This window comes from Loxodonta africana, chromosome 5 (assembly GCF_030014295.1).
Source record: "Loxodonta africana isolate mLoxAfr1 chromosome 5, mLoxAfr1.hap2, whole genome shotgun sequence".
Taxonomy (NCBI): domain Eukaryota; kingdom Metazoa; phylum Chordata; class Mammalia; order Proboscidea; family Elephantidae; genus Loxodonta; species Loxodonta africana.
Window position 1 is genome coordinate 123479642 of NC_087346.1, and position 72089 is coordinate 123551730.

The window sequence follows — 72089 nt, forward strand, 5'->3', positions numbered from 1 at the left end:
CAGTGATGCTCATTATCAATTTTAATCATAGAATAATATGTGATAAATATAGTTGTAATTTGCTTAAATGTAATATTTCTTAGAATATCTGAATGCTAACAGCAGAATTGTTTTGTAAAATCTTTCTAAGTTGAATTACAATATTATTAGTTACAATATTAGTAACTGAAAGCAAGCCTTTTTTAATTTTCTCCTTTAAATTACTGCTTTATTCTCAAAAAAGGTATTGATACAAGTTGACAAATACTAATTACCAAAATACAATAGCTAAAACACCAGAAAATTTGACAAAATCAGCAACTATAAAACACTGGCAACTATGAAAATCACAGCACATACTTGTAACAAGCGCAGAGAAAACCATGTGATTCAAAGTCTCATTGTAATTGGGTAATAACAACAGCTCTGGCCAGAGCACATTAGAAGGTTCAAAAAGTAAATTAGTATAATTTTAGCCTTGTATTGATACATGTAAGCTGGGCTTAAAAAAACTGTTTCATTGTTACAACTAAGTACAGGGATATTTTTGTAAAAATAAATAAATTCTGCTGAAAAACTGCACAAATTTTTATGGACAGTCATTTTGGTGTCACCCTATCTAACAGTGTCACCCTGTGAGGTTAGTTAGCACCTCCACGTAAGGCCACTGGATGTGAGAGAATCCTTTCACTAAATAATGCGCATTGTATAATTATAAGATAGTGAAGAATAAGAAAAAGTAATAAAGCCAAAAATATTAGAACAGTGATCTCCTTTAGGGTTGGAGACACTAATTGCCTGAAAGTGGCATTAGATAGCTTTCTATGGTGACAGTAATATTATTTATATTGATAGGTGTTTGGATATTACAGGTGTTTAGATATTCATTTGTCAAAACCAACAGAACATGCATTTTACATTTGTGCATTTCATTGCATATAAATTTTACATTAAAAACTAAGAGCAAATATCCTCTGGATAATGAGAGGTATGCTTAAATTATTTAGCTGCAATTTTACTGATTTCTGCCAAATGCCCTGAAATGCACAAAGTATGCTGTGCATTAGAAGCTAGATCAAGATATGTGATAACACAATAATAGTAAAATATGAATGCTAGAGTCTGGTTGGAAGGCAGATGAGTGTTTGGGCTAAAGTCTTGTTAACTTTGGTGTGGTTGAAAAAATGTCAAAATAAAATAATGTAAAATGCCATTGTTTATAAAGTCAAAAAATACATTTGTTCCATATAGTTTATTTGTGATGAAAAAAAATTAAACAACAACCGTAAAATGTATTTTCTCAAAAATATATTAGGAAATATGTGAACAAAATGTTTGAATGCTAATAAACTAGAATATAATATGATTATGCTATTGAGGTATTTACTTCATGAATACACAATAATTTAAGGATAAGGTGGCTACACAAGGATAATAATTTATTAAACTGCCTTTTAAAAACTAACAGCAAAAGGAAAGTCCTATAGTAAATGTGTAATTTCAATTTATTAAAAATAATTTATAAGAAATACAAAACTGAAGATGTATCTGTATGAATAATTCAATTTATTGATAAAAATATTCTGGTTTTTTATAGATTTTTCCATTTCACTTCTTTACACAAGTTGTATTCTATTATCTAAACACTTTTATCACTTAAAAAATCTATGCATAACAAATATTTCATTGTAAAGAGAAATCTGATTTACTACAGAAACTTTACCATCTTTAATTTTTTTTTTTATTCATTTCCTTGGTTAATATAAAATGCATCTCATAAATTACAGCATGTAGATTAGTTGATCTCTTCATGTTGAGATATCCTCCAGAGATATTAAAATGTTAAAACACAAATGAACTTTGAGTTGAATTGGTAAGGCTTGATATATCATTACACGCCATGTATTTTGACAAAAAAATTTTACTACTGGGTACATGGCAGTCATTAAATGTTTCCTTTTATTTTTAATGTTTTCATGAAATAGCTGTTTGTATTCTATCATTCTTCTGGAGCTCGTTTATACCGCCAAAGAGCATTTTATTTCTCCATTCAGAAGCATTGACAGAATCTCCCAATAAATGAAGAAAGGTTACTTTGATTTCTAGCTCTTTCTCTCTTCATTTTGTCATATATCTAAATAAATTGTGAACTGAGAATCCAGTCATTTCTCATATAAGTGTTGAACCAATCACACTAATCAATTGATATTTGTTTAGAACATGTGTTTTTGTTAGGTGTTGTTTTAGACATCTAGTGCTTCTATAACAGAAATGCCACAAGGGATGGCTTTAACAAACAGACATTTATTCTTTCACAGTCTAGTAGGCTAGAAGTCCAAATTCAGGGCACCAGCTCCAGGGGAAGGCTTTCTCTCTGTTGGCTCTGGGGGAAGGTTCTTGTCATCAATCTTCCCCTGGACTAGGAGCTTCTCTAACCAAGAAACTTGGGTCCAAAGAACTTGCTCTGCTCCCAGCATTGCTTTCTTGGTAGTATGAGGTCCCCCAGTGTCTGCTCACTTCTCTTTCCTTTTATCTCTTGTAAGATAAAAGACGATGAAGGCCACACCCCAGGGAAACTCAATTTCTTGTACTTACTTTGCTTGGTTAGATGATGTCATCAATATTTGGCTACTAAGCAGCTTCATTTTGTCCTAAGCAGCCTCAACTATATCTATGGTGTCTCCATTTTGGATAAGATTTTGAAAACTTGTTGTCTTAGTTATCTAGTGCTACTATAACAGAAATACCACAAGTGGATGGCTTTAACAGAGGAATTTATTTTCTCACAGCCTAGTAGATTAGATGTCCAAAGTCAGGGTGTCAGTCCCAAGGGAAGGCTTTCTCCCTCTGTTGGTTCTAGCTGAAGGTCTTTCTCATCAATCTCCCTCTGGACTAGAAGTGCCACTGAGTAGGAACCCTGGGTCTAAAGGATGTGCTCTGCTCCTGGTGCTTCTTTCTTGGTGGTATGATGTTCACCACTCTCTGCTTGTTTCCCTTTCCTTTTATCTCTCAAGAGGTAAAAGGTGGTGCAGGCCACACCTCTGGGGAAACTCCCTTTACTTTGGATCGGGGATGTGACCTGAGTAAGTGTATTATCTCCCACCCTAATCCTCTTTGACATAACCCACTCTTGCCTCATTAACCGCAGGCATAGAATAGGTTTACAACACATAAGAAAATTATATCAATCACAAAAGGGAGGACAACAATATGATGCCGGAAATCATGGCTTAATCAAGTTGACACATATTTTTGAGAGACAAAATTCAATCCATAGCAGGTGCCATCCAGTCATTTCCAACTCATAGTGAACTTATGGACTACAGAACCAAACACTGCTGGGTCCTGTGCCATCATCACAATTTAGAATATGTAATAGACCTATTTTAGATAATGTATGTGTATCACCATGTGTCTGTGTTTGCAGGCACACGGATGTGTACTTTCTTTATATTAGCAAGCCCCACCCAAAGGGAAGATATATATTTTTATAGTATTATTAACTTTTTGAAAAAAATAGTAATTTTACCACCACCTTTATACTTCTCATTTATGCAAACTAAGAAATGGGAAATAAAAATGCATCGTTTTTCTTGTTTCAAATAAGCAAAGATTTGGTTTTCTAGATGATGGTAAAAATGTGCAAAAAAAGTATGCCCATACCTCCTTGATGGAAAGAAAAATTAGAAAACCACTTTCTAAGATAATAAAAAAAATGTAATAAAGTCATACAAATTTTCATGCCTTTTGATGAAGCAATTCCACTTCTAGCATCCTATAAAAGTATCTAGAATGGTGAAAGAAAATTACAGAGATATATACTTTTTAAATAATAATTCTAATGTACATTTTGCCTAAAGAGAAATCAGATAAGCAGTTGTCATATAACATAACAGAAATAAGAAACCCCTGACCAAAACGTTTAAATTATTGCTAAAACTGCACACAAAATAATTTAAATAATATATTATTTTATTAAATAAACTGAATGTACCCAAGAATTATTTTAATAACATCCCATTGTGTGCCTTTGAGTTAATACTGACTCATAGTGACTGTATGAGACAGAGTAGAACTGCCTCATAAGATTTTCTAGGGTTTTCTAGGTCTAGGTGATCTAAAAAGATCACCAGATTTTTTCTCCTGTGAAGCCACTGAGTGAGTTCAAACTGATAAACTTTTGGTTGGCAGCCAAGTGATTAATCTTTGCGTCACCAGGGCTTCTTTATTATATCCATAGATATTAACAATTGTGGTTTTAAATTCTAGAAATAACTGAAGATTATTTCCAAATCAAATTAAAAAGGATCTAATCTTAATCAGATACCAGCAGGGTCACCCATGGATGATAGGTTTCAGCTGAGTTCCCAGACTAAGACACACTAGGAAGAAGGACCCAGAAGTCTACTTCTGAAAAGCATCAGCCAGTGAAAACCTTATGAATAGCAGCAGAACACTGTCTGATATAGTGCTGGAAGATGAGCCCCACAGATTGGAAGGCACTCAAAAGATGACTGGGGAAGAGCTGCCTCCTCAAAGTAGAATCAGCCTTAATGACATGGTTGGAGTAAAGCTTTCGGGACCTTCATTTGCTGATGTGAAGGTCTCAAAATGAGAAGAAACAACTGCAAACATCCATTAATAATCGGAACCTGGAATGTATGAAGACTAAATCCAGGAAAACTGGAAATCATCAAAAATGAAATGGAATGCATAAACATTGATATCCTAGGCATTTGTGAGCTGAAATGGACTGATATTGGCCATTTTGAATTGCACAGTCATATAGTCTACTATGCTGGGAATGACAACTTGAAGAGGAATGGTGTTGCATTCATCATCAAAAAGAATGTTTCAAGACCTATCCTGAAGTACAACACTGTCAGTGATAGGATAATATCCATACGGCTACAACGTAGACCAGTTAATATGACTATTATTCAAATTTATGCACCAACCACTAGGTCCAAAGATGAAAAAATAGAAGATTTTTATCAACTGCTACAGTGTGAAATTGATCAAACATGCATTCTAGATGCATTGATAATTACTGGTGACTGGAATGTGAAAGTTGGAAACAAAGAAGAAGGACCAGTAGTTGGAAAATATGGCCTTGGTAATAGAAACAATGCCAGAGACTGAATGATAGAATTTTGCAAGACCAACGACTTCTTCATTGCAAATACTTTCTTTCACCAACATGAACAGTGGCTATACACATGGACCTTGCCAGATGGAACACACAGAAATCAAATTGACTACATCTGTGGAAAGAGATGATGGAAAACCTCAATATCATCAGTCAGAACAAGGCCAGGGGCCAACTGTGGAACAGACCATCAATTGCTCATATGCAAGTTCAAGCTGAAACTGAAGAAAATCAGAGCAAGTCCACAAGAGCCAAAATATGACCTTGAGTTATCCCACCTGAATTTAGAGACGATCTCAATAATAGATTTGACGCATTGAACACTAGTGACCGAAGACCAGACAAGTTGTGGAATGACATCAAGGACATCATCCATGAAGAAAGCAAGAGGTCACTGAAAAGACAGGAAAGAAAGAAAAGACCAAGATGGACGTCAGAGGAGACTATGAAACTTGATCTTGAGTATTGAGCAGCTAAAGCAAAAGGAAGAATTGATGAAGTAAAAGAACTGAACAGAAGATTTCAAAGGGCCTCTCGAGAAGACAAAGTAAAGTATTACAATGATATGTGCCAAGAGCTGGAGATGGAAAGCCAAAAGGGAAGAACACGCTTAGTGTTTCTCAAGCTGAAAGAACTGAAGAAAAAATTCAAGCTTCGAGTTGCAATAGTGAAGGATTCCATTGGGAAAATATTAAACGATGCAGGAAGCATCAAAAGAAGATGGAAGGAATACACAGAGTCATTATATCAAAAAGAATTAGTCAATATTCAACCATTTGAAGAGGTGGCATATGATCAGGAACTGATGGTACTGAAGGAAGAAGTCCAAGCTGCTCTGAAGCCATTGGCAAAAAAGCAAGGCTCCAGGAATTGATGGAATATCAATTGAGATATTTCAACAAACAGATGGAGCCATGGAGGTGCTTACTCGTCTATGCCAAGAAATATGGAAGACAGCTTCCTGGCCAACTGACTGGAAGAGATCCATATTTATGCCTATTCCCAAGAAAAGTGATCCAAACTAATATGGAAATTATAGAACAATATCATTAATATCATACGCAAGCAAAAGTTTGCTGAAGATCATTCAAAAATAGCTACAGCAGTATATCAACAGGGAACTGCCAGAAATTCAGGCCAGTTTCAGAAGAGGATGTGGAACCATCACTGCTGATGTCAGATGGATCCTGGCTGAAAGCAGATAATACCAGAAGGATGTTTACCTGTGTTTTATTGACTATGCAAAGGCATTCGACTATGTAGATCATAACAAACTATGGATAACATTGTGAAGAATGGGAATTCCAGAACACTTAATTGTGCTCATGAGGAACCTTTGCATAGATCAAGAGGCAGTTGTTCGGACAGAACAAGGGGATACTGATTGGTTTAAAGTCAGGAAAGGTGTGCATCAGGATTGTGTTCTTTCACCATACCTATTTAATCTCTATGCTGAACAAATAATCCGAGAAGCTGGACTATATGAAGAAGAATGGGGCATGAGGATTGGAGGAAGACTCATTAACAATCTGCATTAAGCATATGACACAACTTTGCTTGCTGAAAGTGAAGAGGACTTGAAGCACTTACTAATGAAGATCAAAGACCACAGCCTTCAGTATGGATTACACCTCAACATAAAGAAAACAAAAATCCTCACAACTAGACCAATGAGCAACATCATGATAAATGGAGAAAAGATTGAAGCTGTCAAGGATTTCATAATTTTACTTGGATCTGCAATCAACATTCACGGAAGCAGCAGTCAAGAAATCAAAAGACAGATTGCATTGGGTAAATCTGCTGTAAAGGACCTCTTCAAAATGTTGAAGAGCAAAGATGTCACCCTGAAGGCTAAGGTGCACTTGACCCAAGCCATGGTATTTTCAATCGTATCATATGCATGTGAAAGCTGGACAATGAATAAGGAAAGACCGAAGAAGAGTTGACACCTTTGAATTGTGGTATTGGCGAAGAATATTGAAAGTACCATGGACTGCCAAAAGAATGAACAAATCTATCTTGGAAGAAGTACAACCAGAATGCTCCTTAGAAGCAAGGATGGCGAGACTGTATCTTACATACTTTGGACATGTTATCAGGAGGGATCAGCCCCTGGAGAAGGACATCATGCTTGGCAGAGTACAGGGTCAGTGGGAAAGAAGACCCTCAATGAGCTGGATTGACACAGTGGCTGCAATGATGGGCTCAAGCATAACAACAATTGTAAGGATGGCGCAGGACCAGGCAGTGTTTCGTTCTGTTGTGCCTAGGGTCGCTATGAGTCAGAACTGACTTGACGACACCTAAGAACAACAACAACAATCTTAAACAAACATACGTGAATCATTTTTAAGTGTGAAAAGGTAAAGTCATTAATATAACTAAAACAAGAATCTCTATAAAAACTTATATTTTTGAAGCCTTATCTAAAATTATAAAGCATAAACATATTCAAATCCCTAGCAATTGTAAAGAAAAAAATTACTATTGACAAATACTAGTTTTGTATATGGTGACATATTTTGAACATAAAAAGGAATTTTGGAGGTAAAAAGGCATATGAAGATCAAGGGAAGAGTATTATACGTAGATAAAATAAGAATAACACATTTCATGAAACAAGAATTGACATGATGTGTTAGAAACAAAGAGACATCTGGCATGGTATGAGAGACTGTGGCTCTGAAACGAAAGCCAGAGAAGTGATCAGAGGCTTGGGCAAGAGGCAAGACTTTACCAACATGTTTATATCCTATTCAGAATGTAAAGGGAATCTAGGAAGTGTTTAAAACTTAGGTGAGCCACATATATTGTCAACACCATGACGATGCACACTGCATTGCATTTCGTTCCAGCTCCCAACACATCCAGCATTGAATTTTTAGAGTATGTTCCTGCTGAGCTGCTCTTCCTCTTTTGCCAAGTAAGAGTCCATTTATAGTAACACTTCTATATCTGGACTTAAATATATATATTAAAACCATTGCTGCCAAGCCAATTTTAACCCATAGAGACCCTGCAGGATAGAGTAAAACTGCCTCATAGGATTTCCAAGGCTTGGTCACTATGAGTCAAAATCGCCTCGAGGGCACTGGGTTGTTTTTGGGAAATCTTTACTGAGGCAGACTGCTACATCTTTCTGCTGCAGAGCAGCTAGTGGGTTAGAACCGCTGACCTTTCGGTTAGCAGCTGGGTACTTAACCATGGTTCTGCATAAGTACATATGAGATTTTTAGGAAATTTAAATTGATTTGATGAATTTTCTGTATATCTGTGTTTCTGTGACAATTTACATGGTGACGACTACAATGAAAGGGTTTACCATGAAAAAAGCCATCAACAGTAAGAGTACCTTACTCAGGAAAGTATTTACTTTTGGATCCCCTATTGCCTAAAGCTGAGCTTGGCCCTCAGTAGGATTTCAGCCAATATTTTTTGAAATACTTGTTGGACAAATAAATGGATGAATAAACTACTGCTGCCTTATGTGCTCTCTTGACTGATGACTTGATTTTAATAAATTGGTTGATTGTTTCCTCCAGCAACATTATTTCACTAGGAATTAACTGTTATGGAAATCCTTCCATTTTGCTTATTTTCAGTTTTACTGAATTTTTGGATATGCCCTTGGTGAGTTGGTATTCTTTATCTACTCTTGGACTCATTCACTCTAAGGGCTATTGGGATTCTTGACCTCTGGCACTCCAATGAATTGGAGAAGGACAGGAGGATTTGCATCTGCCCTTTGATTTTTTTGGAGAAGGAAAGTTTCAATCCCAGCTTTATCATTTGCTTGTGTTTTTTTTGTGTGTGTGTGTACAAAATAATCATCTACATCTGACAAGTGGTTGACAGCTATAATTTTTTGTATCCAGGACCTCAACATGTCGTCATTCTGACTGATGACTACAACTAAAACTATGTTCACAATCTTGTACTGAGTTTCAGCACTTGTGCCTTCTGGTGAAATCTTGCTTATTGGCCTCAGAGAAATAATTGACGCTGATTAAGTATCCTAGTTAAACTTGTGTCTTCCAAGCAAAGTAAAAGCTGCTCTGTTATACTGGCAAACTGGACACTCACCAAGAAGCATAAACAGTCTCAAGAGTACCTGGAAAAAATATATTCTTGAAAATATTAATTACATAATTTACTTCATGAATCCAGTTTACCACAAACCCAATTTGCCATCTCTAAATCCTATGCCAAAAGTCTATCTTCCTATTCTAGCATTTCACTACTCCATATGAGACAACATAAATAATCCCCATTTACTATTAAAAAGCTTATAGACAATATTTCCCCAAAAGCAAAGTAGAGAAGAGAGGAAGGGATAGAACACCAAGACAAAAGGCAATGGGGAACCCAGGGTAGAAATGGACAGTTGTTGTTAGGTGCCGTCCAATCGGTTCCGACTCATAGCGATCCTATGCACAACAGAATGAAACACTGCTCAGCCCTGTGCCATTCTCATTAGCATTGTTAAGCTTCAGTCAATTGTTGCAAACACTGTGTCAATACATCTCCTTGAGGGTTCTCCTCTTTTTCACTGACCCTCTATTTTACCAAGCATGATGCCCTTCTCCAGATACTGATCCCTCCTGATAACATGTCCGAAGTATGTGAGATGAAGTCTTGCCATTCTTGCTTCCAAGAAACATTCTGGCTATACATCTTCCAAGACAGATTTTTTCCTTCTTTTGGCAGTCCATGGTATATTCAATATTCTTCACCAACACCATAATTCAAAGGTGTCAAGTTCTTGGTCTGTCTTATTCATTGTCCAGCTTTCACATGCATATGAGGTGATTGAAGACACCATGGTTTGGGTCAGGTACATCTTAGTTTTCAAGGTGACATCCTTGCTTTTTAGCACTTTAAAGAGGTCTCCTAAGGCAGATTTGCCCAATGCAATGCATCATTTGATTTCTTGACTGCTGCTTCCACGGGTGCTGAATGTGGATCCAAGTAAACTGAAGCCTTTCACAACTTCTGTCTTTTCTCTGTTTATCGTGATGTTTTTTATTGGTCCAATTGTGAGTATTTTTGTTTTCTTTATGTTGAGGTGTGATCCATACTGAAGACTGTAGTCTTCAATCTTCATCAGTAAGCGCTTCAAGCCCTTTAACTTTCAAGAAGTAATTTGTGTCATCTGCATAACACAGGTTGTTAATGAGTCTTCCACCAATTCTAAAGCCACATTCTTCTTCGTATAGACCAGTGTCTCAAAATATTTGGTAAATCTACAGATTGAATAAGTATGGTGAAAAGATACAACCCTGACATATACCTTTCCTGAGTTTAAACCATGCAGTATCCCCTTGTTCTGTTCGAACGACTGCCTCTTGGTCTATGAACAGGTTCCTCATGAGCACAATTAAGCATTCTGAAATTCCCATTCTTTGTAATGTTATCCATAATTTGTTATGATCCACATAGTTGAATTCCTTTCGTAGTCAATAAAACACAGGCTAGCCCCTTTCTGGTATTCTCTGCTTTCAGATAGGGTCCCTCTGACATCAGTAATGATACCCCTCATTCCACATCCTCTTCTAAATCCAGCTTGAATTAGTGACAGTTCCTTGTTGATGGACTGCTGCAACCCCTTTTGAATTATCTGCAGCAAAATTTTACTTGTATCTGGGAGATGGAGCCAACCTGATACTCTAGGCAGAAACACCATGCTGTCCCTCCACAGCATACACTTGAAAAACTAAGCAAAACAGAGACAAACATCAATCCTGGAACCCTGAGCATAAAAAGAGGAGATTAAAAAAAACTCAGCTAAGCACCAAATGGAATAAAAAATTGGCCTAGGATAGAGATCAAGGAGAGATATGAGAAAAAGTCCTCAGTTGGCTAATGCAGCATGAATTCTCCATCTTGGACTCCTGTTGGGAATCGTTGGATAGGAAATAACAGGATAGCAGCTTCACAGAGCTCCCAACAGGAGACAGAGCACCCCGTAACCAGCGATACACACTTTCCCACCCCCACCCTTCTTACTCCTGCTTGACCTCCACCTCTTCTCAGTGGGCCAAGGGACTATGGCCCACGAGGCACTGGCTCTGAGCACCATGGACTTGCCTAGCCCGCACTGGCCAGCTCTTTCAGTGCCATTTCTTTGTTGCTACTGTTGCTTTTATCAGCTTCTTTTGGTTTCTTCCCTGACTCTCACCTCCTCCCCCTCCTTTCTCTCAAACTCCTGGCTCTGTTTGCCATCTTTGCTTCCTCTTGACAGGCTGTGAAACACTGCTGGGATGGGGAACTGCTTCCCTGGTTTGTGTTGCCATGCTGGAGCAGATCCGTGGAACTTTTTTTTTGTTTGTTTTTCTTCATTTCTTAGTTTCTTTTCTCTTTCTACTTACCTTCTTTACCTGTGTCCTGAATACCTGGTGCTGTGTGCCATATCCACCCCTTCTAGTGAGGCTGTACTATGAGATTTGGGTGCCACCTTCCTGATTGTCATAGTCACACAGTGGAATCCCTGGTGGCATTTGTTTATTTATTGATTTTTCTTTTTGCCTTTTTTCATTTCTCAGTTTGTTGTCTCTGTCTACTTACCTTATTTTCCTATCTCCTGAATACCTGGCACTGTGTGGCACCTTTGCCCCTTCTAGCCAGGCTGTACTTGTGTGACCTGGGAGTCACCTCCCTGGTCCATGAAACCATCATGATGAGATCCCTGAGGGCCTTTCTTATTTTTTTAAATTAATTAATGTATTTTTTATTTTGTTTTTTCTTTTTAATTTTTTGTTTCCTTCATTTCTCAGTTGCTCATCTTTCTCTACATTTCTTCTTTACGTGTCTCCTTAATACCTCGCGATATGTGCCATCTCCACCACTTGTATATGGAATGTACCCTGAGGCCTGGGAGCCACTTTCCCGGTTGCTGATGGGGTGCATGGGGGCATTTCTTTTTCTTTTCTTTCTTTCTTTGTTTATTTTTTCCCCCTTTTTCTTTTTTCCTTTTTGTTTTTCTTCCTTTCTTGGTTTCTTGTCTCTCTACTACAACAGCAGCATACCTCAGCAGTTTTTTTTTTTGGCTCCTATTTCTCTCTCCTCCCCCTCTTCTTTTCTATACCCACCTTAGCTCCATACATTAAAATTTCTCCCCTCACTCCTACCTAAATGCACCAAGAACTGAACATTGCACCTCTGAGCAGCACAGACATGGCCTACCAGAACCTGACCCACAGCCCACCCTGTGACCCCAGTATGTGCCACAAAACAACCCATCCCAGCCCCTCCCTTTCAGTTAACCAGCCCTGCTGCAACATAACTGAGCAACTGGTCCTGTCCATTGGACAAGGAGATGAATTTATTGCAACAGATGACCAAGAAATAAAGAATGCAGAGCCCGCCTGCTTGGACATAACCTAATAAAACAAAAAGCAGGATGAAACAAACAAATGTACAATCAAATGAAGAAAATTACTACTGAATTCCTAAAGACAGCAGACTATATCAAAATATTTTTTAAAAAAGGAAAGGATGGTTCCAGCAGGCATCCAAAATAAAATGCCAGATGACTTTCCAGTAGAAGAAAAGGCACTGAAACTACCTGATAGGGAATTCAAGTCTCTAATATTCAGAGCTATCCAAGAGTTGAAGAAAAAAGCAGACAAAAATAAGGAAAAAATAGACAAATTCATGTAAAATATAGACAAAACAATGAAAAATTCAGGAAAATAATTCAGGGCCAAAATATCAAAATAAACTCATAATTGGAAATAATATAAAAACAATAATTAGAAATTGAAAAGATAAACAAAATTTCAGAAATGGACAGTTTCATAGACAGTCTGAGGAGCAGGTTTGAAATGATAGAAGACAAGACCAGTGAAATTGAAGAAAAATACTTGGATACAACTTTGAGAAAAATCAGAAAAAAAGAATGAAGAAAAATGAGAATGATGTGGAATAAAATCAAAAGAAATATTTGTGAGTGATTGGAGTTCCAGAACAGGGGAGAAAAAGGAAAACGTAGAGAGGATCATTAAAGAATTGCTGACAGAAAACTTCCCTAACATCATGAAAGATGAAAAGCTGACCATCCAAGAAGTTCAATGAACCCCATATAATATAGACCGCAAAAGAAAATGACTAAGGCATATCATAATCACACTCGATAAAACCAAAGACAAAGAAAGAAACCTGAAAGTAGCTTGAGATAAATGAAAAGTCACATACAGAGGGGAAACAATAAAACTAAGCTCTGGTTACTTGCAGAAATCATGTAGGCAAGAATGCAATGGGATGACACATATAAAACCTTAAAAAAAAAAAAAAATGCCAACCAAGAAAATATATCCTGCAAAAATATCATTCAAATATGAAGGTGAAATTAGGATTTTCCAGATAAAAATAAATTAAGGGAATATGTAAAAACCAAACCAAATTTACAAGAATTATTAAAGGGAGTCCTTCAGCTTGAGGACAAACAAGAGTAGAGGACAGCCTGAATCTAGGATGCAAGATCACACCAGCCAAATACTGACCTAGGAAATGAACTCTCAAGGGCTATTCAAAACCAAAAGATTTACAACAGGGAACCAGAGAGGTTAATCTGTAAATGACAACAATGTCAGAACAATAAAAGAAGGAATAAACAGTGTAGGTATAGAATTTTCTGATGGAGAGGAAGGCAAGGCGATACCAAGTAAAAACAGACTGGTTCAAACCCAGCAAGATAAGGTTAAATATCAAGGTAACCACAAAGAAAGTTAACAAATCTACCCATCAAAATAAGTTAAACATAAAGTCTCAGTAAAAATAAAATCTACAAAATAAATAAATAAATAAAGGGAATTCAGCACAGGAGACTAAGAGGAACAAAGAAAATGTCAGCACCACAAAAAAAAAAAAAAAAACTATAAAATGACAGCAATAAACTCACACCTATCAATAATTAAACTGAACATAAATGGCCTAAATGCACCCATAAAGAGACAGAGAGTGAAATAATGGATAAAAAATATAGGATCCATCAATATTCTGTCTACAAGAGACATATTTTAGAAACAAAGAAACTAATTTATTGAAAATCAAAAGATGAAAAAAATATATCAAGCAAAAAACCAAAACCAAACCAAACCCACTGCCGTCAAGTCAATTCCAACTCATAGCAACCCTACAGGACAGAGTAGAACTGCCCCATAGAGTTTCCAAGAAGTGCCTGGCGGATTCAAACTGCCAACCCCTTGGTTAGCAACTGTAGCACTTAACCACTATACCACCAAGGTTTCCATTAAGCAAAAAGCCACCCAAAAAGAGGAATGGTAAAAATAATCTCAGCTAAAACAGATTTTAAAACAAAATCCACCATAAAAGACAAAGAAGGGCACTATATATAATTACAGGAACAATCCATCATGAAGACATTACCATAATAAACATCTATACACACAATGAAATGGCTCCTATATATATATATATAAACTCTAACAGAACTGAAAAGAGAAATTGACAGTTCCACAATAACAGTAGGAGACTTCAACACACCACTCTCGATAAAGGACAGAACATCTAGAAAGAAACTCAAAAAAGATAAAGAAGATTTAAAGACTACAATCAGCCAGCTTGACCTTATAGACGTATATGGAACACTTCATCCAACACCTGTAAAATGTACATTCTTTTCCAATGCACACAGAACGTTCTCCAGAATAGACCACATCTTAGACCACAAAGCAACATTCAAAAAAATCCAAAATATTGAGATAATACAAAGCGTCTTTCTGATTACAACACCATCAAAGTAGAAATTAACAACAGGAAGAATAAGGAAAAAAAAAAAAAGGAAATACATGGAAACTGAATAACATCTTGCTTAAAAATCACTGGGTAATAGAGGAAATCAAAGATGGAATCAAACAATTTCAACAATTAAATGAGAATGAAAACACATCATATGAAAACCTTTGGGACAAGGCAAAGATAGTGCTCAGGGGTCAATTTATAGCAATAGATGCACACATCAAAAAAGAAGAAAAGGACGAAATCAAAACATTAGCTATACAACTCAAACAAATAGAAAGAGAACAGCAAAAGTAGCCCACAGACACCAGAAGAAAGGAAATAATAAATATCAGAGCAGAAATAAATGAAATAGAGAATAGAAAAACAATAGAAAGAAGCAACAAAACCAAAAGTTGGTTCTTTTAAAGGATCAACAAATCAAAAAACTACTGACCAAATTGACAAAAGAAAAACAGGAGAGGATGCAAATAACCCAAATAAGAAATGAAATGGAGGACATTACAACAGACCCAACTTAAATAAAAAAGGATCATAACAGAGTATTATGAAAAACTATACTCCAACAAATTTGAATAGCTAGAGGAAATGGACAAATTTCTAAAAACACACTACCTACCCAAACTAACACAAAATGATGTTGATAATCTGAACAGACCCATAACAAGAGAAGAGATAGAAAAGGTAATGGAAAAAAAAAAAAATCCTAGCAAAAAAAAGCCCTGGTCAAGATGGCTTCACTAGAGAATTCTACACAACATTTAAAGAACAGCTTACACCAGTACTACTCAAACTATTTCAGAACATAGAAAAGGAAGTGATTCTTCCAAATTTATTCAATGAAGCCAGCATAAACCTGATACCAAAGCCAGGCAAAGGCACCACAAAAAAAAAAAAAAAAAATTACAGGCCGATATCTCTCATGGATACAGAAGCAGAAATTCTCAACAAAATTCTAGCCAATAGAATTCAGCATCATATCAAAAAATAATATACCATGACCCAGTAGGATTCATGCCAGATATGGAAGGATGGTCCAACATTAGAAAATTAATCAACATAACCCATCACATAAATGAAAAAAATCACATGATCATCTCAATTAACTGGCAAAAAGGCATTCTTTGATGTCCAACACCGATTCCTGATAAATACTCTCAATAAAATAGGCATAGAAGGGAAACTTCTCAACACGATAAAAGGCATCTATCTATACGAAAACAACAGCCAACATCATTCTTAATGGAGAGAGACTGAAAATATTCTCCTTGAGAACAGGAAAAAGATGCCACTCCCATTCAACATTGTGCTGGAAGTCCTAGCTAAAGCAATAAGGCAAGAAAAAGAAATAAAGGGCATCCAACTTGGTAAGAAAGAAGTAAAGCTGTTCGTATTTGCAGATGATATGTGACTATACATAGAAAACAAAAAAAGACTCCACGAGGAAACTACTGGAACTAATGCAAAGGTTCAGCAGAGTAGCAGGATACAATATAAACATACAAAAATCAGTTGGATTCCTATACACCGATAAAGAGAATATGAAAAGGAAATCAGGAAAATAATATAACAGCCCCTCCAAAAAATAAAATACTTAGGAATAAATATAACTAGAGATGTTAAAGACCTATACAAAGAAAACTGCAAAACACTACTGTAAAAACCAAAAGAGATCTACCTAAATGGAAAAACATACCATGTCCATGGATAGGTGGGCTCAACATTGTGAAAATGACAATTCTACCCAAAGCAGTTTACAAATGCAATGCAATCCTGATCCAATATGAACATTCTTTAAAAAGATGGAAAAACTCATCATTAATTTTATGTGGAAAGAGGAGAGGCCCCGGATAATTAAAGCACTCTTGAAGAAGAGGAATAAAGTAGGAGGACTCACACTACCTGACTTCGGAACCTTCTATACAGCTATGGTAGTCAGAACAGCCTGGTACTGGTATAATGACAGATACATGACCAATGGAACAGAATTGAGAAAGCAGATGTAATTCCATCCACCTATGGTCACCTGATCTTTCACAAGGGCCCAAAGTCCACCAAATGGGGAAAAGAGTCTTTTTTACAAATGGTCCTGGCAAAACCGGATGTCCATCTGCAAAATATGAAACAGACCCATACCTCACACCATACACAAAAACAAATCCAAAGTGGATCAAAGACCTAAACATAAAACTGGAAGCTATAAAGATCATAGAAGAAAAAATAGGGTCAATGCTAGAGGCCCTAATACATGGCATTAACAGGATACAATCTGTAACTAAAACACATAAACTCCAGAAGATAAGCTAGGTAACTGAGATTTTCTAAAAATTAAGCACTTATGCTCACCAAAAGATTTTCACAAAGAGAACCTATAGACTAGGGAGAAATTGGGGGCCCCTAAAAATCCAACAAAGTTCTAAGTTCTAAAATCTGCAGGAAAATCCAACATCTCTGCAACAAAAAGACATTCAAGTTGCTAACAGACACATGAGGAAATGCTAGTGATCACTAGCCATTGAGAAAAGCCACTAGCCATTAGAGAACTGCAAATTGAAACTACAACGAGATGCCATCTCACCCTGGCATTACTGGCACACACACACACAAAAAATACAGAACATAATAAATGTTGGAGAGGCTGCGGGGAGATTGGAATGCTTATGCGCTGCCGGTGGGAATGCAAAACGGTACAACCATTTTGGAAAATGATATGGTGCTTCCTTAGAAAGCTAGAAATAGAAACACCATATGATCCAGCAATCCCACCCCTAGAATACACCCTAGAGAAATAAGATCTGTCGCACAAATAGACGTATGCACGCCTATGTTCATTGCAGCATTGTTCACAATAGCAAAAAGATGGAAACAACCTAGATGCCCATCAACAGAAGAATGAATAAACAAACTATGGTACATACACAGGATGAAGTACTATGCAACAATAAAGAACAATAATGAATCTGTGAAGCATCTCACAACATGGATGCATTTGGATGCGATTATACTGAGGGAAATAAGTCAATCACAAAAGGACAAATATTGTATAAGAACACTACTATAAAAACTTGTGAAAAAGTGACACACAAAAAGAAACAGTCTTTGATGATTATGAGGGAAAGGAGGGGTGGGATGGAAAAACACTAAATAGGCAACAGAAAGTGGTAACTTTGGTGAAGGGCAAGACAGTACAAAATACTGGGGAAGCCAGCACAACCAAGGCAGGGTCATGGAATCTCCACAGACACAAACATCCTGAGGGACTGAATTACTGGGCTGAGGGCTGTGGGGATCATGGTCTCAGGGAACATCTAGCTCAATTAGCATAACGTAATTTATATAAAAAAAAATGCTCTACATTCTACTTTGGTGAGTAGTATCTGGGGTCTTAAAAGCCTGTGAGTGGCCATCTAAGATACTTCACTGGTCTGACCCCTTTGGGAGCAAGGCAGAATGAAGAAAACTAAAACACAAGAGAGATGAGTGCAAAGGACTAATGGACCACAGCTACCACAGCTTCCACCAGACTGAATCCTGTACAACTAGATGGGGACCAGTGCCTCCACTGACTACTCTGGTAAGGATCACAATACAGGGTCCCAGACAGAGCTGGAGAAAAATGTAGAACAAAATTCTAACTAACAAAAAAAGACCAGGCTTACCGGCCTGACAGAGATTGCAGAAACTCTGAGAGTATGGCCCTTGGACAAACTTTTAGCTCAGTAATGAAGTCACCCCTGAGGTTCACCCTTCCTCCAAAGACTAGACAGGTTCTTAAAACAAAATAGGACTAAAGGGACGCACCAGCTCAGGGGCAACAACTAGAAGGCCGGAGGGGACAGGAAAACCGGTGATTGGGAACCCAAAGTTAGAGAAGGGAGAGAGTGTTGACATATAGTGGGATTTTTAATCAAAGTCATAAAACAATATGTGTACTATTTAATGAGAAGCTAGTTTGTTCTGTGAACCTTCATCTAAAGTACAATAAAAGAGTCTTAAACCTCAAGAAATAAAAAGAAATGAAGTACTTTTACATGCAACTGCATGGATGAACCTTGAAAACATACACTAAGTGAAAGAAGCCAAAAGAGCACGTACTATGTGATTCCATTCATATGAAAGTCCAGGATAGGGAAATTTATAAGAAGAGAAAGTAGATTAGTAGTTGCTTAGGACTGGAGGGAGGAGTGAAAGCTAAAGGGTATAGAGTTTCTTTTTGAGGTGATGAAAATGTTTTAAAACCTCGGTGATGATTGTATGTATCTGTGAATATATAAAAACCATTGAACTGTACATATTAAGTGGGTGAATTGTATGGTTTGTGAATCAGAATTGTGTGGTTTGTGAATCACACCTCAATAAAACTGTGATTATCTATTTCAAGAGTAACATTAGGTTTCAAAATAATATTGTGCAACCTAAATTAAAAAAAATTACTTGTGTGTGATATTAATGATATTGTTTGATGATATCCACATTTAGCTGGATAATCTTTCTTTGGAATAGGCATAAATATGAATCTCTTCAGGTTGGTTGGACAGGTAGCTGTCTTCCAAATTTCTTGGCATATACGAGTAAGCACTTCCAGCACAGCATCCATTTATTGAAACATCTCAATTGGTATTCCATCAGTGCAGCTTGGACTACTTCCCTCAGTACCACTGGCTCCTGATCATATGCTACCTCCTGAAATGGTTGCACACCAACCAGTTCTTTTTGGTACAGTGACTCTGTGTATTTCTTTCACCTTCTTTTGATTCTTCCTGCATTATTCAGTATTTTGCCCACAGAATCCTTCACTATTGCAACTCAAAGCTTGAATTTTTTCTTCAGTTCTTTCAACTGAGAAATGCTGAGCATGTTCTTTCCTTTCAGTTTTCTAAATCCAGGTCTTTGCCCGTCATTTTAATACTTTATCTTCTTTAGCCGTCCTTTGAAATCTTCTGTTCAGCTGTTTTATTCATTATTTCTTCCATTTGCTTTAGCGACTCAACATTCAAAAGCAAGTTTCAGAGTCTCTTCTGACATCTGAAATGGGGAGAGTGCTGACAAATTGTGGGGAATGAAACCAAGGCCATGAAACACTTTATGCACAAACTATTGATAGGAATCTGATTTGCTCTGTAAACTTTCACTTAACGTACAATAAAAGAAAAAGAAAGAAAAAAGCTTATAGATATTTTCATAATTTTATCCCTGTTCAACAATATTTTTGACATTTTTTTCTTGTTTATCTGCTGAAAAGATAACTAGTCAGTATAAATACTTAGAGTATATTAGAATGTTTTTATATCCAGGTTTGAAAAGCAGATAGAGTACATAAAAGTCAGTTGATTTGAGGAATTAACATTTTTTTCTTTGACAGCCCTTTTCTCAGTGGGATAAATGGTTCAAGAATTCAAAAAAAAATTAACAGTAAATTGTATTTTTACATCAAATTTTGTTATCAAGGTAGTAAATCTAATAAATTTCAAGATGCTACAATTCCATTTGTTTTCAAGTTTTTGTGAAGAAATGAGACCAAAACACCACCTCATTGGTATCTGTACAAAACTGCAATTTTCTGAAGTATTTAGGATCCCAGAGAAAAATTAAATTTGTGTTGTGTATATAATTCACCCCTGAAAACTTAATGAAAGATAATATTTGGTTTCAAAAATAGATTACTTAACTGACGATTTATGGCACCTGAATTAACATAATTACATATTTCAAGGACTACAAGGAGATGTATCATTTACATCTATGACAGACTTCATAGGTAGATTAGATAGAATAGATTGAAAGCAATTGTTGAAGAATCTGAGCTAAAAATGTTTTCCTAGTAATCATACATCCACTAATAATCTAAATATTAAAAAGATAATGTTATGACTATTAGGCAACCTTTGTTTATACTTCAGAAAAAAAATCATCACTAATTGAAATGTTCTAAATAAACGATTTCACTTGGAATCAAAATGCATTTACTTTATAATTGTTAGTGAAATAATAGATAAGAAATGTCTGTTATATTTGACTTTCATAGGACACCTGCTTTTGGTCATAATTGAATTACAGAAACCAGACTAGCTATTCCATTGTGAATGAGTATAAAACTTAAAAAAAAAAAGTCTATGATGTGTCTATTTTCAGAGAATGAACAAGCGGCAGCACTAGACTGTGATCTTACAGAGAAAAGGAACTCGATATGAGCAATGCAATCATCTAACGCTCTGCCTGAGGACAATTCCCTGACCAGAGCACAGAGAGCTGGAAAACCGAAGAAAGAATAGCTGACCCACTGAGTCGAGAAGGCAGAGGCCAGATTTCAATGAAGTAGAAGTGGCTGGAATCTGTAGGGTGAGAAATAGAAAAAGTGGAAACTGTGCAAAACAAGTAACTTAATCTCAGATATATAGATAATAAAAATAGAAGAAAATTATCAATAAGAAAAAAATAGTGACTCAAGGATCCTTGGCAGAACATTATAACGTGAAATATTCTAACATACTGTAATTAGAGTCCTAAATGGAGAAGAGGATAAAATTGGGGCCCAAAATATTTGAAGAATTAATGGGGGTCAATTTCACAAAGTTGATGACAAACACCAATTTGGAGTTCAAAGAAGTCCAACAAGCATCAAACAAAATGTGTATGTATGTGAGTGTGGGTGTGTATGCATGTTTGTGTGTATGTAAATTAAAAATCAATTTTCTGAAAACTAAAGAAAAAAGGTCTTCTTGAATGTAGTCAGAAAAGACAAACAAAAAAAAATAGTAAATCATGGACAAATGAATCATATCAATAATTACTTTAAATATTAATGATATAAGCACTTCAAATAAAAATTAAAGATAGTCAAAATGGATTAAAAAATCAAAATCCAATTTTATGCTACCAAAAAAGACATTTTTTAAATATAAAGACCAAGATAACGTCAAAGTCAAATTCGGAAAAAAGATATACACTTCAAATGTATATATGAGAAGACTTGGCTAGATATCTTAAGATCACATAAAATAGATTTCAATATAAAGAGTATACTTGAAATAAAGTAATTTAAGAAAAACGTAAGAATAACAACAAATGGCTCATTTAATGAGGAAAATAATTATAAATGTTTATGTATCTAATACCAAGCTTCATAATACACAAAGCAGTTATTGGTAAAAGCTACTAGAAAGTTAGACAACACCCACAAGCTTAGGGTTGCTACGAGTTAGAATTGACTCGATGAGAGTGAGTTTTTATCTACCTACCTATCTATCTGTCTGTCTATCTATCTATCTATCATCTATCTATTGTCTTTCTGTCTGTGTATCTATCTATCTAATCCCGTGTGTATAACATACATATAGGGTCAATTAATTTTTGACAAAGGTGGAAAAGAAATACAATGGCAAAAGAAACGTCTTTTATGAAATGGTCCTGGGACAGTCCTGCATACATATGGGAAAAAAAGTCAGTACTGACCCTTACTTCATATTATCCACAATATTAACTCAGAATAGATTATAGACTTAAATGAGAGAGCTACAAATATGCAATTTCTAGAAAAAGTAGGAAGAAAACCTTATGACCTCAACTAAATCTCTAGGCCCCGATCCCTCCCCACCACCACCACTGCTGGTGAGTTTTATCAAATAGTTATGAAGAAATTATACCAATTCTACACAAATCTTTTCACAAACCAAAAAAAGGTGGAAGTCTTCCATACATCTAGTCTTTCATTGTTAGTAATTTGAGTAGCTAAGGGAATGAATAGAAAAGAAAAAAGTATGTTCTTTCTTCTCTTTCTTTAAGGTAAGTGTGTTTGTCCAGAATTGTAACTAAAGTTATGAAGATGATGGAGTCCGATCAAAGACTAATAGAAAAATGAACAAATAATTAAATCTGAATTGACACCATCAGATACAGACACATTGTACAGAAAAGCAGCTGCAGGACTGGAGATGTTAGAAAATGATATGAGACAATATCCCCTCTTTTTCCCTAAATATACTTTAGGACAGGGATGCATATAAACAGAAAACTGATATTAATAACATAATGGTTTTTAGCGATGATAAAACAGATTTCTTACATTTTCACCTCTTAGGAGCATACTAATTAGGAATTTTGGAAGAGATCATCTATCCACTCAATTATGAATTAATTTAATAAATGTACACCAGACATCCACTTTATTCCAGACATTGTTATGTTGTTATTGTTATGTGTTCAACCACCACCACCCATTGCCATCTAGTTGATTCTGACTTGTAGCAAGCCTATAGGACAGAGTAGAACTGCCCCCTAGGGTTTCCAAGGAGCGGCTGGTAGATTTGAATTGCTGACATTTTGGTTAGCAGCCATAGCTCTCAACCACTACATCACCAGGGCTCTAGGAATACAGAACTGAACAAACAGACAAATGCAGCTTACATTCTATCAGGAAGACACATTTCTAATCAAATGCAACTTTCATTTGGAGGTCAAAGGATAAGTTTTGGGAAAAAAAAAAAATTCAGTGGAGATCGCTATAATGGAGCACTCAATTTTTCTCCCCCAGCTGGAATATTGATGCATGGTGTATTTATTTATTCACTTTTAAATAATATTAAATTTATTTAATCTGAATATAATTTTACTACTTGATAATTTTGAGTATTTTAATGAGTTTTATATGCCTTATTCACATCATAATTAGGTAATTAAAAAAAGCTAAAGCATTTTTGCAAAATCTACAGTCACAATATTAAATTCATTTCCTTTGTATTCCTTTTATGAAAACTGAATCTCTGGATAATTAAATGTCATATGCATTTTTTTCTGACCTCTCTTACCTGACATCAATGCTATAAAATTGTCTTAGGTATTTGTTGATTCTACAGGTAACTAGATATCTAAAGCATCTCATGTAACGTTATTTTATTTATTGGTTAACAATGATGATGATCTCATGAATTTATCAGTGGGGTACACCAGATGGGGAGAGTCATGTAATCTTTTCTTTCTTAATTTTTCCTTTGTTAACAATGGAAATATAGGCGGCGGGGCCAAGATGGCAGACTAGGTAGACGCTACCTCGGATCCCTCTTGCAACAAAGACTCGGAAAAACAAGTGAATCGGTCACATACATAACAATCTACGAACGCTGAACAACAAACACAGATTTAGAGACGGAGAATGAACAAATATGGGGAAGCAGCGATTGTTTTCAGAGCCTGGAGCCAGCGTACCAGTCAGGTAACCTTTGGCTCCCGATTTAGGGCAGAGTCCAGGGGAGCAGACAGCACAAACAAGGGGCCCAGCCCTAGCCCCCGAATTCACCCCGGGAGGGGGCCCAGCCAGTTAGCACGGGTGGCGTGGCCAGGCAGCCGATGGGAGAAGTCCCCGGGAGGCAGTGACTGGTCTTGGAGCAGGGAGAGCAACATCCCAGCCGGGGACACGCGGTCACGGCACAAGCACGGGGAGCTGCTCCACTCACCTGAACTAACCCCGGGAGGTTAGCGAGAGCGGCAGGGCGACGCGGCTGACAGGATGAGAAGTCCCCGGGAGGCAGCGATTGATTTTGGAATCGAGAGTGCACCATCCCAGCAGGGGAACCTTGACTTTGGGAGTGGGGCTGGCAGTGGAGTATCTGACTGTGACTTCAGTGGGCCAGACCCCTGGGGGTAATCTCCACACAGCCAGCACACATAGGCGACACGCCCCGCGGGAATCTCAGATATAATAGTCATTCCAAGCAAGACAAGCAACTCTGGCTATATTCTGAGGTGCTACTCTCCTATCTCTCTGATCCCTCCCCCACCCTCCTCAGGCGGCTTCATTAACATCCGAATTTCCTGAGCCAGAGGGAGAACGGCTCCTCTGGCTCCACGGCAGCTTTGCTTCCCCCTCCCCTTTTTTTTTTCTTTTGGTCTTTTCCTAATCCACTCTTTCGGCCTGAGAGAAGGAACAACAACAACAATAAAAAAAAAAAAAAAAAAAAAAAACCCAGGGACCAAAAATCCACCCCTAATTGGACTAAAAACACAGAACCAGCTACAGCCAAGCATATACGATCCAAACCTCAGACTTTCATCCTTACAGGGAACAAGGTGGCAGTTATAATCCCAAGGCAATTCTGATAGGGATCTGACTGCATTTTTTTTTAGAGGATTTTCTGGAAAAACTAGTTTCCCAGTGATGGCTCGCAGACAGCAATCCATATCAAACCACATAAAGAAGCAGACCATGACAGCTTCTCCAACCCCCCAAGCAAAAGAATCAAAATCTTTCCCAAATAAAGATACAGTCCTGGAATTATCAGATAAAAAAAAAAAAAAGATACAGAATATAAAAAACTAATTTACAGAATGCTTCAAGACATCACAAACAAAATAAGGCAAACTGCAGAAAAAGCCAAGGAACACACCGATAAAACTGTTGAAGAACTCAAAAAGACTATTCAAGAACATAGTGCAAAAATTAATAAGTTGCAAGAATCCATAGAGAGACAGCATGTAGAAATCCAAAAGATTAACAATAAAATTACAGAATTAGACAACGCAATAGGAAGTCAGAGGAGCAGACTCGAGCAATTAGAATGCAGACTGGGACATCTGGAGGACCAGGGAATCAACACCAACATAGCTGAAAAAAAATCAGATAAAAGAATTAAAAAAAATGAAGAAACCCTAAGAATTATGTGGGACTCTATCAAGAAGGATAACTTGCGGGTGATTGGAGTCCCAGAACAGGGAGGGGGGACAGAAAACACAAAGAAAATAGTTGAAGAACTACTGACACAAAACTTCCCTGACATCATGAAAGACGAAAGGATATCTATCCAAGATGCTCATCGAACCCCATTTAAGATTGATCCAAAAATAAAAACACCAAGACATATTATCATCAAACTTGCCAAAACCAAAGATAAACAGAAAATTTTAAAAGCAGCCAGGGATAAAAGAAAGGTTTCCTTCAAGGAAGAATCAATAAGAATAAGTTCAGACTACTCAGCAGAAACCATGTAGGCAAGAAGGGAATGGGACGACATATACAGAGCACTGAAGGAGAAAAACTGCCAACCAAGGATCATATATCCAGCAAAGCTCTCTCTCATATATGAAGGTGAAATTAAGATATTTACAGATAAACACAAGTTTAGAGAATTTGCAAAAACCAAATCAAAGCTACAAGAAATACTAAAGGATATTGTTTGGTCAGAAAACCAATAATATCAGATACCAGCACAACACAAGGTCACAAAACAGAACGACCTGATATCAACTCAAATAGGGAGATCATAAAAACAAACAAATTAAGATTAATTAAAAAAAAAATACACATAACAGGGAACCATGGAAGTCAATAGGTAAAAGATCACAATAATCAAAAAGAGGGACTAAATACAGGAGGCATTGAACTGCCATATGGAGAGTGATACAAGGCGATATAGAACAATACAAGTTAGGTTTTTACTTAGAAAAATAGGGGTAAATAATAAGGTAACCACAAAGAGGTATAACAACTCCATAACTCAAGGTAAAAGCCAAGAAAAACGTAACGACTCAACAAACATAAAGTGAAACACTACGAAAATGAGGATCTCACAATTTACTAAGAAAAACGTCTCAGCACAAAAAAGTATGTGGAAAAATGAAATTGTCAACAACACACATAAAAAGGCATCAAAATGACAGCACTAAAAACTTATTTGTCTATAATTACGCTGAATGTAAATGGACTAAATGCACCAATAAAGAGACAGAGAGTCACGGACTGGATAAAGAAACACGATCCATCTATATGCTGCCTACAAGAGACACACCTTAGACTTAGAGACACAAACAAACTAAAACTCAAAGGATGGAAAAAAATATATCAAGCAAACAATAAGCAAAAAAGAAGAGGAGTAGCAATATTAATTTCTGACAAAATAGACTTTAGACTTAAATCCGCCACAAAGGATAAAGAAGGACACTACATAATGATAAAAGGGACAATTGATCAGGAAGACATAACCATATTAAATATTTATGCACCCAATGACAGGGCTGCAAGATACATAAATCAAATTTTAACAGAATTGAAAAGTGAGATAGACACCTCCACAATTATAGTAGAAGACTTCAACACACCACTTTCGGAGAAGGACAGGACATCCAGTAAGAAGCTCAATAGAGACACGGAAGACCTAATTACAACGATCAACCAACTTGACCTCATTGATTTATACAGAACTCTCCACCCAACTGCTGCAAAGTATACTTTTTTTTCTAGCGCACATGGAGCAGTCTCTAGAATAGACCACATATTAGGTCATAAAACAAACCTTTGCAGAGTCCAAAACAATGAAATATTACAAAGCATCTTCTCAGACCACAAGGCAATAAAACTAGAAATCAATAACAGAAAAACTAGGGAAAAGAAATCAAATACTTGGAAACTGAACAATACCCTCCTGAAAAAAGACTGGGTTATAGAAGACATCAAGGAGGGAATAAGGAAATTCGTAGAATGCAACGAGAATGAAAATACTTCCTATCAAAACCTCTGGGACACAGCAAAAGCAGTGCTCAGAGGCCAATTTATATCAATAAATGCACACATACAAAAAGAAGAAAGAGCCAAAATCAGAGAACTGTCCCTACAACTTGAACAAATAGAAAGGGAGCAACAAAAGAATCCATCAGGCACCGGAAGAAAACAAATAATAAAAATTAGAGCTGAACTAAATGAATTAGAGACCAGAAAAACAATTGAAAGAATTAACAAAGCCAAAAGCTGGTTCTTTGAAAAAATTAACAAAATTGATAAACCATTGGCTAGACTGACTAAAGAAATACAGGAAAGGAAACAAATAACCCGAATAAGAAACGAGAAGGACCACATCACAACAGAACCAAATGAAATTATAAGAATCATTTCAGATTATTACAAAAAATTGTACTCTAAGAAATTTGCAAACCTAGAAGAAATGAATGAATTCCTGGAAAAACATTACCTACCTAAACTAACACATTCAGAAGTAGAACAACTAAATAGACCCATAACAAAAAAAGAGATTGAAACGGTAATCAAAAAACTCCCAACAAAAAAAAGCCCTGGCCCGGATGGCTTCACTGCAGAGTTCTACCAAACCTTCAGAGAAGAGTTAACACCGCTACTACGGAAGGTATTTCAAAGCATAGAAAATGACGGAATACTACCCAACTCATTCTATGATGCCACCATCTCCCTGATACCAAAACCAGGTAAAGGCATTACAAAAAAAGAAAATTATAGACCTATATCCCTCATGAACATAGATGCAAAAATCCTCAACAAAATCCTAGCCAATAGAATCCAACAACACATCAAAAAAATAATTCACCCTGATCAAGTGGGATTTATACCAGGTATGCAAGGCTGGCTAATATCAGAAAAACCATTAATGTAATCCATCACATAAATAAAACAAAAGACAAAAACCACATGATCTTATCAATTGATGCAGAAAAGGCATTTGACAAAGTCCAACACCCATTCATGATAAAAACTCTTACCAAAATAGGAATTGAAGGAAAATTCCTCAACATAATAAAGGGCATCTATGCAAAGCCAACAGCCAATATCACTCTAAATGGAGAGAACCTGAAAGCATTTCCCTTGAGAACAGGAACCAGACAAGGATGCCCTTTATCACTGCTCTTATTCAACATCGTACTTGAAGTCCTAGCCAGGGCAATTAGGCTAGACAAAGAAATAAAGGGTATCCGGATTGGCAAGGAGGAAGTAAAGTTATCACTATTTGCAGATGACATGATCTTATACACAGATAAACCTAAGGAATCCTCCAGAAAATTACTGAAACTAATAGAAGAGTTTGGCAGAGTCTCAGGTTATATAATAAGCATACAAAAATCACTTGGATTCCTCTACATCAACAAAAAGAACACCGAAGAGGAAATAACCAAATCAATACCATTCACAGTAGCCCCCAAGAAGATAAAATACTTAGGAATAAATCTTACCAAGGATGTAAAAGACCTATACAAAGAAAACTACAAAGCTCTGCTACAAGAAATTCAAAAGGACATACTTAAGTGGAAAAACATACCTTGCTCATGGATAGGAAGACTTAACATAGTAAAAGTGTCTATTCTACCAAAAGCCATCTATACATATAACGCACTTCCGATCCAAATTCCAATGTCATATTTTAAGGGGATAGAGAAACAAATCACCAATTTCATATGGAAGGGAAAGAAACCCCGGATAAGCAAAGCATTACTGAAAAAGAAGAAGAAAGTGGGAGGCCTCACTCTACCTGATTTCAGAACCTATTATACAGCCACAGTAGTCAAAACAGCCTGATACTGGTACAAAAACAGGCACATAGACCAATGGAACAGAATTGAGAACCCAGATATAAATCCATCCACGTATGAGCAGCTGATATTTGACAAAGGACCAGTGTCAGTTAATTGGGGAAAAGATAGTCTTTTTAACAAATTGTGCTGGCATAACTGGATATCCATTTGCAAAAAAATGAAACAGGACCCATACCTCACACCATGCACAAAAACTAACTCCAAGTGGATCAAAGACCTAAACGTAAAGACTAAAACGATAAAGATCATGGAAGAAAAAATTGGGACAACCCTAGGAGCCCTAATACAAGGTATAAACAGAATACAAAACATTACCAAAAATGATGAAGAGAAACCCGGTAACTGGGAGCTCCTAAAAATCAAACACCTATGCTCATCTAAAGACTTCACCAAAAGAGTAAAAAGACCACCTACAGACTGGGAAAAAATTTTCAGCTATGACATCTCTGACCAGCACCTGACCTCTAAAATCTACCTGATTCTGTCAAAACTCAACCACAAAAACACAAACAACCCAATCAAGAAGTGGGCAAAGGATATGAACACACACTTCACTAAAGAAGATATTCAGGCAGCCAACAGACACATGAGAAAATGCTCTCGATCATAAGCCATTAGAGAAATGCAAATTAAAACTACGATGAGATTCCATCTCACTCCAACAAGGCTGGCATTAATCCAAAAAACACAAAATAATAAATGTTGGAGAGGCTGCGGAGAGATTGGAACTCTCATACACTGCTGGTGGGAATGTAAAATGGTACAACCACTTTGGAAATCTATCTGGTGTTATCTTAAACAGTTAGAAATAGAACTACCATACAACCCAGAAATCCCACTCCTCGGAATATACCCTAGAGATACAAGAGCCTTCATACAAACAGATACATGCACACCCATGTTTATTGCAGCTCTGTTTACAATAGCAAAAAGTTGGAAGCAACCAAGGTGTCCATCAACGGATGAATGGGTAAATAAATTGTGGTATATTCACACAACGGAATACTACGCATCAATAAAGAACAGTGATGAATCTGTGAAACATTTCATAACATGGAGGAACCTGGAAGGCATTATGCTGAGCGAAATTAGTCAGAGGCAAAAGGACAAATATTGTATAAGACCACTATTATAAGATCTTGAGAAATAGTATAAACTGAGAAGAACACATACTTTTGTGGTTACGAGGAGGGGAGGGATGGAGGGAGGGAGAGGGTTTTTTTATTGATTAATTAGTAGATAAGAACTGCTTTAGGTGAAGGGAAAGACAACACTCAGTACATGGAAGGTCAGCTCAATTGAACTGGACCAAAAGCAAAGAAGTTTCTGGGATAAAATGAATGCTTCAAAGGTCAGCGGAGCAAGGGCGGGGGTCTGGGGACCATGGTTTGAGGGGACTTCTAATTCAATAGGCAAAATAATTCTATTATGAAAACATTCTGCATCCCACTTTGAAATGTGGCATCTGGGGTCTTAAATGCTAACAAGCGGCCATCTAAGATGCATCAATTGGTCTCAACCCACCTGGAGCAAAGGAAAATGAAGAACACCAAGTTCACATGACAACTAAGAGCCCAAGAGACAGAAAGGGCCACATGAACCAGAGACCTACATCATCCTGAGACCAGAAGAACTAGTTGGTGCCCGGCCACAATCGATGACTGCCCTGACGGGGTGCACAACAGAGAACTCCTGAGGGAGCAGGAGATCAGTGGGATGCAGACCCCAAGTGCTCATAAAAAGACCATACTTAATGGTCTGACTGAGACTAGAGGAATCCCGGCGGCCATGCTCCCCAGACCTTCCGTTGGCACAGGACAGGAACCATCCCCGAAGACAACTCATCAGACATGAAAGGGACTGGTCTGTGGGTGGGAGAGAGATGTTGATGAAGAGTGAGCTAATTATATCAGGTGGACACTTGAGATTGTGTTGGCATCTCTTGTCTGGAGGGGGGATGGGAGGATAGAGAGAGAGGGAAGCTGGCAAAATTGTCATGAAAGGAGAGACTGAAAGGGATGACTCATTAGGGGGAGAGCAAGTGGGAGTACGGAGTAAGATGTATGTAAACTTATACGTGACAGACTGGATTTGTAAACGTTCACTTGAAGCTTAATAAAAGTTAATAAAAAATAAAAATAAAAAAATGGAAATATAAATTTCTGTAAGAGTTGCAGACTAGAACATTTTAAGCAGGAACAAGTTTGATGAGAACACTTGCAATTGGTAAACAGGGCCATTTTAAGAAGTTAATGATTCTAAGATGAAGACTAGTGGGGAAAAGAATACCCTGAGCCAGCCATAAAAATCTTTCCCATCTTTCTTACACTCAGGCTTTCTTTCATTTCTCAAGTAAAAGATCAACACTTTCAAACTCGAATAGGGAGTTTTTGAATTCTATACGTATAGTCATGTATCTACGCATGGTAGTTCTTTTAAAACCTATAATCATTAATTCTATATAATTTGGAGAACACTAGGAAATCATTACAGCAAGAACATTTGATTCATGGTTCTGCTATTCTAAGAATGATATGTGAAGGGAACTTGTAAGAATTAGATTTCATTCCAGTTAAATTGAATGTACGCAATCCTAAGAAAACATTCTTGGTGGTGATTGTTGATAATCTATTGCCTTCCTGGAAAAGACAGATACCAAGAAAAATGCATATTATTAATAATAATGCTAAACTTGGAAATATTGCTTGGAATATTTTTCCTGAGAGGTTCCTAAGGCAACATTATGACTACTTCTTGGTATGTACAACAACTGTTGATTTTCAACTGATTAGCCTACAATTGTCAGGTATAATTTTATATTGATATTTAAATAGGTCACTTTTTCATGAATAAAACATTGTGCACGTTCTGGTAAGTAATGCCATTTAACTAATAAAACATTGCAATAATCTCAGGGAGCCCAGATGTTTCTCTCTCAAAAGGAACTCCATGGGCATCATCAACCTGGTAACCTTGCCACAGTCTGCAAACTCATTCTTATACACTCCAATTACTGATTGGATGTCATACATAGAGAAAATCCATCTCTCAGGGAAAGATTTACATTAGGCTCATGTGTTGAACAGGGAAAAAAAAAAAGCTTACTTTTTAATGGATGTTAAAAATAAACCTATTTTTTTAAGGAGAGTTTGCCATTTCTATTCCTTGCCCTAACCTAAATTTTAAATCTGAAAGTTGAGCCTTACCTTTCACTTATCGCTCACCTGAATGAAAAGACTTGGCCCTCACTCTGGCTTAATGGAGAATCAATATTCAGACCATTTTTCAGTTATTCTAGGCATAATGACAAGATGAAGAAGTTGAGCTCTTTGGGATAAATCAAGATAACTTGGTTTGCATTTTAGCCTTCATTCTTTTTACCCAAAATTGAGCTCCATGGTTTTCTAAATACCTTTACCAACTTCCATAGCTTGGTGAACTTGGTACATATTATATGCTCGGTAATCATTTGTTGAACTAAAAAACACAAAACTTTTCTTTTTGTTTCATGGTCTTCACACATTCTATGCTTTCCTTGTGGGACGTACTTTCTCTCTCAAGGACAAATATATATTTTGGTGAATAATTCATACATGTTCTCAGGTCTCAGCTGAAAAATCATGTTATTGGAGAGCCCTTCTGTGGTCAACATATGGCTTTATTCCCCATATTAAGTGCTAATTTAGTACCAATGCATATTTCATAATATTCTCTACAAGTTCCTGTAAGAACCTGTCATATTTGCTGTTTTCTGGTTAGAGTGTAAGCACTCTGAGGGCAGATTTTCTCATTCTGTGGATCCATAGTCATGCATACAGTATTGGCAAAATAAGTATTTGTGGAATGAATGCATTAAAATCTCAGAAGTAGATGATAATCATATACGTAGTTGTTGATGATGTAACAGAAGTCTCTTCTTATGTTTTTGTCTTGAAATGTTGACACAAATACAAAAATATCAGGCTTAAGATATTTTGTGATATAATATCAAAAGTTAATATTATGGATAAACTGGTGATTTACAAGATACACAAAACTTCCCACTCTTAACTAAATTATGGTAATAATGCAAATATGCTTAATAAATATTTTCTTAGATGCATTTTTTCAAAATTTACTCCTGTAAAAACAAATTAATCAAAGCTTTTTGGGGTCTAAGAAATAAATTTCAATAAGGTTAGTTTTTTTTTCTTCTTCTTACTTTTTTTTGGTGTATTTAAAATGACATTTTCTTTTCTTTTTTTCTTTTTGACATAGAATTGGGTGCAAACACAACAGGATTCACAACTAAATCCCATTAGGCTACCCCTAGAGCTGACATCCAAAGCCTTTAATGATTTTCCAAGAATTTAAGTATTTTTCAGGTTTTAATTTCTATAGAAGTATTATTCAACATAATCACTAATTCCTGAGCTACAAATTATTGTATCATACAATGAGTAGTATGATACAATAATTTGGAAGCCCTGGTGGCCGAGTGCTTAAGCACTATGGCTGCTAACCGAAAGATCGCCAGTTTGAATCCGCTAGGCGCTCCTTGGAAACTCTACTGGGTAGTTCTACTCTGTCCTGTAGGGTTGCTATGAGTTGGAATCAACTTGATGGCAGTGAGTTTGGGTTTTTCTTCTGGTGTTTATGGTGAATAGTAAGGAACCCTAGTGGTGCAGTAGCTAAGCACTTGGTTGCTAACCAAGGGGTCTGTGGTCCGAACCAACCAGCCACTCTTCAGGAGAAAGTTACGACAGTCTGCTCCCATAAAGGTTACAGCCCTTGAAACCCTGTAGAACTGTTTTACTCTGTCCTTAGGGTTACTAGGAGTTGCGATTGACTCCACAGCAACAGGTTGGTAAGTAGTTGATTTTGACAGTTTATTTCCTTTTTTATTTTAATTTTAAATTAAAAAAAAAAAAATCTAAAATATAAGCAAGTTAAAAAACATATAGTCTGCATTTTCAAAATGGGGTGTACTAGTTTGACTTTAAAATAGGTTTTACAGTGGTAAAAATATAAGAAAATAGCCTATGTAATGTCTTTATTGTATCTGTGCCAGAATTTGTTGAATTATTAGAATTCTCTACAATATTAACATTAAAATTAATAAAGATCGATTTTGATCTTGAAAACACAAAGGACTAAACATTTTTCACTAGCTCTCTACTCATAAGCAAGTTAAAGCTAAACGAAGTGTATGAAGCAACTGTTTTAACTGCACTATAGGCAGCACAGGCCCGTGATTCCTGAGTGAGGAGAAAAACATGGAATGAACCACACCAATGCTCAGAATTCTGTCTATAAACACTTTTCAGGTTGCAGTGCAGAAAGCTGGAGTCCAGGAATATCTTTTCAGTGCTATGGAGTTGAGGAAGTAGAGATCAGAGTTAAGATTACTTTGGTTGCTAGAATTTTCAGGGCAGGATACTGAAAAATAGATGGTTCAGAAATTTCAGTCAGCATATGTTTAAGTCTCTGGCTAAATAATAATCTGTGCACACACAAGACTAGACTCTGAAACTTTTAATGAGAAGACCTATATGGGATGTGTGAACTGAACTGAGGTTTCAGACATAGAATATTCCAAAGTCCAAAGAATTAGCAGAGAGTAACATATATGACAACACTGGCATGCAATTTGGACTTAAAAAAGGCCATGTATTAGCTGTATGGGCGCTCCAGATCTACAGATAGGAATAAAATAGGTCTGACCTGACAAAGACTAAAACCAAACCGTGAGGAGTTTTTTTTTTTCCCCTGATTAGAATACAGAAAATTACAAAAAAAACTATTGTTCCCACCATAATGACAAAAAAAGAAACAGCAACAGTGATAAGCTATCAAATTATGATTTTCTTGAGCCCTTCAGAAAGCTTAGATTGCAAGGCAACTATGTAAGCTATGTATGGACTGTTTCCTCTCAGACAGTGTATGGGAAGCAGTAGGCACTGACATAAAAATGGCTCAGAAGAAAACAAGTGAATTTTTTTTTTTAACATTTTAAAGTGTAGCTGTTGATTAGAAATTACAGCGTAGCACCCCTGGGAAACACAGGCACAAGAGCAGTGCATGTTTCTTCACCAACTCTTACCCAGGGGCCTCTTGGGAAAGACTGAGGTAAGGCAAGAGACCTGGGAGATTGCAGACTCGCAGTGGAACACAGGTATGTAAACCGAATTTATTATATGCCCCTTCTTTCCTATGAAGCAAAACTCATCTGTTGCTAGTGGAGGGGTAGGAAACTCTCATCTTCTGGGCCAACTGTTGACTTTCAGGAAGGGGATATAAGCAAAAGCAGTCACTAGAGGAAAGTCAAAAGCCCTTCTCAGACACAGAATCCTGCACGGTTACAAAGCAGAAATATGCTACTTCTAGGAGAGGGACAGGTAATGATACGCTCCAACATATAAATGGTAGAGTTTGAAGCCCAGGCACACAGGAAATGACTAAGACCAAGATGGGAGTAGGAGACCCAAGAAATCCTTACTACTCCTACTGTAAGCTTTGCATTGAATAATGATCTATAGCTAAGGGGGTAGGGAAAGCATGCAGATAAATAAGCAATACTCTTGGCAACAGGGTTGAATAACCAGCTTGAAATTGAGATTAGAATTGGGATACTGAAAAAAAATTCCTCCTGAACCCAGGTCTCAACCTAAGCATGAGATAACAATATTCAACCACTGAAGTAATTTGAAGTCTGTAAAGCACTGAAGGTAATTTGACTTCTAACTGATATGACTCAACATTCCTAACTAAAGTCCTGATCAAAGAAGACATGTCCGTTGCAGCGTGTAAACATTGTTTGTCCAAGTTTTTCACATTTTTTTAAATATAATTTGCAGAACTCAAGCATAAATTATATAACACACATGCAATAAATATATGTTAATAAATCAATAAATAAATAAGCAAGAAAAATAAAAGTGCTGTCAAGAGATAAATCAGAAAACAGAAAGGAACTCACCTGTGAACCAGATGTTAGAATTATCAGAGACTGGAAAATAACTAAAATTACAATATTACAAATATATTTAAAGGAGAATAACATGCATTAACAGGATTTTTAAGTAGAGCGATGGAAGCTTTAAGAAATTGTCAAAATTAAATGCTAAAAATAAAACACATGATACAAGAGATAAAGAAGAATTTTCTTCAGTGGGTTTATGAGCAGACCAGACACAGAAAAGAAAAAAACAATGTTATTTATAAATCAGTAAAAAAAAAATTTTTTTTTTTTTAGGAATGATCAAAAGTGAAACAAAAAGGGGAAAAAATACATGAAACTGGAAACTCAGAAGGAAAACAGAAAAAGAACAGTTCAGAACAAGTAGTTAAAAAAAAGTAACAGTTCATCATATTACAAAATCACTGAGGAAATACCGGTTTACCCCCCTGCTGAGTATTTGTGTTTCCACCCCAGACACGATGAATTAGAATCTACGTGTTAACAAGATCCCCAGGTGATTCATATCTGGGGTGGAAAGGCAAATTCTCAGCAGGGTGTGGAACCAGAATGAACTGGTTCAAAGCCCTGGCAAGTACAAACAGATCCAAGAAATCTAAAAAATAGTAGACGCAAAGGACAAAAAAAATCTGGACTTACCATGGACAAACCGATGAAAACTGAGCAAAAAGAAACTATCTTGAATTCAAGTAAAGGGACAAGGATAAAAATGACAGCAGATTTTTTGTCATACAATATGATAGGAGACTACAGAGAAGCATCATTAAAGCACTAAAAGAAAAACAAACACAGAAACTGTCAGCTGAGAATTCTACAGACAGGGAAACTATTTTTAAAGATGCACGAAAAAAAAACACTTTCTGTCCTTAATAAAAATAAAGAAAACTGTCAGCATTCATTCTCTAGAAGAAATAGTGAAAAAAAAAAAAAAAAGATTTTAAAGGACCAGATTAAATAAATAAATACCTAAAAACAAAGAAAACTGTCAGCATTCGTTCTCTAGAAGAAATAGTGAAAAAAAAAAAAAGATTTTAAAGTATAAGGAGTATATTACGAGATAGATATTTGTATCTACATAAAAAAATGAAGAGCACTAGACTCAATAAGGTTATGGATAAATATATTTTTCTTATCTTTTTAAAATACGATTGTCACTATAAAGAAAAAGGAGCCCTGGTGGTACAGTGGTTAAGCACTTGGCTGCTAATTGAAAGGTAAGTGGTTCGAATCCACAGGCTGCTTCTACTTAGGTACATCCAAACACCTCATGGGGTTAGTTCCGTTGGTTCAAAGGCACAGGGTCATGACTTTGTGAAACTGTCCAGTCAATTGGCCTATTACTGTTTTTAAAGTTATTGTTCTACCCTCTGGTTTAGTGAGTAGTGTCTGGGGTCTTAAAAGCTTGCAAGTGGTTATCCAAGATACAACAATTGTTCTCCCTTTGCCTGGAGCAGCAGAGGAAGAAGTAGACCCAGGAACCGGAAAAGGAATTGGACTGCAGGTATCACTGCCTCCATAAACTACTGTATTCCTTGTCATGAGACCAGAAGTACTGGATGGTGCTAGGCTACCATTATTGAAAATTTTGAGCAAGGAATCAGTAGATGAATCCTGATCAATAGGTGAAAAAAATGTGGAACAGAATTTAAAATATTTATAAAATCCAGACTTACTGTACCTATTGAGACTGTAGGAACCCCCAGATACATCAGTCTGAGAAAATCCTCGAGCGATGAACTGAAATCATCTCCTGAAGTCATCTTTAAACTAAGCAACAGTTTAGATAAATTAGTAAAGAATGTTCTCCATGAGCATTGCACAGTTTTAAAAAATTATCCATATGATGTCAAATTGACAACAGTAACTCTAAAGCATAGATAAGAAATTTAGGGGATAGTTAGTCTAAGTCGATGGTGGTAAAACAAATGGGTAGAGATGTTGAGAAGAGTAAAACAACTTGAAGAAAGTGACCAATGTTATTATACTTGAAATGTAGAAATTCTTGGATGGATGTATGTTCTGTTACATATATTTTCACTGTAATTAAATAAATAAATTTTAAAAACCAGCAATATATGAAAGTATAACATGAAATTTAGCCCCAAAATAGAAGATGGTTCAACATTCAAAGATAAATTCAATACAATACACCCTGTTAACTTATTAAAAGCTAAAAATAATATGCTCATTAAAGATCCAGAGAAAACATTTAATAAAATTCAATACCCATTCATTATTAAAAATCTTTCTCAATTTAATAATTGGTATACTTATACAAAACTCACAGTTAGCAAGATTGTAGCAGACAGACCTTATGGTGCCCACCATTGACCCTTATTTCTTCATTTGTACTTTTGTGTAATCCCTTCCCACTGAATATGGGTGAGGCATGAGACTTTCTTCTAACCAATGGAATACAGCAAAGGTGATAATATGTCACTCTCATGATTACAGTATGTTGTAGAATAGTACATCTTATGAACCTTGAGACCCAGACTCTCTGTATGCTACAGGAAATAAACAGACATTTTGAAAAAGCCTGCTTAGCTAGGAACTGCAGGTAGGCACTAGGACCTGAGAGCCCTCTAACCAACAGCCAGCAAAATGTTTACGATCTAAGTCATATATCTGCAAGGAAATGTATTATTTCAGAAACTTGAAAGAACTTGAAATTGGATTTTTCCCCAGTGGTCCCTCAGATGAAAATGCAGCCTGGCTGATACTTTGAACCAGGCCAACCTTGAGTAGAAGAATCACTTAAGCTACGTCCAGAACTGTTGTTACTTGCTATCGAGCTGCCTCTGTCTCACTGCAACCTTGTGTATAACAGAGGGAAATATTTCTCAGTCCTACATCATCTTAAAAATGCTTCGAAGGTTTGAGGCCATTGTAGCCACCGTGTCAGTTCATCTCATAGAGGATTTTCCTCATTTATGCTGACATTCCACTTTACAAAATATGACGTCCTTATGAGGTCCAGAAGCACTGACCTTCAAAAACTATGAGTTAATAAAATTTTGTTGATTGAACCCAAAAAGATTTTGGGAATGCGTTACACATTGTTGTTATTAGTTGCTATTGAATCAATTACCACGAACACCGTGTGTGCAGAGGAGAACAGCGCCATAGATTTTCAAGGCTGTGGTCTTTAGAAAGCAGATCATCAGTCCTGTCTTCAAGGTGCCTCTAGGTGGATTCTAACTGCCCATCTTTTGGCTAATAGTTGAGGGCTTAACCGTTTGTACCATCCGGGGAATCCTCATTTATTGAATAGCAATAGAAAACAAACAAAATCGTATTTAATGGTTAAATACTGTATTTTCCCTAATACTAAAAATCCAGCAAGATTGTCTAAGCCCTAAACATTGCAATATTGGAAGAAAAAGAAATGGAAACCACGCCAAGAAGAAAAAAAAAAGAAATAAAACAGTTTCTACAGATAGAAAACATGATTGTTTAAAAAAAAAAAACTAGCTAAATAAATAAGTAAATAAAAGTTTCTACTTATAGACAACATGATTATATGTGTAGGAAACTCTAGGTAACAAGATTTCCTATTTAAATTTTTATTAACACCTGTGTTGTATTTGGTCAATGGGAATTTGTTTCATTTTGAATAAACTAAACGTACTTATTAATTAAGCAATATAGCTTTAATGGGAGAGTTTATATTAAACAAAATGTTAGCTTACTACTGGGTAAATGCTTGCACTAGTTTTTAAAATATTTGCAATTTTATTAACCCATGTGAGTGCTACGTATTAGCCTTAGATAATTTTAAGAACCAAGGAGAGACACTCTAGTAAGCTATATTTGAGAAACCACGTTACCACGTTCATTTTTGTATTGAAGGTTTGTTGGACAAATGAAATAAAATAATATAGATTTTAACAGGGCACATACATTTTACATTGTTTATTTGAATTTAACTTTACTCTTAAGAAACTTTCAAGCTTTTGACACAGATTAAAGTTGAACAAAAGGATTTATCCATTCCAAAAAGAGAAATTGGAAAACTGAACTGAGAAAACCATGAGAACCTCCGAGGAAATAGCTAACAGTTCTGCTGTGGAGACGACCAGAAATATGGGGAAAACAATTTCATTTGGAACATCTTGATGTTTCAAGTTCTTTTTAAAAACCTGTCTTTCACCACTTCTTTTTGAAAAACCATTTCTTTATTTTAATCTTGGTTGCCTTCGAATTATGAATATGCTAATTTTCAGTTGGCAGATTTTCTACAAATCTCATTTCACTCAGCTTTGTCAATAAACATAATGATAGAATCGCTAACAAATGCAAAGCTTCATCATCACATCACTAAGATAACATAAGTTTGGTTGGTGTCCTCTTTCTTTCCTTGCTTTTCATGTGATATATATACTTAAAAGTAATCAAAAGGAGTAACAAGGGTCAGATGACTGTACAACAATCAAATTAAAAGACAGCCACTGGTTAATCAAGGGAAATTGCTGATACAACTAATTGCAGTACAATATTTACCTTGCCAGATTAATGTCCACGCTTTAATTTTAGTATTCTAAGTAAATTTTGCACATATGCTTCACTATACATTTGCATATAGCCTTCAAAAATAAGTATTTCTTTCTGTGCCAAACACTTATCCCAAGCTCTAACCTCCAAAAAAAGGCAAAACAAACAAACAAAAAAAAAACAATTCACAGTGTAGGTGGTTCACAGGCATAAAAACATAAAGAGGAACATCTGGTTTTCCTAAAAACTTTATTTTTTAACAGACTTCAATCAAGATGTCTTTTGCAATGTCTTTTGTGCTTTGCATCTAAGATACACGCTGAAATGAGATTCATTTTTCCTTATATCGTTGTCATTTCAGAGCATAAAAATGAAGAATTACCATCAGCATTAGTTCCACAAAGTACTTTCTTCAGATTAAAAGTCAGCAAATCATTGTAAACAACATGATTTAATTCATTGGCACTGATATTTCTGGCAGCTCAGTCACTGTTAGAATTATGTTAGAATTATTATTTTTTTTTTTTAATTAGCAGGCGTGATGTAAGTGATGTGAGAAAACAACTGTGAAATCATAATCTGCATAATAGGCAATTCTGAAGGAGTTATTTTTCCTGTTTCCATGTGCTTTTGAGAATATGAAAATAAATTTGGCTTCCAACCAGTCTTCATACGGTTTTTTCTGGACTAACTAGGAATACCAAATGTCTATTCATTATAGCAATACAACTCAAGAGCAAACATAATCCTGGGACATAGATAAGCAGATTCGATGCATAATAAAACACTGTGTTTTTATAGGAGTTCAATTGCCCTTTGAGTGAACTTTCTGAATATTTAAAAAAAACCTGTTAAATGACATCTTTCCTTACAACTGAAATGTTTTTATTTTTGATGTGTACTTAACTTATTAGCTGGAATTGATCTTTAAAGATTGATAGGTTATGTGTGTTCAAAGAACTATCTAGTTTGCCATTTCTCCTAAGTAGAAACTTATTTAAATCTTATAACGCATATTGTTTGTGAACAAAGGAAGTATTAAGAAAAAACGTTAAAACTAAAAGATATCCAATAAAAGCAACAAACTCCTGTTATAGAAATGGATCCATATTCTGATATTTAAATTTTAAATAATTTAATTATTAAATACAAATATCTAACCAGATATAGGTTATACATTAGATAATATGGGAATAATAAATTCTAAATATTTTAGTCTAAGATCACCTCATATTTATACTATTTTTAATCTTTATAGCTAGAATACAATTAACGATGTTAATCAAAGCATTTTTACACATGAAAATCTCTTTTGGCAAGTATAGTTTGATAGAAAGTTCACCTGAAAGTAAACCATCAAAAATTTTACACATTTCTTTGCATCTATAAAATGGATAAGAATTAAGAATTTTTTCATACTACTCTGGTAATTCATATCTAAGTGAAAGGATGAGACCGGGCATAATTAAATGCAATAAAAACAAAATTTAATGAATGGCTTATCTTTATTCATGAGGCTTTCCAGAAAGCTGGAAACATGGAGACTGATATATTGTCAGAGACACTATGCCACAAACCATACTTTTACCTTACTGTAGAGAATCTATCTGGCTGTTTCTTAGATCCCAGCATTTGTCAATATCTTTTGTAAAAATATGTAAGCTCATATATAACCAAATCCAAAACCCAACCCAATGTCATCGAGTTGATTCTGACTCATTGCAACCCTACAGGGCAGAGTAGACCTGCCCCATAGAGTTTCCAAGGAGTACATGGTGGATTCAAACTGCCAACCCTTTGGTTAGCAGCCATAGCACTTAACCACTACGCCACCAGGGTCTGCAAGCTCATATACAGCCACTGTAAATTTTTGGAGCCTAAGTACAGTAGAAAAGCCAGACGTAAACTTTACCAATTTCTTGTACTTACCTTGTTTGGTTAGATGATACCATCAATATTTGGCTACTAAGCAACTTTATTTTATCCTGTGAGCCTCTTCTATACTTATGGTGTCTCCACTTTTGATAAGATTTTGTAAACTTGGCTCATTAAATTGCAACTTTTATGCAACCCCCTTTCGTGCAAGACGACCAAATACTTCATTCTTTCTTCTTGGTGAATTAGAAAAATCGACAGAAAGAAAGCAGGATTTGAGCAAGTACTTGAAATACAATTGGACTCATAGCAACCCCATAGGGCAGAGTAGAACTGCCACATAGGGTTTCCCAGGAGTAGCTGGTGGATTTGAACTGCTGACCTTTTGGTTAGGACCCAAATGCTTAGCCACTGCTCCACCAGAGCCCCCCCTCCGCCCCCACATATATATGGCAACCCTGGTGGCATAGTGGTTGAGTGCTATGGTTGCCAACTAAAACATCTGCAGTTCAGATCCACCAGGTGCTCTTTGGAAACTGTGTGGGGCAGTTCTACTCTGTCCTATGGGGTCACTATGACTCGGAATTGACTCGACAGCAATGGGTTTGTGTGTGTGTGTGTATATATGTGTATGTATAAATTTCTTGTTATCCTAGAAATGTCAATAAATGGAAGCTGCTCTGATTGTGGAGCCCTGGTGATGCAGTGGTTAAGTGTTCATCTGCTAACCAAAAGGTCAGCAGTTTGAATCCACCAGCTGCTTCTTGGAAACCCTATAGGGCAGTTCTGTTCTGTCCTATAGGGTCTCTATGAGTTAGAATCGACTCGAAGGCAATGGTTATGGTATATATAGTCTATTAAACTTTACACATTTCTGACATAATCATCATTTTACATTGAAGAAACTGAGCCTAAAACATTTTAAGGACATGCAAAACATCATATACCTACTTGTTAAGAGACGACATTTAAATAGATGTTGCCTGGCAGCTTTAGAGCAGAGATCTCCTTAAAAGAAAGAAATAAATTATTACGTAAGAGTCTTCTGTCTTTAAGAGTCCCTGAGTGCAAATGGTTAATGCTCTTGGCTGCTAACAAAAAGGCTGGAGGTTTCAGTCCACCAAGAAGCATGTTGGATGAAAGGCCTTGTGATCTATTTCTGAAAATTAGGCATTGGAAATTCTATGGAGCACTGCTCTACTCTGACGCAGAGTAACTGGTGCTGTCTGCCTTTTTCATTGTTGTTAGCTGACATTAGCTGGCCTGGACTTGTGGTAACTCCATGCACATTTGAATCTGCCTTTGTGATCTATAGGGTCATCATTGTCTGATTTTCAGAAACAGATTGCGAGGATTTCTTCTTCGTCTTAGTCTGGAAGCACCGATGAAATTAGTTCAGCATCAAAGTGGCACACACGCCACTCTTTCACTGACAGATGGGTGGTGGCTGTGCTTCAAATGCATTGGCTGGTAATGAAACCCAGTCTACCTCACGGAAAATGAACAACTGAACCACAACTATCTCTTCTTTGTTTTTAGGACTACCTCATTACAAAAGGCTTAAATTATATGTTACATAATTTTTCCATTATGCCAAATAACATTGTTTCTTTTTTTAAACTCAGTGAAAATACTTGTGTTACTGTTGGTAGGTGGGGTCCAGTTGGTTCAGAATCATGGCAACCCAATGTTCAACAGAAAGAAACAACACAGTTTCCTGTGCCATCCTCAAAATTGGTGCTATGTTTGAATTCATTTTTGCAGCCATTGTGTCAACCTATCTGGTTGAGGGTCTTCCTCTTTTTCACTGATCCTCTACCAAGCATGATATCCTTTTCCAGGGATTGGTCCCTCCTGATAATATGTCCAAAAACATGAGGTGAAGTCTGGCCACCCTCACTTCTAAGGAGCATTCTGGCTATACTTTTTCCAAGACAGATTTGTTCATCTTTCTGGCAGTCCATGGTATATTCAATATTGTTCTCCAACACCATAATTCGAAGGCCTCAATTCTTTGGTCTTCCTTATTCATTGTCCAGCACTTGCATGCATATGAGGCAACTAAAAATACCATGGCTTAGGTCTGAAGCATCTTAGTCCTTAAAGTGACTTCTTTGCTTTTTGATGTTTTAAAGAGGTCCACCATATGTGACTCTGCTTGTATTTGAGTGACATAGTCACCAGCATCAGAGCAACACAAAAGCCACCACAGTAGGACACACTAACAGATGAGTGGTGGACTGAAAATGCTAGTAAAGGTAATTCTTTAATTTAATAAACAAAAAAGATTTAGCAAAATGCTTAATTTTCAACAATTTATACCAGTGTATAAATCCACTCAAAGATGGAAATTTAAACAAGTTATTATTAAATACATTTCTTTTGTGTTTAGATATAAACATAAATATGTGATTTTTCTAGCTATGCCATTATAAACACCAATGTTACAATTAGCAGCTTTCTAATTAGGTCTTTTTGTTATAGTTACCTTAACCTGAAAAAGAAAATGAGTTTTCTCTGACTTTGTGAGAATAAAAATAGATCATCAAGACATCAAGAACACATAAAGGAGCTTGTGCTTAAGGTAGTATACACACTAAGACCTCTAACACAAAGTTGGGTGATGAGAAACAAAAATTTATGGTATGATAAAAAAAGAAGAAAAATGGAATAATTTTTCATTAAATTACAACCACAGAAGACAAATAAAGAACAAGTAAAACAAATAAAAACAGTTATAAACATAGTAGTTTTTAATTCAGCTGCGTAAATATCACTTTAAATATGAATGGTCTAAAAACTGCTATTAAAAGACAGAGACTGTCAGAGTAGGTAAAAAAATAAGATCAACTATATGTTGTCTACCAAAACTTACTTTGATATAAATACTTAGGCATGGTAAACTAAACTAGTGAAAAATATATATATACATTGCCATCCTTGATTGAAACAAAGCTTCAGTAAACAAACAAACAAACAAAAAACCATTGACGTTGATTCGATTCCAACTCATAGCAACCCTACGGGACAGAGTGGAACTGCTCTATAAGGTTTCCAAGGAGCACCAGATGGATTTCAACTGCCAACCTTTTGGTTAGCAGCCGTAGCTCTTAACCACTACACCACCAGCATTTCCAATGCTGCAGTAGCTGTATTAATATCAGACCAAGCAGGCTTCAGAGGAAGGAAATTTTTCAGGGAAAAGCAGGAGCATTACATGATAGAGGGAAGATATAAAAATCCTTAACCTGTATTACCTAATAACTGAGTGTAAAAAATACATAAGGTAAAACTGAGAGAGCTAAAAGGAGAAATAGATTAATTCATTATTAAAGTTGGATACTTCAACACGCCTCTTTTAATAATTGATATACCAAAAAGGAAGACAATAAGTATACAGTTGACCTGAATATCAAAATTCATCATCTTGATGTAATTGATATTCATAAAACACTTCATCGAAAAACAGTAAAATACAGTGCACATTCTTCTAAAGCTCACATGGAACCTTTGCCGAAGTAGAATACTTTCTTGGTCATAAAACACATATTAATACATTTAAAACAACTGAAATCGTACATAATAGGTTCTTATACCATAATGGAATTAAACCAGATATCAATAACAAAAAGATACCTATAAAATCCCAAAATTTTACAGGTTAAAGAACACACTTCTAAATAAAACAGACCAAAGAGATCTCAAGAGGAATTAAAAAATACTTTGAACTACGTGAAAATAAAAAAGCAATTTATCAAACTTTGTCTGATGCTGTGAAAGAAGTGCTTAGAGATAAAATTTATAGTTTGAAATGTGTATGTTTAAAATTAATAAAGGCCTAAAATCAATAAACAGCTTAAAACCAATAAACAGCTTTTTTTTACCTTAGGAAATTACAGACAGAGGATCACTTTAAGCCTAAAGCAAGTAGGACAGATTTTCTAGGGAGCACCTGGTGGATTTGAACTGCTGATCTTTTGGTTAGCAGCCAAAGCACTTAACCACTATGACACCAGGGTTTCCCTACTAATGAAAAATGCTACTGACTTTAAAAGGCTAGTAAAGGAATGCTATAAAGAAACTACTCTATGCCCACACATTTCATAACTTAGAGAGGTGGATCAAATTCTTCAAGGACATACTACCAATATTCACACATACAGAAATTCAGAATTTGAACATGCCTATATGCAGTGTTTTTTTTTTTTTTTGGTATATCCATTAAGGAAATTGACTCAATAATTAATAACTTTCCAAAAAAAAAAAAAGTACCAGGCACAGTTAGTTTCATTGGTGGATTCTATCAAATATTTAAGAAAGAAATAATACCAAGTCTCTATTTTCACTTCCAGAAAATAGAAAATATAAGTGGAGTGAAACTTATTAACATATAATATGAGGCCAGAATTACTTAAATACTAAAACTAAATGAAGACATTGTACGAAAAGAAAATTACTGACCAATATTGCTCATTACTGAGATGCAGATGCAAAAGTCCTCAACAAAATGTTAGACAACACAATCCAAAAACCTACAAATAGAATTATACACTACAACCAAGTGAAATTTATCTTAAATGTGCAAAGCTAATTCATTCAACATTCACATGTAAGGTAATGTAATCCACTGCATGCACACTAAAGAAGAAAACAATATGATCGTAACAACTGATGCGGAAAAACGACTTGACAAAATCCAGCATCCATTGACGACAAAAACTCTCAGCAAGCTATCTATACAGGAAAACTTCCTCAACTTGAAAATGAACATCTACAAACTGTTGCAGCTAGCACCGTACTTTATGGTGACAAACTCTATGTATTACCTCAAAGAATAAGAACAAGGCAAGAATATCTTCTTATTACTCCTACTCAGTAGCATACTGGGAGGTCTAGCTAGTGCAATTTGATAGCAAAAGGAAATAAAGATACACAGGTTGGGGAAAAAAGAAAAATGTTCTATGTGGAAAATCACAAAAACTTTGACAAAAATTACTGGAACTAATAAGTGATTATTGCAATGTCCAGAACACTATGTTAAAATGGAAAAGTCATTTTTTTAATACATCAACAGAGAACAAATGGAATTTGAAATTAACAACAAAAAGAAAAAAACACAATTTACAATAACACCAAAAAAAAAAAAAATTAGGTACACATATAACACAGTATGTACATGATCTATATGGGGAAAATTCTGATGAAACAAAACAAAGATCATCTAAACAAATGGAGAGAAAGTCAATGTTAATGGATTAGAAGATTCGATGTTGTTAAGATGTCAGTCCTTAACAATTTGATCTATACATTCAACACAATTCCAATCAAATCCCATCAAGCTATTTTGAACTAATGAACTGATTCTTAAGTTTATATGGAAAGGATAAATAAGTAAATAAAACAAACATAGCCAAAAGAGTACTAAAGAAGTAGAACAATATAATCACATTACCTGATTTCAAGACTTACTATAAATCAACAAAACAGAGCAGTATTTGGAAGAAGAAGTAAAACAAAACAAACAAAAAACTCATAGGTTAGTGCAACTGAATAAAGATTCCAGAAAGAAACCCACACAAATATAGTCAGCTGAACTTCTGAACTTTGGGGAAAAGATCAAAAGAAAATTCAGTGGAGAGATTGCTAGTCTTTTTAAAAGATGATGCTAGAAAAGTTGATGGAACATTTACATAAAAAAAGGAATAAAAGAAACAGATTCTAGACGCACACTTCTCACATTTCGCAAATTAACTCAAAATGGATTGGGGGCCTATATGTAAAACACAAAACAGTAATACTTCTCGGAAAAAACATAGAAAACCTATGTGACCTTAGGTTTCATCCTGAGTTTTTAAATACAACATCAAAAGCTTCATCCATCAAACTTAAAAATGATGAGTGGGGCTTCATTAAAATTAAAACTTTTGCTTTGTGAAAGACACTTAAGAAAATGAAAATACAAGCAACGGACTTGGAGAATATTTTCAAAACATGTATCTGACAAAGGGATTTTATCCAAAATACACAAATAATTCTTAATTCCCAACAATAAGAAAACAAAAAACTAATTAAAATATGGGCATACGATCTGCCAACTTCAATAAACAAGATAAACAGATACCAAATAAGCATATGAAAATATGCACCATAGGAAGTGGAGACAAGATCGTGGAATAGACATGCTTCCAGCGAGCCCTCTTTACAACAAAGACCCAAAAAAACAAGTGAAATGAGTATATTTATGACAAGCTAGGAGCCCTGAGCATCAAAGGCAAGCTTAGAAAACGTTCTGAGGGGCAGGGGGAGGAAGAGACAGTTCAGAAGCGGAGAGGGGTTACCGGGCCTGAATCACAGGGAGCCCTCAGGCACCATTCTCAGGAGTGGTGGCAGCTGGATGGTACTAGCATTGGCTGCAGTTTCCTCAGGGAGAAGCAGCCAGCCACAAAGCCTACTAAAACCTCTGGAACCAGAGAACAGTGCTCTCGGCAAAAGCTAAGTACTTGCATATATTTTACTGTGCTGCCCGCTCCCAAGCTGGCTTCAGTGGATGACTTCACTGGGTCTGAGAGAGGCTCTGTTGAGTGTCTAGAGCCACCTCTGGCTCTGGAGAAGGAATAAATTTGCAGTTGGGAGAAAAGATACTTTGCCAGCTCCCCTAACCGAGGTAACTCAGAACAGAGGTGGCTCCTGTCCAGGCATAAACAGTCTGTGGACTTAGAGTACTTTTCCCCTCTCCATGGACCTGTGCGGGCCTATTTCAGAAGAATAGGCCCTTGTTGGCAGGCTCTGTTTCAACTGTGTGGTGGAGAGGTGGGTGTTTGATGTTTGACACCACTTTGCCAATTAAACACAGCCCTCATCTACCCACATTAGGGCCCTAAGGACTGGTGGCTCCATTCAGATCACCCAGCCACCCATGACAGTGGTATAGGGATAACTGGTAACTCCCAGTCCTTGCAACCAAAAACATCATGTTCCCATCTTCCATCTGCAGAACCCAACCACCAGTACGCTCTAGGGAACAGGGACATGCTTTCCTCAGAGACACTTGGGGAAAAATTCTCAGCCTTCTGCCTTGTTCAGAGCGTGGCCCACTGCTGTAACCAGATACTGGTAACTACACCAATCATCCCCGGCCCTCTAAGACTGTAGGACAGAGCCTGTACACACACATGATGATCAGCTACCTGGACAACTGAGCTTAATTCGTATAAGAAAAGTGAATGGACTCCTACACTGATATACCTGATAACAGCTCTAGCCAGCTGGGGACAGTTTGTCAGAGCTCCAAAGGTGAAAATAATCAAGCTAGCTCACTCAAGCAACCCATGGGGGTATATCAAAACAAAACAAAGCAAGAAGCTACGCACAGTAAGCAAACATAAAATAAACTAATACAATAACTTATAGATGGCTCGGAGACAACAGTCAATATCAAGTCACATGAAGAAACAGACCATGATTGCCTCAACAAGCTCCCAAAATAAAGAATCCAGGGATCTTCTAGATGAAAGTGCATTCCTGGAATTACCAGAGGCAGAATACAAAAGATTAATATACAGAACCCTTCAAGACATCAGGAAGGAAATGAGGCAACATGTAGAACAAGCCAAGGAACACACAGATAAAGCAATTGAAGAAATTAAAAAGATTATTCAGGAACATAATGAAAAATTTAATAAGCTGGAAAAACACATAGACAAACAGCAATCAGAAATTCAGAAGATTAACAACAAAATTACAGAAGTAGACAGCTCAATAGAAAATCAGAGGAGAAGAGTTGAGCAGCGGAAAGCTGACTTTCTGAACTTGAAGATAAAGCACTTGGCGCTAATATATTTGAAGAAAAATCAGATAAAAGAATTTAAATAAAAGAAGAAACCTTAAGAATCACGTGGGACTCTATCAAGAGAAATAACCTACAAGTGACTGGAGTACCAGAACAGGGAGGGATAACAGAAAATACACAGAGAATTGTTGAAGATTTGTTGGCAGAAAACTTCCCTGATATCTTGAAGGATGAAATGGTATCTATCCAAGATGCTCATCAAACTCCACATAGGGCAAATGTTAAAAGAATTACCAAGACATTATAATCAAACTTGCCAAAACCAAAAATAGAGAATTGTAAGAGAAGCTAGGGATAAAGGAAAGGGCACCTACAAAGGAGAGCCAATAAGAATAAGCTTGGATTACTCGGCAGAAACCATGCAAGCAAGAAGGCAATGTGATGACTTATATAAAAAATTGAAGGAAAAAAATTGCCAGCAATGAATCATATAGCCACCAAAACTGTCTCTCAAATAGAAAAAAAGAAAAAATTTCTTTTTTCTATTTGAAAAAAGAAAATTTTTCTTTTTCTCTCAAATATGAAGGTGAAATTAGGACATTTCCAGATAAACAGAAGTTTAGGGAATTGATAAAAACCAAACCAAAACTATAAGAAATACTAAAGGGAGTTGTTCATTGGTTAGAAAATCAATAATATCAGGTATCAACCCAAGACTAGAACACTGGGCAGAGCAACCAGAAGTCAAACCAGACAGGGAAAACAAAACAAAACAAAAAAATCAAGATTAAAAAGACGATCAAAACAGGATAACAGCAATGTTATCATGTGAAAGAATACAACATTAAACCAACAAAGAGGGACTAAGAAATGTAGTCATAGATCTTCCATGTGGAGAGGAAGATATGAAGATACAAAGAAATAAAAGCTAGGTTTAAATTTAGAAAAATAGGGGTAAATAATAAGGTAACCACAAAGGAGACAAATTGTTCTACACATCAAAATAAAATATAAGAAAAAAAAAGAGACTCAGCAGAAACAAAATCAACAAAGAATAGGAGGAAAGGACAGTATATAAAGAAAATCGAATCAGCACAGAAAATTAAGTGGAAAAAAGTAACTATCAAAAACACACAAAAAAAGAGAACAGAATGATAGCACTAAATTCATACTTATCCGTAATTTCCCTGAATATAAATTGGTGACTATGCACCAATAAAGAGACAGAGAGTGGCAGAATGGATTAAAAAATATGATCTGTCTATATGCTGCCTACAAAAAACACACCTTAGACTTAGAGACACAAACAAACTAAAACTCAAAGGATGGAAACAACAACAACAACAACAAAAGCAAACAACCATCAAAAAAGAGCAGGAGTGGCAATATTAATTTCTGACAAAATAGACTTTAAAGTTATATCCATCATAAAGGATAAGGAAGGACACTATACAATGATTAAAGGGACAATATACCGAGAAGATATAACCATATTAAATATTTATGCACCCAATGACAGGGCTGCAAGATACATAAAACAAACTATCAGCATTGAAAAGTGAGGTAGACAGCTCCACAGTAATAGTAGGAGACTTCAACACACCTCTTTTGGTGAAGGACAGGACATCCAGAAAGAAGCTCAATAAAGACACGGAAGATCTAAATGACACAAGCAACCAACTTGACCTCATAGACATATACAGAACACTCCACCCAACAGCAACCAAGTATACTTTCTTTTCTAGTGCACGTGGAACATTCTCTAGAAAAGACCACATATTAGGTCATAAAGCAAGCCTTTGCAGAATCCAAAACATTGAAATATTACAAAGCATCTTCTCTGACCATAAGGCCATAAAAGTAGAAATCAATAACAGAAGATGCAGAGAAAAGAAATCAAAGACTTGGAAACTGAACAATACCCTCCTCAAAAAAGACTGGATTATAGAAGACATTAAGGATGGAATAAAGAAATTCATAGAATCCAATGACAATGAAAACACTTCCTATCAGAAACTATGGGACACAGCAAAAGCGGTGCTCAGAGGCCAATTTATATCAATAAATGCACACATCCAAAAAGAAGAAAGTGCCAAAATCAAAGAATTATTCCTACAACTTGAACAAATAGAAACAGAGCAACAAAAGAAACCCACAGGCACCAGAAGAAAACAAATAATAAAAATTAGAGCAGAACTAAATGAAATAGAAAACAGAAAAATAATTGAAAGAACTAACAAGACCAAAAGCTGGTTCTTTGAAAAAATTAACAAAATTGATAAACCATTGACCAAACTGACAAAAGAAAAACAGGAGAGGAAGCAAATAACCCTAAGAAATAAGATAGGCAATATTAAATGGAAAGAGAAATTAAAAGAGTCATATCAGATTACTATGAAAAACTGTGCTCTAACAAATTTGAAAACCTAGAAGAAATGGATGAATTCCTAGAAACACACTATCTACCTAAACTAACACAAACAGAGGTAGAACAACTAAATGGACCTATAACAAAAGAAGAGATTAAAAAGGTAATCAAAAAACTCCCCAAAACAAACAAAAAGCCCCGGCCCTGATGGCTTCACTGCAGAGTTTTACCAAACTTTCAGAGAATAGGTAACACCACTACTACTAAGGGTATTTCAGAGCATAGAAAAGGATGGAATGCTCCCAAAAACATTCTATGAAGCCACCGTATCTCTGATACCAAAACCAGGTAAAGACACCACAAAAAAGAAAACTACAGACCTACATCCTTCATAAACTTAGATGCAAAAATCCTCAACAAAATTCTAGCCAGTAGAATTCAAACACATATCAAAAAAATAATTCACCATGACCAAGTGGGATTTATACCAGGGGGAAAAGAAATTTTTTTTTTCTTTTATGCAGGGATGGTTCAACATTAGAAAAACAATGTAATTCATCATATATATATAAAGACAAGAAACACATGATCTTATCAATTGATGCAGAAAAGGCATTTGACAAAGTTCTACACCCATTCATGATCAAAGCTCTCAGCAAAACAGGAATAAAAGGAAAATTCCTCAACATAATAAAGGATGTTTATACAAAGCCAATAGCCAACATCATCCTAAGTGGAGAGAGCCTGAAAGCATTCCCCTTGAGATCGGGAACCAGAAAACGAAGCCCTTTATTACCACTCTTATTCAACTGTGCTTTATCACCACTCTTACTCTATTGTGCTGGAAGTCCTAGCCAGAGCAAATAGGCTAGATAAAGAAATAAAGGGCTTCCAGGTTGCCAAGGAAGAAGTAAAAATATCTCTATTTGCAGATGACATGATCTTATACACAGAAAACCCTAAGGAATCCTCAAGAAAACTACTGAAACTCATAGAAGAGTTCAGCAGAGTATTGGGATACAAGATAAACATACCTCGACACCAAGAAAAAGAACATCGAAGATGAAATCACCAAATCAATACCATTTATAGTAGCTCCCAAGAAGATAAAATACTTAGGAATAAATCTTACCAGAAATGTAAAAGGTTACAGAAAGAAAACTACAGAACACTTCTGCAAGAAACCAAAAGAGACCTACATAAGATGAAGAACATACTTTGCTCATGGATAGGAAGACTTAACATTATAAAAATTTCTAATCTACCAAAAGCAATCTATAGATTTAATGCAATTCCCATCCAAATTCCAACAACATTTTTTTAATGATATGGAGAAACAAATCACCAACATCATATGGAAGGGAAAGAGGGCCTGGATAAGTAAAGCGTTACTGGAAAAAAAAAAAAAAGAACAAAGTGGGATGCCTTACTGTACTTGATTATAGGACCTATTATACCACCACAGTAGTCAAAACAGCCTGGTACTGGTACAACAACAGATACATGGGCCAATGGAACAGACTTGAGAATCCAGACATAAATCCATCCACATATGAGCAGTTGATATTTGACAAAGGCCCCAAAACAGTTAAATGGGGAAAAGACAGTCTTTTTAACAAATGGTGCTGGCATAACTGGATATCCGTCCCCAAAAGTTGAAACAAGACCCATAACCTCACTCCATGCACAAAAACGAGCTCAAAATGGATCAAAGACCTAAACAGAAAATCTAAAACAGTAAAGATCACAGAAGGAAAAAAAGGGACAACGTTAGGAGACCTAATACATGGCATAAATGGTATAGAAAACATTCCTTACAGTGCAAAAGAAAAACTAGATAACTGGGAGCTCCTAAAAATCAAACACCCATGCTCATCCAAAGACTTCACCAAAAGAGTAAAAAGATTACCTATAGCAAAAAGCTAGAATCAACCAAGGTGCCCATTGACAGATGAAGGGATAAATAAATTGTGGTATATTCACACGATGGAATACTACACATTGATAAAGAACAGTGAGGAATCTGTGAAACATTTCATAACATGGAGGAACCTGGAAGGCATTATGCTGAGAGAAATTAGTTACAAAAGGACAAATATTGTATAAGACCACTATTATAAGAGCACAAGAAATAGTTTAAACAGAGAAGAAAATATTCTTTGATGGTTACAAGAAACGGGAGGGAAGGACGGTGGGAGGGAGCATTCACTAATTAGATAGTAGATAAGAACTACTTTAGGTGAAGGGAAAGACAACACACAGCACAGGGGAGGCCAGCATAACTGCACTAAACCAAAAGCAAAGAAGTTTCCTGAATAAACTGACTGCTTCAAAGGCCAGCATAGCAGGGGCGGGAGTTTGGGGACCATGGTTTCAGGGGACATCTAAGTCAATTGTCATAATAAAATCTATTAAGAAAATCTTCTGCATCCATTGGAGAGTGGGGTTTGGGGTCTTAAACGCTAGCAAGTGGCCATCTGATGTGCGTCAATTGGTCTCAACCCACCTGGATCAAAGGAGAATGAAGAACACCAAGGACACAAGGTAATTACAAGCCCATGAGACAGAAAAAAAAAAAAGGGCCACATAAACCAGAGACTGCATCACCCTGAGACCAGAAGAACTAGATGGTGCCTGGCTACAACCGATGACTGCCCTGATGGGGAACACAACAGAGAACCCCTGAGAGAGCAGGAGAGCAGTGGGATGCAGACCCCAAATTCTCCTAAAAAGACCAGACTTAATGGTCTGACTGAGACTAGAAGGACCCTGGTAGTCTTGGCCCCCATACCTTCTGTTGGCCCAGGACAGGAGCCATTCCCAAAGTGAACTCTTCAGACATGGATTGGACTGGGCAATGGGATGGAGAGGAATGTTGGTGAGAAATGAGCTTCTTGGATCAGGTAGACACTTGAGACTATGTTGGCATCTCCTCCCTGGAGGGGAGATGAGAAGGTAGAGGGGGTTAGAAGCTGATGAAATGGACATGAACAGAGAGAGTGGAGGGATGGAGTGGGCTGTCTCATTAGGTGGAGAGCAATTGGGAGTATGTAGCAAGGTGTATATAAGTTTTTGTGTGAGAGACTGACTTGATTTGTAAACTTTCACTTAAAGCACTATAAAAAAAAAAAAAAGGTGAAACAGAATGTATAAGCACTGATATCCTAGGCAATAGTGAGGTGAAATGGACTGGAATTGGACATTTTGAATTGGAAAATCATGTGGTATAATATGCTGGGTGTCTTGGTTATCTAGTGCTGCTATAAAAGAAATACCACAAATGGATGGTTTCGACAAACAGAAGTTTATTCTCTCACAGTCTAGTAGTCTAGAAGTCCAAATTTAGGGTGTCAGCTCCAGGGGAAGTCTTTCTCTTTTCTGGCTCTGGAGGAAGGTCTTTGTCATCAATCTTCCTCTGGTTTAGGAGTTTCTTAGGCACAGGGACCCCAGGTCCAAGGGATATACTTTACTTCCAGCACCACTTTCTTGCTGGTATGATGTCCCCGTCTCTTTGCTCACTTCTCTCTTTTATGTCTCAGAAGACATTGGCTTAAGTGGTATATTAAGCTTGTAGGTTGAGTTTACATAACCGCTGCTAATCCCATCTCATCAACATCATAGAGATAGGATTTACAACACGTAGGGAAATCACATCAGATGATAAAATGGTGGATAATCATACAATACTGGGAATCATGACCTAGCTAAATTGAAACACGTACTTTTGGAGGACGCAATTCAAATCCATGACACTGGAGATGACAGCTTGGAAAAGGAATGGCATTGCATTCATTGTCAAAAAGAACATTTCAAGAATTGTAAGTTGATTGGAAGTTAGGATGTTTCTTTCTTTTTTTTTTTTAACAAAATTCTTGATACCAGAATATTCAGTCCACTTCAAGACAGTATATGGCAAAACTAGTTGAATAATATTTGTGACCAGGAGGAAAATAAAACAAACAAAGAGTAATGGCAGAAAGAGTCTTAGGTGATAATTTTGAAGAGCTTTTTGTTGCTTTTTCCTTCCATACATCTCCACCCACCCAGTCCCTGAGTGGCACAAATGGTTAAGCACTCAGATACTACCTGAAAGGTTAGTAGTTAGAACCCACATAGAGTAGATTCAAAAAAAAAAAAAAAAAAGATCTAGCAATCTACTTCCAAAAGATCACAGCCACTGAAAACCCTATGGAATGCAGTTCAACGCTGAAACACATGGGTTCACCATGAGTCTGAATCAATTCTATGGCAATTGGTTTGGTTTTGGTTTGTATCTTCACCCATACTGAGTGTCTCCTTAACGTATTTTAACCAATGTTTAGAGTTGTTTCATAGACTGATACTTATATTCTAAAATCCAGTGAATACAAGAACAGCACACACATCCTTGTGCAACAGATTTTGGGATAAACATTAGAGAGATGGTTCCCATAAAGCCAATATTAACTAATGAACATTTCTAAGGTTTTGAAACGATGTAGAGAAGACCATTTTAAGTAAGTAGAAAGAGGTTCTAAAACCTCTTCTATTTCATTGTCAAATAACTGCACCTTAGAATATCTAGATAATTTAGAATATACAACCCATTATTGTAAGAAGAAATAAATTTTATTTTTATTGGATTGAATTATCCATCTTTGCTATAATAGAAGGCTTCTTAACCAACAGGATCAGGGACTGTAGCTGCTCAATTTGTCCAAAAAGATACATAAAACAAGAAATCATAAAAATGTGTATATTGAACATATTTTCTTAGCTTTTAGTCTTGTTAATAGAATATCCACTTGCCAAACGATTCTTGTAAGATAAAGTTTTTGTTTTGTTTTGTTTTTTCCATTGAGCTTATTTTACTAGTTGTTCTGTGAAAGACTTTTATGTTAATACAAGCATGTTGAACCCTTTATTATTTTCATTTTTAGCTGCTTTTAAGGAGTTATAGCTTAAAGATATTTAATAACAGTGACAGGAAAGTTTATTTACATTGTATTACTTTTTTCTGCATTTTAGTTCACATTTATTTTACCCACATTTAATTTGGTAGCATTTTTATTAGCATTTTATATGACTTTATTGAATTTCCCCAACATTTAGCATACTTTTAATTGAACCAATTTCTCTTTCTTTTGATACTCTCATTCTACTTATTCATCCAATTTATATGTATATAAATATATGTAATAAAAAATATAAATATTATATACACTTTATGGCTAATTAAAATTTAAGGTACAACTGTATAACCTTATATGTTAATGGACACAAATGATTTTCATTAAGCCTAAAATTCACTCAGTGGGAGTACCTCAAAGGCCACAAAAATCAGCAAATGTTTTGCTGAGGTAATGGGGACACTGGTGCAAGCTAGTTACAGGAAATTTAATTAAGAGAACTTACGCATATCTATCAATTTAATCCAAAGTAAGGTCTCTTCTGTACTTAGCTCTGCCTCTGTGGAGGTCACAACATTGCCAGATAAATTAATTATCTTAGCCAATATTTTGTTAGGCACACTTTGTCCGTGTTTTTAAAAAAGGCTAAAGGAATTTAAAATGTGTATAAGAATAAAAGGAATGGGAACATTTAGAAGCATAAACTCAGTTTTATATAAATTCTGATATTTGCTTTAACAAAGTATTCCTGAAAAAGAAAAACAAAAAAGTATTAAAGGCCTCTAACAAAAATGTCTCTTTCATTACTTTAAAAAAAAAAAAAAAAAAGGGAATAAAGAGAGACCAATGAAAGAAATGTGTTCTTAAGAAAGGACTCAGCAGTAAGACTTGAGATGTTGCTTTTTTAAGAGGTAAAAACAAATTGGAACAAAAAGTGAAGATATGTTTGTACAAAGACATAAAAAAGTGACTTCTTTGTGAGTTTAAATTTGAGACAATATCAAATCATACATATATATACATATATATTCCACAATAAGTCAAGAGAGATGAGCAAAATTTTAACAAGTATGTCAAATAGAAAAAAAAGCTAAGATGATAGATTTATATCCAAATATACAAAAAAATTCACATTGAATGTAAACAGTATAGATACTCTGATGAAAAGACAAATATTGTTGAATACGATAAAAAAAGTTAAAGCTAACTACATGAGGTTTACATGAAACATAAAATATGCTGTTTTTGTTAGTTGCTGTCTAGTCAATTTCAATCCATGGTGACCATATGTGTGCAAAATAGAACTGCTGCATAAAATTTTCAAGGCTGTGTTGTTTTGGAAGATCGCCAGGCCTGTCTTCTAAGGTGCCTCTGGGTGGGTTCCAACAGCCAGCCTTTCAGCTACTAGTCAAGTGCTTAACCGTTTGTACCACCCAGGAACTCCAAGTACAATATAAGAACATAGAAAATTTGAAATCAAAAGACTTGGAAAAAAAAAATTACCATGTAATCAATAGTCAATATAAATCTGGGGTGATAATGACAATTTCAACAGAAATAACTGTAAGGCTTGAAACACTACTAAGAGTAAAGAGGGACTTTTAATAATGGCAATGGAATTAATATCCTAGGAAAATATCACAATTTTAAATTCGAACACAATCAATAATGTGACTCCGAAATATAAAAAGGGAAGTACACATAATTGAGGGAAGAAATACACAATTATACAATCATAGTAAAAGATGTGAAAACACTTCTCTTTAGATGATTTAAAAAAGACAAGAAAATCTCAGTAATGGTACAGAAAAAAAAAAACCCACTGCTGTACTGAAGATCAGAAAATTAAAATTAACTAATGATTCAATGGGCATACAGTCGATGCTTATTGTTCATGGTTGTAATGTTCTATAAAGTCACTGCAAACACTGAATTAATGCATACTGAACCATTGTTCCTAGAAAAAATACAACTTTAGGTTCCTGAAAGTTTCTGGTGATAATATTTCCTGTATAGTACGGTAATGAAAATAAAATACCGGAAATTTTTTTTCAGAATTAAACATCTAAAGTTTTATATATATATATAAACATTAAGTAAAATCTTACTTTTGATGGAGTTGTAAGATGTGTGATTGGGGACGGAACTGTGTGGTTAAACCTCTTGACCTTAGCTGGCTCCCTGAAAATCAAAAGCAAGATTGCTGGAACACTTAAAATCGGCTCTTCCAAGTAATCCTTTTCTGATGTAAAACTTAGCATATATTTTTTAAATTCTTCTGCCACCTACTGATCTGCAGAATCTCCCTCACCTGTAGGTTTGACATTTTTCAAACCTTATAATCTCTTGAAAGGAGCCCTGGTGGCCAGTGCTTAAGTGCTTGGCTACTAACCAAAAGATCAGCAGTGCAAACCTACAAACCATTCTGCAGGAGAAAGATGCAGCAGTCTGAAGATTACAGCCTTAGAAACACTACGGGGCAGCTCTACTCTCTGTACTGTAAGGTCGTTGTGAATCAGAATCAACTCCATGACACTGAGTTTGGTTGATCTCGTCTTTTGAAATGTGAGATCCAGCCAGCATTTGCCAAGAAGTATTTAACATTTTCCTGAACTTCGGTAATGTGACTGTAGATTTCTTTGGCTTTCAACCTCACAACAATGCTTTCCACTACATTTTGAATTTTTTGTCAGTTGTCATCTCATCCACAAATGTAGCTATTTTTCCACCTTTGCCATAGCTTCATCACACACTTCAGATGCTATTTTAGCACTTTTCAGTGAGACCTCATATATGGATTGGTGAAATTTCTCTTATTTTTTCTGATGTACCGTATTGTTGAATCATTAACATTGAACTTACGGTCAACGGCACTACAACTTACACCTGAAGGAATTGTAATGAGCATTACAGCCTTCTTGCACTGAGAAGCACTAGAAAGCAGGTCAGCATTACACTTGGAAGTAATTTTAAACAGCAAAATCACCATTAAAAAGTAAAAAAAAAAAAAAAAAAAGACACTAAGTAGACCTAGAAAAGGATACTTGTTTATAGCTGAAACAAAAAGGCAGAACGTCAACTTGTTTGACTAACTTGGAATGTACCTGGTGACTCAAATTTTTACCACTCTGTGCATGTGGCAATGTCAGTATTCATTTTGGGGTTACAAATAAATTTTAGCATGTAGGCAAATTCAGAAATACAGATTCTGAAAATAACAAGGATTGGCTGCCTTTAAAATACAGCACCTAACAGTGGCAAAATTAAAATATTTTTAAGATAATACTGAAAATTTACTCAAATAGATCTTATCCCAAGTCATGAATAAAGCTTCCACAACTTTCAAATGATTAAAGCCATTTATGTTTGCTTATCACAGTAACTCTAAACCTGTAACCAATGTATAAGTAGAAAAATTTATTTTTTAAAAAGCTGGAACTTAGAGAATATACTTTTTAAAATCTATGGGTCCAATAAAAAATCATATGAGAATATATAATGAGCTGAATATTTATGATAATGTGACAAATAAAAACATGTGCACTGCAGTCAAAATGGTGCTTCGAAGGAAATTAAGGGCATGTATTAGAAAAGAATTAAGGTTGAAACCCATATTTAAGCTACCATCTTAAGAAGCAAGAAAAGGAATAAAAACAGCAATTGTCTCCAGTAGATTCCAACTCATGGTGATCCCACATGTTGTAGAATAGAACTGAACTGCACAGCGATTGCAAGTCTGAGTTTTTTTGTTTTTGTTTTTTTAACCTTTTGGAAGCAGATAGCCAGGCCTTTCTTTTGTGGAGTTTCTGAGCATGTCTGATTTGCCAACCATTCAGTTAGGACTCAAGCACTTAGCCATTTGTGTCACCCAGAAAAAGATTAGCAAAGTTAAAAATACAAGGAGAAAAACAGTGGGGATAACATCAAACATAAGAGAAAAAAATATATATAGAATCTAGAAAATCAACAAAGATAAAAAGTTGATTTTTTAAAACTATTAAACAATTTTTTAGTCTTAGCAACTGTACTTTTAAAGGAGAGAGAGAGTACAGAATACTAAGAATGGCAATATAATCTGATATATCACTACAGGTCCAAAAGACAAAAATATAATAAAATGATTTTAGGAACAATTTTTATAGCAAGGACAATGTTGACTAAATGAACTGGTTTCTCAAAAACCATAACCTGAAAACTGAGAGAAATAGATAATCTGAAGCATTTAATAACTATTAAAGGAATTTAAACCGTTATTAAAAATCACCTGAAGAAGAAAATCTTAGACTCACATGGGGAAACCCTGGTGGCACAGTGGTTATGATTCAGCTGTTAACCAAAAGGTCAGCAGTTCAAATCTACCAGGAACTCCTTGCAAACCCTATGGGGCAGTTCTACTCTGTCCTATAGGATCACTATGAATCAGAATCAACTCAATGGCAATGGTTTGGTTTGGTTTTTGTTTAGAACTATGTAGGCTGGTTAATTCTTCCAAAAATGTATGGTAGTAATAATATTGATTGTCCACATATTTTTTTCTGAGAAAAACAAAAAGGGAGCACTTCACAATCTATGTTATACCGTGTTCCAAACCAAACCCATTGCTGTCGAGTCAAATCCAACTCACACTGACCCCACAGGACACAGTAGAACGTGCCTTATAGAGTTTCCAAGGCTGAGTCTTTATGGAAGCAGACTGCCACATCTTCCTCCCTTGGAGCTGTGGTGTGTTCAAACCACCATTGGTTGGCAGCCTAGTGCTTTATCCATGGCGCCACCAGGCCTCCATAATCTGTGTTATAAAGCCTTTAAAAACCTATAATCAAAGACTGATAAGAACATTACAAGAAAGAAAAACTAGAGACCTAACATTCTTGTGTGTTAATGTAATGGTTAAAGTTGTGTGTCAACTTGGCTGGGCCATGATCCTCAATGATTTCACAGATATGTAATGATGTAGTTTGGCAGTGATGAGTGATGTAATTTAGCAGTTATGTAATGTAGTTATCTTGCTATCCACCATTTTGTGATATAATGTAATCACCTCCATGATGTGATCTGATGTGGTCAGCCTATCGGTTGTAAGGGGAGTTTCCTCGTGGGTATGGTGTGCATCCAAGATACATGCATTTCCTGGCAAAGCTTGCAGCTTTTGCTTGCTCTGGGTCCTGCATCAGTCTCATCAACATCTGACCTCCAGCTCTTGGAACTTGAACCAGTGGACTGCCATATTGCCTGCTGATCTTGGAATGTGTCAGCCTCTACAGGCTGTGAGCCAGCAGCCTGCCATCTGGCCTGCTGATCTTGAGTTCATCAGCACCGGCAGCTATGGAGTCAGGAGAAGCCTGGCGCCTGATGCCTGACCCACAGACTTGGGACTTGCTAGCCTCTGTAACCACATGAGCCATTTCCTTGAGATAAATCTCTCTCTCTCTCTGACTCTCTCTCTCTCTATACATGCACTTCACTGGTTTTGCTTCTCTATAGAGCCCATCAGAAGGCAGCAAATAAAATCCATCAATATTAAAGATTAGAGTTTATTGCAGGAATGCAAGTACCACCTAATATTTCACAATTAATCTGTAATTAATCTATATAATATATCTCATTAATCAGAAAAGAGAGAATCATGTGACCCTTTCTGAAAGTTCAAAAAAAAGTATTTGACAAAATTAAATACTCAATCATGATTAAGATTCTTATAGAAGTAGGAACATAAGAGAAGTTTCTCAATCATATAGAAAATATTAACAGAAACCTATAGCAAAGATAGTAAAATATTTAAAGCTTTTGTCTGAAGTCTGGAATAAGACAAAAATACTTGTTTACATCATTCAATCTGAACTAGAAGAAGGGCATGTAGTCCAAGGATTGGGAAAGGAAAAATGAAACTCATTATTTGCAGGCATCGTGTTAGTTTGCACAGTAAATTCAAGAAAGTCTATAGAATTAGAATTAATAAAAGAACTCAGCTAGGTCATTGAATACATGGTCAAACGCAATCTATTTTATGTATGTATGTACATATATATGAAATAAACCTTGGTGGCATAATGGTGAAGCACTCAACTGGTAACCGAAAGGTTGGTGGTTCAAACCCACCAGAGACTGAGGAAAGAAAGATCTGGCAATTCCGTAAAGATTACAGCATAGGAAACCCTATGGGGCAGTTCTACTTTGTCCTGTAGGGTCATTATGAGTTGGAATTGACTCGACAGCACACAACAACAATAAAATATATGAATGTATATTGTATACATGTTGGCTAGGCTCAACGCCCAAAGGAATCAGGACATTTTAACCAAATGATGACAACACTCTGTCCTGCTCATGAGTAAGTAAAGCGTGGTATATTACATGTTCAGAAATATGAACTATCATCACATTTACATTCATTATGAGTGGAGGTAGTGCCTTCTACTCCCAACCTGTGTTTACACCAACAGGGATGATGTGACTTGACCTCACTTTGGACTCATCATCAGGAAAGACAAAGTTCTAGAAAAGAACATCATATTTGATAAAGTAGAAGGTCTGCAAAAATAAGGAAAATGCTTAATGAGATGGAATGACACCATAGCTGAAACAATGGACTCAAACATATCATGAAGGTGGCATAGGCCCAGGCACCATTTCATTCTGTTATGCCTAACATGTTCATGAGTCAAAGCCAACCCTGTAGCAACTAACATGCCTCTTTATTCAGTAGGAAATTTGATGCCTAAATAAGCCTATATTCTACTCTGAGAATCTTTAAAATTAAAATCAGCAGATGGGCCATTCTGACTCAATTTTATTAAAATATTAGATGAGCTGCAAATGAAAGAAAAAAAAAAAAAAAACACTTTCCCATGGACAGGTAAATACTATGTTTCCCTTTTAGAACAGAAAGGTCCCTGGGTGGTTCAAATGGCTTCCTCTTTGCTGCTAATGGAAAAGTTGGTAGTTTGAACCCGCTCGACAACTCCACAGAAGAAAGGCGTGGTGATCTGCCTCCATAAAGGTTACAGCCAAGAAAACCCTATTAAGCAGTTCTACCCTGTAAGACATGGGGTCACTATCGGTTGGGATCTATTTGATGGCAAACGGTTTTGGTTTTGGGGGTTTAGAACAGATGTTATTTCTCCTCCCATGCCATGAAAAGAATAAATGCATATACAAATGTAGATATGTACATATATATATATAGTTCATTTTTTTTTTTTTAGTTCATGTAATTTTCCAGTAAAACAATTGTACCAGACATATATCAAGTTTAAACTTGAATTAAACTTAAATGGCTGAGAAATACAACTCTGAAAGAGCAGCATTATAACAGAAATAGTAATTGACCTTTAACTAGAATGGTTCTAGCAAGAATAACTGTAATTGTTTTAGAAAAATGAAATAAATTACTCCCATTATTATTCTGCAGCATGAATCTATCAGTAAAAATGAATTAGTGCTATGTGATTACTGTTTAGAAATTGACTGCAAGGTGAATTTAGACCATGAGAAAGCTAGCTTAGTAGCTTTTATGGGGATGACTAAATTTAAAAATCAACAAAATGAAAGGAAAGGGCTACAATAATCTTAAAACTTATTTCACCCTTTGATATTTCCTGAATGAGACTTTATTATAATACAGAACATCTCTTCACTATATATTATTTAGGGGTCTGAGTTGCAGAAAATCACATCTCTTCTGAGTAGTTTCAGTTGAAAGGGATGTATTAGAGTTTATTTAAGTAATCTACAGAAAATCCAGAAGAACTACAGAATCGGATTTGAATGCTACATGAAAAACAAAATTTTTTTTCAACTTCTTTTCCCCCCAAATACACTTCATTACCACCAGATGCCTCTCACAGACAACCCACTAAAGTCACCCTATTGCATTTCGTGCCTATGATGCTCTACACCAAACACTGACCCGCCACCATAACTGACCAGAAGAACCAAATAGCTCCAGCAGCATGCTTAAAAGAAAAGTACACCTTCCCAAATATATTCAGTGTTCCATATTGCTCATTTCCTCTTTGCAAGTCTCATGGTGGGCCTACTCCTCTCCCTAACATAAACCATATCTAGAACCTTTGTCATAAGGGAGCCTTAGAAATGTGGTTTTAGTAGAAGACAAACGTCTTAGTTTCCTAAATCTATCATAACCAAATACCACAAGGTGGGTGGCTTTTAAAGAACATAAATTTATTGTTTCTTAGTTCTGGAGGCTAGAAGATCAAATTCAGGGTATTGGTAGAGCCATGTTCTCTGTTCATTCTAGGGGATCATCCTTCCTGTCTCTTTCAGCTTTTGCAGCCGTGGGCATTTCTTGGTGTTCCTTGGCTTGTAGATAGATCCTTAAATGCTGTTCTTCCCCCAGGATTAAACTTTCCTTTTGGGTCTGTCCTTCTCCTTTATAAAATGTCACTCAGAAGGGATTAAGATTAGGGCCTCCCTTATTTCAGTATGAGGTCATAAACTGAAATATTGACATCTACAAAGAAAAGCCCTTTCTTCCAAACAAGATCACATTCACTGTCACAGTAATTATCTCCAACCTACCTTTTTGGGGACACAATTCCATCTATAACAAGATAGAAGAGGGATAAAAATAGGTATTAAGTAAGCCAATTTAAACAACATATTTTATTCTATCATTTTAACCACTCAACATCCATGCAAACACGAAACTATTAAAAATCAACAACAGCAAAACCATATCTTTACTTAACATAATTTTTCTTCGTAAAAATACAATCTACTTACCCTTCTGGCTGAAGTAAAGAGGTAATGTTTTATTTCTCACCATATCCATCTCTGGATAATGTTCATTTCTCCCAGTGTTCAATGTCACAATATGTTCCTGCAACAATATAAACTAGGGACCAAATTATACATTCAATAACAACCAGCATATGCTGGATAAACTTATAGAGGAAAACAAGAGAGGGAAAAAGGAAAATCTATTAACATGTATTAATATATTCATCTTGAGAGAGCAATCTGCCCTTAATATTCCAAATAAGGGTACCTAAGCTGAGGCCATGAACTCAGAGAATTCTCCGATAAGGAGCCTGGGACTAGGTATCACTCCCTCTCCCAGTTTCTTCTCCTTATCAGAGAATGCTTCCTCCCTGTTTTGAGCTCACAGAACTTTCTTTGACTCCATGACTACCTCTAACTACTTATTTGTACAGAATTAATCTTGTAGCTAGAGGGGAAGCTGGTTACAGGATGGCCATGCTGTTTACTCCTAAACAAAGCCGTGTGCCTGGTCACATGATGATCACGCACTCTTACTCCCCCGCCCCCGCCCCGCTTCCATGTGGTCCAGCACATACACATCCTTGGTTTATGCATATAAGCCCCAGGTCTGAGTTTCTCTTTGTTTTCTCACCCATGAAACAATGAGGCGTGTGCATGGAAGTGACTAAATATCTCACTCTTGGACAGAAGCCTCTTCAGAGAACTTGGTTCTCGATAAACCCTACTTTGGTTATCTCATCCTGATTACTGTAAGTAATAAAATCCTGTGACCACACCAGTAAGTTGTGTGATTATTTATTCTGAAACAAAGAGCCTTGCACTGTCTGGTTTATTTCACTTAGGTCATTGTAGTACATTAAAAAAAAAAAAAAAATTTTTTTTTGAAGGAAAACATTTGGCTAGTCCTAATGTTCTCATTTCCACAGTAAGTCCCAAGATAATAATTGATATTTATAATTCCCTCCTTACATTACAACTCTCCCCCACTTTTTCCTTGTCTTCATCCAGTAACTCCAATAAATCTGTTCCATGCTTCTCTCCTAGCTTCTGATGATGGTGGGTGACCCTTGGCATTACTTAACTTAGAGACAAATCTTAGTGATAAATATGGCCATAATTTCTCTGTCTCTGTGTATCACCTGCTCTTTTATAAAGACACCAGTTATATAAGTTTAGAACCCACCCCACTCCTCTTGAGCTCACGTTAACCTAACTGATAACTGCTTCAAAGACCTTATTTTCAAACAGGATCATATCCACACATAGAGGGATTAGGACATCAACATCTTTTTGAAGGACACAATTCATTTTTCCCACAATATTGTGGTGGTTTGGATCAGGTTCTCTACAGAACCAAAACCAGTAAAGCATATGAATATATATAGAAAGAGATTTATATCAAGGAAATGGGCTCATGTGATTGTAAAGGCTGGAAAATCCCAGATCCATGGATCAGGCTGGAGGCTTCTCCTGAGTCATGCAGCTGCAGGGGCTGGCAAACTCAGATTGGCAGGTAAGGGAGCAGGGATCTGGCTTACAGGCTGTAGAGACCAGTGAATTCCAAGATTGGCTGGCAAGACAGCAGGTAAGCTGCTAGCTCAAGTTCCAAGAACCAGAGGTCAGAAGAACAGAAGCCAACTGCAGGATTCAGAGAGAATCAAATTCTGTGAGCCTTGCCAGAAAGTCCCCCTATATTGGATGCAGGCCACATGCCCAAAGAAAGTCCTTTTCAACCGATTGGCTACTCAAGAAGATCCCATCACGGAGATGATCACATTACATCAGATCACATCATGGAGGTGATTACATCATTCTATGACTGCCAAACTACATCACGACTGCCAAGCACTGAGAATCACGGCCCAGGCAAATTGACAAACAACCTTAACAATCACGTATGGTAAGAAGATACCCAGAGGACCCCTTGATCTTTAGGCATCAACTTCAGTGAATCCACTATGTGGTTGCAATGCCATTTTCTATTGTTAATTAGGATTAATGTTACCAGCCAAAAGAGTATTCACTTAATTTTTCTGTTTATCTATGTAACTGAGAAGTTAAAATTAATATGATATTCTGTCCCATATTCCCCTGAATAGAACCATGTGGAGTTTTTCAGTGGAAGCAATATTTCATTGGCTACTTAGACTTCTGTCTTAGTCTGGGGTCTTTAGAGGAACAAAACCAGTGAAGAATACGTATAAATACTTATAGAGAGATTTATTACAAGAGAATGGCTCATGCAATCATGAGGGCTGGCAAGTCCTAAATCCATGGGTCTGGTGGCAAGCTGGAGGCCTCTGCTGGCTCATGGGTTTGTGAAGTCTGGCGAATCCAAAATCTGCAGGTCAGGCAGCAGACTGAAGACTTCTGCAGGCTTATGTCCCAAGAACCAGATGTCAGGCAATAAGAAGATTGCAGGGTAGAGAGAGTGAGACAAGTCTTGCCAGAATATCCATTTTTATACTAGAGGCAGGCCACAATTTGAAGGAAGCTCCCCTTTCAACTGTTTGACTGATCACATTCAGATCATATCATGGAGGTGATTACATTATTATAAAACACTGGAAGGGCAATCAGTCCAATGTTTTCAAAAACACTGAGAATCATAGCCTAGCAGTATTGACACATACCGTTAACCATCATAGTCTCTAAACCAACGGAACAAAGATTTTCAAGGATGAGAATCAAAATTTTCAAGTATGTATGTATATATATTTTCAAGTATATGTGTATATATACATATATATGTATGTAGGTATATCAGTGAGTTGTATATATGTATATGTGTATATATACGTTTATATATTTTTTTTATATACGTGTATATATATAGGTATATCAGTGAGTTGTGCCACTCCTACTTCTATTCTCAGTATTAGTACCCTAATAACCTGCATTTGGTAGAACTGGTACCATATACTGGTGAGTTATTCAAAACATACCTCACCTTGTAGGCCAGCACTCCAAGCTTGAAAGATGAAGTATCATAATACTGTAAATATGTCTTCCATGACCCCAATTCAGTAATTTGAAAGTAAGAATGCAAGGGAAGAAATTTAGTTTTCTTTATTGCAGGAAATACTTCAATATATTCCAGGCAATTGAAACTTTATTTTACCGGTTTTTTGGATTGAGCTGCGTCTCTCAAAAGCATACATTGAAATCCTAACCCTATATCTGTGACTCTGGAAATGAGGATATTTATCTTGTTATGTTAATGAGGTCACACAAGATTAGGAGTTGGGTGGGTCCTAAACCTAATCCCTTTTGAGTGATATCTTATAAAAAAGGAAAACAAACCCAGAAAGAGACACAAACAGCCCGGAGATACCGTGTGAGGACCATCAACAAGCCAAGGAATGCCTAGGAGGACTGACAAAGAGGGACCCACCCCTTCAGCTGATGCTCTGATATAGACTTCTAGCCTCCAAAACAATGAGACAATAAATTTATGTTCTTTAAAGCCACCCATTTGAGGTATTCTCATGGGTGGTTTTAAAGAAATAGGCAGCACTGGGTAACTAAGGTAACTATGATTCATGGATTTACCTCCTGTATTACTTTTCTAGTGCTGAAAAGCATATTACCAAAAACGTAGCAGATTAACAACACAGATTTATTATCTCATCGTTTTTTAGGTCAGAAGTCCGGCAGTCTTCACTAGGTATTCTGACTAGAGTCTCACAAGTTCATAATCAAGTATGTGCTGGCCTGGGTTTTTTTCTAGAAACCCTGAGGGAGAGTCCATTTTTAGGTTTATTTAGTTTGTTGCCAGAATTAAGTGCCATATGGATATAGTACCAAGGTCCCAGTTGTCTTCTGGAGGTTGCCCTGCACTTCTAGAGGCCATCCACATTCTCTGGTTCATGGCCCCATTAAAATTCAAAGCTGGTAAGTGTGGTTGACTCCTTTTCACCTCTCTGATCTCCATTTCTGCTGCATCTCCCATGCCTCTGGACACAGAAAGTTCTATGCTTTTAAGAGTTCGTTTGACTAGAATATACCCACCTGGATGATCCAGGATAATCTCTGTATCTTAAAGTTTATAAGCTTAATTACATCTGCAAAGCCCTTTTACCCTGTAATAGAACATATTCATATTCCAGGGATTGCAACGTAGATTTTTTTTTTTTCTATGAAGCCTGCTGTTGCATGGTAGATATGTATTTAGCAAAAGCTTGTAATATCAACTACTTGCTGCATTATCATATCATCAATATAATGAAACATAGTGATGTCCTGTGGGCTGACAGGGGATATGCAAGTTCTTGCAAACTAAATTAGAAATATTGAATCTACCAAAAAGACCCCTAGAAAATTTCCTTGATCATAAAAACTTGGTTTATTAAACTTTCTGAGCAAGTAAGAGTACCCCTTTAACAGAGTCTTAATAGATCTGAAATTGGGGAAGTTAAGGCATGGTAAGAATCTATAAACTAAACAAGTTAGTGATCTTATCTTTGGAACACATGAGTCTGTGAATTTCAAGCTAAAAGTTTGTATGTCATCTTATCTTGAAACAAAACTGAACGAGCTAGTGTTTTTAGTGTTTGAGTGTATATGGTGTTTTTTCACATCATGGTTTGAAACCATTTATCTTTTTTGACAGAGTACAGATGTTTTTCAAATTGTGGTTTCTGCCTCATTTATCATAGCATAGGAAAGTTGATTTAAAGTAAATTGTTGTCCCATTCATGCCAAAGAAGATGGGAGAGAGAAAGGAAGAGAGAGAGAAACAGAGACCATCAGAACAGTATCTGCATAGCAGCTACCAACAGTTAATATTATTTGCAACAGTCTCAAGACAAAATCTGGAACCATGGTTGCAGCTGAAGTCATCACCTCATTAAGTGTATACAATGTGTTATAGTTTTCCAAGAATCAGGTATCTTCTGCTCAGGCTTAACAGGTGAATTAAATTTGATTGTAATAGGAATCATCACCCTCCTCCTGCAAATCTTTGAAACTTTGTGATCCTGAACTGTATTATTTTTCTGAAAATATGAGCTTTCTTTAGTTTACAATTTTGGTAGAAAGCTGTATTTTCAAGACTATCAGTTTGAAACTTCCTATTATAACAAAACTACTCCACAGGAATTGATTGCCTATTCAGAATTTTAACAGACTTAGTGATGCTGTGATGTTAAGACAGATGAAAATTACCTGAAGATTTTTCAAGTTCATTTGTATATCTATTAAAACTATGCATTTCCTAAAAATCAAGACCACAGTGAGATATCACTGAATACTCATTAAAACAGTTAAAATAAAAAATACTGACAAGATCAAATGCTGGGATAGGCATGAAAAAACTGAATTTCTCATCTATTGCTGATAGGAAACTAAAATGACACAGACAGGAAAATAGTTTGGCAGTTTCTTAAAATATATGTGTATATATATATATATATACACATATATATAAAACATATGGCACAGAGGAATGGCTTATCTATCTGCACAAAAACCTGCACACAGTCATTCATAGCAGCTTATTTGTAATAGCTCAAACTAGAAACATTAAAAAACAAATGGCCCTAAGTAGGGGAAGACTTAAGGAAACCAGTATGCATCCAAGTCATATAAAACTACTCAGCAATGAAGAGTATTGATAGATGCAACAACATAAAATGATTGATCACACATAATTCCAAGCAAGAAAAGTCAATCTCAAGAGATCAAATACTGTATACTACCATTATATAATGTTTTCAATATGACAAAGTTATAGATAATAGAAATGTAAAACAGATTGT